Below are 72,089 nucleotides of genomic sequence, written 5' to 3'. Positions count from 1 at the left end.
CCATATTAAGGTCCCATAGGATGGCGATTTGATTTAAATTTTTAATTTTTCTCGCTCTACCCGATTCAATCTCTTTAAATGCAAGCTTCTAAAATGGCATCAATTTCGCGAGTTTTGAGATAAATGCAACTTTTTCATACTTTAATGTCAAGTCAAGGTAATTTTGGGCACTACAAACTTTTAACTAATTAAGTTAATTTTGTTTGGCATTTTTTTGCCAATAAATTTCGTCTAAAATAAGCAAGCTTCTTTTAAAGTTGAAGGTTTTGTAGTACATTTGCGACATTTTGGTAAAATTAGTATGTTAGTTTTCGACGAAATATAGTATGTATATAAGAATGCCAAGTAGATAAACTAATTAGTTAAAAGTTCAAGGGTTTATCGTAAGAAAAATTAGCTTAAACTAAACTATGGAAAATTGTATTTATCTAAAAAAAAAACTCATGAAATAAATGTTACCGATAGGAATTTGAATGTCACTCTAAAATTCAGTGTGTTTCAGTTGAAATTTTGAAAATCTGTTCAATTTCATGTAAAAGTTTTTTATCCATTAAGAAGAAATGAATTATTGACTTTGCCTTAACCCTGAAAAGTTACATTTATCTCAAAAAACTCGTAAAACTGATACTATGTTTGCTAAGTTTTCACGTCACGTTAAAAAATTTGAGGTTTCTTAAATACAAATTTTAAAAATCTTTTAAACTTCATAAAATGCAAGTTTCCTTCCTTGACAAAAAGTTTAGTGAATTTCACATGGTTTTTTTCCACTTGCATAATTTCTTCTCCGGCTGCTGCTGCCTATTGGCTGGGACGATACGATCCCCACTTGCCAAAGGTTATCACAATTAAGTTGCATTTATCTCCGTGCTTATCTCCAGGGTCGTGTGCAGCATGTATGTATGCGACTCATTCCTTCTTTTTTAATGGGTGGCCAAGCCAAAAATTCAATTATCTGGTTTAACCACTGGATTAGAATCTCGTGAGACACGGAATACGACGAAAATATTGCCCGAGGTTCAAGGTACAAATCTAAAAATGTTGGGCGAGGTCTGGATTTTCATTGCGATTTATAAAAAAAGGAGGAACTTAACTTGGCATATTTTATTTTTCATTGTCACTCAACCTCTCTCATCTTGTCGCAAGTGTCGTCTGATTTTTTTTGCCACGGTAAAAAAATAGGAGGCGAAAGGAAGAATAAGAAGAATCCTCCCCAAAATTATTTGTAATTGGGAAATCTGCCAAGGCAGGCATCATCAAATTATGGCGATACATAGACAGCAGCCCACTCGGCTTCTGGAGGGAGAAGTGCTTCGTTTCTGGGGGGTTTGCTATATGCATTTCTTGCAGAGGAAAGGGAGAAATGGGAGGTGTGAGAAAGTGGGAGAAAGTGCGAGAAATATGCGCCATTTAGCAAGGCGTAGGATGAAATATAGCGGCGGGAAGGAGTTGGTGCAAGAAACTGCAAGAAAGTGGAAGATGCAAGAAACTGCAAGAAATTCGAGGTGCAAGAAACTGCAAGAAATTCGAGGCGGAAGAAATGCGAGGTGCAAGAAACGGGGAGAAAGTGCAAGAAATAAGCGCCATCTAGCCACGCGCCGTACGAAATATAGCGCCGTTTCATAGTTTCTCGCGCCTTGCATTTCTCCCAGGTCGCAATATTTCCCTGCAAGAAACCACTTTCTCCCCTTTATTTCTTGCACGTGATTCCCTCCACTCGAAACACTAGTGATATTCCCAGAAAGACGGAAATCATTGGGTTGGGTAGGTACGTAAGACGACCGAATATAAAAAAAATCCTGTCTTAATGATGAGTCAAGAGACATATTGTCATTAAATGTCTCCTCGCGTAATAAATAAAGTACACTCCAAGAGAGAAAAAGAGACAGTAAACGAATTCATTAATTTACTCGAGAAAAAGGAGCACTTCACTCTTCCCTTGCCCATTTTTTTCTTTCTTTCGAGGAAAACAACTCAGTTATGTTCTTCGCAGAGGAGAAATTCCGGAAGGAAGTGACGAAGTACGTAAGTAAGTAAGGAACTCTGGGCACGGAATGATGCTAGGCTGCACGTAGACAAATAGTCCAGTCGAGTTAAGTCCAGGTAACGATCAGTGGCTGGAAGGGTGGGGACGACAATGTCCCGACGGTTATTCCATATCTGCATCATCTGAAAATCATGTTATACAAACCCCTCCCTCCACACATCCTACAATGTTAATGTCCCCACATGTCCCCACGGCTTCCGCGGCCACTGGGAGAATTCAAGCCGCTCAAATGTATGTGCATGATGCAGTGGCCGAGGAAGCGTGTGGACAGAGGGCCAATGTCCCCATGGGTGTTCTATGTCCCCATCATCTGCCCGTGTTATATTTATAAACCCCTCCCTTTCCTATCCTACAATGTTAATGTCCCCACGGCTTCCGCGGCCACTGGGAGAATTCAGGCTACTCAGATGTATGCACATGATACAGTGGCCGCGGAAGCTGGAGGGGACAAAAGAGGGATAATGTCCCCACGGTTATTCGATGTCCGCATCTTCTCCCCATCTTATATAAACCCCTCCCTCCCCTATCATTTAATGACAATGTCCCCCGATGTCCCCACGGCTGCTTCCGCGGCCACTGGTATATCCCGATAGCCATGAAAAGTTGAGCTAGTCAGGCAGGGCAGGCACGAGTTTTGTAAAACCGACGCACACTGTGACCTTGGTTGGTTGGTAGGGAAAGAAAGAAGTGGGGAAAAGAGGTACGTACGAATCGATCCTAAGGCTGGGTAAATTTTAAGTATGCAAAGGAACCAGGCTTTCATTTCTGCCGGTTATGTATCCATAAATATATGTATGTACCTGGCCGGCTTTTTCGGCATGCATATTTCACACACGGGACGACGGTGGTGAGGTATGTATTTCTTTCAGTGGCCGCGGAAGCACAAGTGGGAACAGGGAGACAATATCCCCACGGTTATTCGGTGTCCCCATGTCATATAAACCCCTTCCTCCCCTATCCTACAATGTTAATGTCCCCACGGCTTCCGCGGCCACTGGGAGAATTCAAGCCGCTCAAATGTATGTGCATAATGCAGTGGCCGCGGAAGCCGTACGGACAGAGGGACAATGTCCCCACGGTTTTTCGATGTTCGCATCATCTCCCCATCTTACATAAACCTCTCCCTACCCCCATCCTACAGTGTTAATGTCCCCAGATGTCCCCACACGCCTTCCGCGGCCACTGATTTCTTTGTATGTATGGTGAAAGTTGGCGTTCCGCTATTTTAGACCATCACCACTTTTACTTTGACTGAAAAAGGTATCGCGCGGATGGACGGGCTCGTTTCGAAATTGAATTAAATTCTGACTCGTTATGTGGCTGGCTAGCTGGTAATGACAAGTATTGGATGGGACGCGCAATATTTTTCCAGCCTGTCTCTGTCTGTCGGTATGTCCAAGTCATTCAGTAAAGAGTGTCATGTCATGTCAGGCAATCGTTATGGGTTGTGTCGTATGTGTTATGTGGTTGGACAGGGTTTAGAAAGTTGTGTGACGTGACAGTGGTTAAAATCGTGTCACACGATGTGATTTGTGGGATTTCTGTGATTATGTGGGGAAAATGGGGGAACTATATATATTTAATAAGCTTTATTTAAGACTGGCTTAATATTCGAATTCTGGACAAAATTCTGAGAAATTTTATAAATGTGCGAATCGACTTATTTCTTTGACCAAGTTTCATCCTTAAAATGCAAATTAAATGTATAATTTCTCCTAATTAGGTTAAGTTGAATAGAAAAAATGCTCAGAATTTCGTGCTGAATCCAAATATCAAGGTGGTTTTGTTATAGAATGTATTTTAACCAAGTTGTCTCACTTTTCCCTCAAGTATATAATATCAAAGAAATCGCAATTGGCGAAAGAATCACAGGGTGTGAAAATCATACAGAAATCACAAAGTGTGATTATCACAGTTCAGTTAAAACCCTGTTACGTGTGCTAAGTGCATGCTAAAAAAAGTGAGAAATGTTACCTTTTCATTTTCACTAGGGAGAAAGTATATTTACCTTTTTTAGAGCGTTTTTTTTTTCTTCCCATTATTATTACATTGGAATGACCACACGTATGCATGTATGCAACGAACGAATATTAAGAGTTGTGTAACACAGCAATTCATTTCTTTCGCCAAAATTGAATTAATTTAGGCAGATATTTCAGATAATAAATTAATTGGAAAGTCTCCCCTTCGCTGGGACATTGCTATTCTCAAGCCATACGCAACACTAAATATAACGTGTGTCAAACTTTTTTGGGGGTTTTAGAGCGTTTTTTTCGCTATTACCATTAAATTTGAATGACCACACGTAACTCTTACACGAGCAAATATTGGGAGTTGTGTAACACAATATTTCACACGAGCGAATGTCTAAAGAGACATTTCTTTCGCCAAAATTAAATGAATTTAAGCAGATATTCAGAGAATAAATTAATTGGTAAATGTCCTTTCGTCGGGATTTGACTATTCAATTAATATCTTAATGAGCATCAGACTTTTTTTCAATTTTAAAGCATTTTTTTCGCCACTATTATTACATTTTAATGACCATACGTGCAAATGTCAAGCGTTGTGTAACACAATATTTCACACGAGCCAATTGTGTAACACATTTCTTTCGCGAAAATTTAACGAATTTAGGCAGATATTCAGATAATAAATTACAGAAATTGGAAAGTCTCTTCTTCGTCGGGACATGGCCATTTTCGACTCGAGCTATACGTCAAAAGTATCATGTGCGTCGGACCTTTTTGAATTTTAGAGCATTTCTTCACCATTATTATTGCATTTGAATGACCACACGTAACTCTTTACACGAGCAAATATTAAGCGTTGTGTAACACAATATTTCACACGGGCGAATTGTGTAACGCAGCATTTCTTTCGCAAAAATTGGGTAAATTTTCCATTTGGTCAGACATTCAGATAATAAATTAATTGGAAAGTCCCCTCTTCGCGACATTTCAATATTTAGCTACATTTTCGAGCCATGTGTCAATAGTAAATGTAATGTGCGTCAGAGTTTTTTGATTTTTAGAGCCTTTTTTCCGTCATTAATTGGAATAACGGTCATTCCAATTTATATTGAATGATGGTCAATCAAAGACCACACGTAACCTGAACGAAATATTGTGTAACGAACGCAACATTTATTCGTTCGCCAAAATTGAATGAATTTCGTCCGATATTCAGATAATAAATTAATTAGAAGGAGACTTTCTCCTCGAGACATGTAAATGTTTAACGGCATTTCAGCCATGTGTCAATAGCGAGTCGGACGTTTTTGGTGGTCGAGGGTGGAATAAAATTTGAGCAATACGATGGAATGGAGGTCTCCCAGCGGATGCTGTCCGATTTTGAGCAAATTATTGTGAATCGATGACAAATTTAATTAGCATTCAATTTGCGAAAAACACGATCTGCTAATGGGCACCTTTTGCAGAGATATTTGCATCCGAAGAGGAGAAAATTCTCTTTAAAGTCGACAAATTTTACCGTTTCCAAATTTATGGTGCGTTTTCTCCTCTTCAGATGCAAATATCGCTAATTCAATTGGCAGATCGTATCGTTTGCACATTTAATATTAATTAAATTTGTATTAAATATGGTTCAGTTAATTAATATGAAATATTAATTAAATTTGTATTTGTTGCGTTATGTAACAAAATCAATCAGTAGGATCTTTAAACACATCTGGTCAAGTTTAATCGAATATTTTTTTTATGTTATACTTTTTCCGGCTTTGAAACATTACAATTTTACATTTTCAAATTTACTGCGCGTTTTCTCCTCTTCGGATGCAAATATCTCGGCGAAACGTGTCCGTTGGGAGATCGTTTCTTTTGCAAATTTTATGCCAATTAAATTAGTGATCGATTGACACTAGTTTGCTCAAAATGGGCAAGAGCCTACGCTGGGAGACCTCCATTGTCGTTAGCTCAATACATGCCTGCCAAGTTGTGGGACTTACATTTTCATGAAGTGCGAACGGACACCCACGCAATTTTTTTCTTTCACCAGATTTTATAACGTTCCAATTATTTTTCGAGACGGTTGTAAAAGTAGCTTCGTATTATTGGTTTTGACTAATGCGACACATGCGAAATTTCATCTACTTCCATAAAGCGTTAGTGTTAAGTTCTGCCTGGGTCCCTGTGGCTCTCAATGCAAGTTGCCCCGTAGAGGAGACAAAGAAGGAAGCGGAGCAACGGTTGCATACATGAATTTTCTGCATGAGTCTCACTTCGCCTGCACGTGACTTTCACGTATGCTTGCCATCAATCTCAAATTAAATGTCTTTGTATATTTGCAGTGTGCAAGTAAATTGAGTGAGTGAGCAGTATACATACATACATACATCACTCATCAATAGTGGTTATCCTGATAAGTGATCTTGATAAACACTATTAATTAAAATTATTTTAGTTTGAGAAACTCCACCCACAGCGAGTGGCATATCAATTCGAATGTATTTTTGATGCCGAATCCAACGCTACAATGTCAATAGTTTTGACATCCGACGCCCGCGTGACCTTGCCGTGACCGTGGGGGCCAAATATGGCTTATTCGTGATGTCGCATATCAATTCGAATGTATTTTTGACGCTGAATCCAAATCCGTCAATAGCTTAGCGTTAACTGTAGAAGTTAACGGGGTTTATGGAACTTAACGGGAGCGTGAGGCGTGGGAATTTAAATAGTTAGCTATGCAGTTACTCCCACGCGACGGGAATTTAAGTAATTAGCTATTCAGCTACTCCCACAGGGGGAAATCAAATTGTACCGTGACCAGAGTAATTGAAATGCAGTATAACTTAGGCAAACCCTCACTCTGATGTATGTATGTAGTATGACAAAGTCTCCACTGGGAATTATTTAAAGTATAGTATGACGGATTTTTCGCTTTGGGCACACCCCCCACTGGAACTCTAGAACCCGGCCTTGGCCGGGCTATACGCTAGTTTCGTAATAATTCGTCTACGAAAAAATAATGTCACTCACGTCCGAAGTCCGTCTCGTCAATGTATGCAAGTGGTCATCGACATCATGAGCATATAATTATTTCATTATGTAAGAGGGTTACTCTTACATCAGTTAGATGAGAGTAAAAAACGTGGTGGAAAAACCTTTAAAAAATCTTTAATGGATTGCATCACGTAATGTAACGCGATTAAAGTTTCGTTCATGGATGGGTGGGATATAAATACGTGAAAATGGAAGGAAATTAAATTTAACGCATCCTTTAAAACGAGATTGTAATGGGTAAGAGGGAGAAGTAGAGTTGTAAATGCAACTCTATATTTCTACATATAACAAAATATTTTGTGCTGATGGAGAGGGGACATTTGTGGCATGCCATATTTGCCCATAAAATTTAGGGCAGGTGTTATAATAAGTTGATTGAGGATGAAATTTCTGCCAAATTCGTGACATTTATTTTTCTGGGATTTTATTTTCAAACGCTATGAATTTATTTTCATGCGAAAAATATTTAGAAATCTATTTTCATATCTAAAATTTTGGAATTTATTTTCATACAAAAAATGCTACGAATTTGTTCTCAAAACGCTTTAAATTAATTTTCATGTCCAAAATTCCCAGAAATTTATTATTTTCCCGTCTAAAATCCTGGAATTAATTTGCATACCTTAACCACCATACAATTTTACGTAACCCTGAAACTGATAGAGATCAAGATCTTGGAGAAATAAATGAAATCATGATCCGAAAGCATGCTGATCACATGATTGGTAGAAAAAAATTCTACTTTTGTTCCACTTTAAAATTACTTACAAGTTGATTTGTGGTTTTCTTTTCACATTTCCGAAAAAGTCGTAATTGTATTTTTTTTGCTCCGAAGTTTCTCATTTTTTCCCCTCCAATTCCAAGAATGTTTCGTTAAGGTTGCTTCTTCCTTGGATTATTTTGGCACTCTCACAACAAATCCGTCCGTAGAGACAATCTGGAGCTGATCTTGTTTAGATACGTGTGTACAAATTAAGTTGAGACTGTAAATAAATTCCATTCCACCAGGGAAGGATTTTTTTATTAGTCATTGTTCTCAGAAATTTCCTCCCGTGATGATCGAATTTGTAGGAATTGAACGTGAGAATGTGACTGGATGTCAATTCCGGTGTAAATTACGGCTTTTTTGTCCCGTAATTTGTTTGACTTTGGGCTAAATTTATTGCGAAAGATGGGAAATGGAGATGTGATACACGAATTAATTCCGTCCTGGTTGGTGGATTGGATTGGATTGGTTTTGTAGTGGAGGTTAAGAAATTGACTTTGACCCGGTGCATCCTTAATGTCAAAAAAAAATGCACAAGAAAAACGGAAATGTTGCATTAATTCGATGTTCGGGTTGGATTTACATAATCGAAGATATAGGTATGTAAATAGTAAATTGTAATAATGAACAAGGCATTTTTTTAGCAGAATAAGTTTTTAAGAAATTTAAATCATTTTTTTCTAGTTTGAAATGTTTTGAAAAGTGAAAAGTGTATAATCTGTTTGGTTTAAGTAATTGTAAATTTTTAAAATTGACAATAAACGGTGTTGAAATTTTTCTAAATTTTGACGAAGTGCATCATTGATGCAAAAATGCGCAAAAAATGGAAATATTTTCGTAATCCAGGGTAGGGTGAGATTTACATAATCGAAGATGTAGTAAATTGTAATGAAAAATGAATTTTTTTAGGAATTTAATTTAGCAGAATAGGTTTTTAAGAAATTATATAAAACCATTCATTTTTTACAGTTTGAAATGTTTTGAAGATTGGAAAATTAAATCTATTTGGTTTAAGTTCTGTAAATTTTGAAAATTGGCAATAAACGGCGCTGAAATTATTCTAAATTTTGACCCGGTGCATCCTTAATGCAAAAAATAGAAATAGATATTTTCGTAATTCAGGGTGGGGTTGGATTTACATAATCGAAGATGTAGGTATGTAAATAGTAAATTGTAATGAACAAGACCTTCTTTTTTAGGAATTTAATTTAACTAATTAAGTTTTTAAGAAATTCAAACAAAATAGTTTTTTTGAAATGTTTTGAGCAGTAGAAAAAATTAAATCTATTTGGTTTAAGTTCTGTAAATTTTGAAAATTGAGAATAAACGGCGTTGAAATTTTTCTAAATTTTGACCAAATGCGTTCTTGTTGCAAAAAATGCACAAGGAAACGGAGATATTTTATTAATCCGATGTTGGGATGGGATTCACATAATCAAAGAAATATGCAAATAGTAAATTGTAATGAACAGGCCTTTTTTATGAATTTGATTTAACCAAGTTTTGTCCACAGTTTGAAATCTTTTTAGAAAGTTCAAAAATTAGATCTATTTGGTCTAATGTGTTGTGAATTTTGAAAAATAAAAGTAAATGGCATTTAAATTTGCAAGACATGTGAAATTTACAAGAATTAAAATTAATTTTGTTTAAAAAATAAAAAGATTTAAAAAATGAAATCTATTTGGCTTAACTTCTCGCAAATTTTGAAAAGCGAAAGTAAACTGTTTCAATTTTTCCAAGAAATAAAATTAATCTGTTTATATAATCAAAAATAAAATTTTGCAAAATAAAATTTAACGGAGTTGAAATCAGTCAAATTCTGAAAAAATGCGTACTAAAATTTTGCAGTAATCTTTAAATACACGGAGATGAAATTTTCTAAGAAATAAAATTAATTTGGCTGTAATACAAATAATATTTTGGCAAGGTTAAATCTAATTAATTTTAGAGGTTAAAAATTTTGAAAAATAATTGTAAACGGCGTTAAAATTTTCAACAGTAATTTGCTTAAATAGTAAAAAATAATTTTGCAAAATAAAAATTTAACCAAATAATTCGAAATCTGAAAAAATACGTACGCATAATAAAATTTTACGGTAATAGAATCGAGTCCTCGATCGAAATGCGATGAAAACAAACTTAAATTTAAAAAACGAAAACGTTATGAGCAAACAGAAAAATCAATCTGTTTATATAGTAAAAATAAAATAAAATTTTGCAAAATAAAATTTAACGGGGTTAAAATCAGTCGAAATCTGGAAAAATTCTTATATTTAGATATTCTTATATTTCTTTACTAAAGATTCTTTAGTAATCTAGTCCTCGATCGATCCGATTCAATTTAAATTGTAGATACGATTTAAGCAATTCCCGTATTAACGACCCAACTTTGAGAAAGAAATTGATTCCAGAAGACAACAGTAGTGATTTAATCTATAAAGTTGTTATTAAGCAGATAAAACGGAGACAGATGCAACGCAGTCAATTAATCCGTCGTGAAATAAATACATACAAACTTTTTTTTACTCTAAATCACGCAAAAAAGTCGACTGGGACGCGAGAGCAAAGATTGGAAATAGAATCGGGGGGACCGTGCACAAATTACGCAACGCTAACATCAAATTGTAGTAATACACTCTTAGAAAACTGGTATTAAATCATTACTGGCCAGAGTACATGTATGTATTTATGACTCTACCGGCACTGGTAATAACGGGCATTATCGTATGGTAATGTTGTAGTAATGAAAAATTCACCACTCAGAAACAAACCATTACCAATTTGGTAGAAGGTTATTAATGACCCTACCGGCACCGGTAATAACGGACACTATCGTATGGTAAATTTACCACATCACTACCAATCCGGTAGAAAGTTATTACCAGGTTAATACCAGTACGAAGTATGTAAACTAATAAAAATCTGGTAGAGTCACATACATACTCCGTCCTGGTATTGATTCGGTAATAATTTCCTACCGGATTGGTAGTAAATTGTTCCTGAGTGAGTGGTAAATTTTTCATTACCACAACATTACTGAACGGTAATTCCCTTGAATACCAGTGCCGACTCCGGTCGGTAATGATTTAATGCCAGTTTTCTAAGAGTGTATCTGACTCTAAATATGTAATAAAATGCCCCGTAATTTGTGCACGTTTCATTCATCCTCCTGGGTAGGTAATTCCTGAATGAAAACGGGAGAAGAAAAAAAGTACGCTGCCAAAATGTGCGACGTTTAGAGTTTGGTGGGTGAGCAGATGAGGTAGGATTTCAATTTGGTCGTTGTCGAAGTCGAATGACACTTTTTTACATGCATGAAAATGGGACTGGGATGACTGGGTGAAAATTTAGAATGGAAAAGATTTCGCGATTCATACAAACAGTGTTTCGTTTCTTTCGGATTTGCTACATTTTTTGCACTGAAAAGCAAAAAAAAAAAGAAATGTAAGGTGGAAGAAAGTGCAATTTCTTGCTGGGAAAAATAGTTAGCTGCAAAAAACCACTTTCTTGTAATAATTACCGATTTCGCCAATCTTCAAACTCGTTTCCTAACTTTGTCCAATATGCATATGGTAAAAATTTCAAGTCAATCGGTTCAGTCGTTTTGGCTCTATCGTGTTTTGGGACGGATGAACGGACGGAAATTATGACGGTTCCATAAGCCCTGACTCAGGCTAAAAAATTACCGGCGAGAAACTGACGTTGAAAGCGATCTAATTCCAGTAAATTATTCCTCTAAATAATGCACCATTTCTTAGCAACTGCTCAAAAATTCTTAAAAACGACGACCAGGGATATTGTTTTACGACCAACAGCCAGAATTATTTCTAGCAAACGGTTATTTGGCAGTATTTAATTTCTTGCGGGTTTGCTACATTTCTTGCACTGCAAAACAAGAAATGCAAGAAACTGCGAGAAAGTGCAAGAAATATGCGCCGTACAAAGTATAGCGGCGGGAAGTAGTTTCTTGCGCCGTGTGTTTCTTCCAGGTCAAAATAGCTGCAAAAAACACTTTCTTGCCATTATTTCTTGCACGTGGTTACTTGTCAGTGTTTAGTTTCCTGCAGTTTTGCTACATTTTTAGCATTGCAAGCAAGAAATGCGAGGTGCAAGAAAGTGTGAAAAATAGGGGCCAACTAGCCACGCGCTTATGAATTATGCACGGCGTGAGGTAGTTTCTTGCGCCTTGCATTTCGTGCAGATCAACTATTTACTTGAAACCACTTTCTTCCCATAATTTCTCACACGTGGTTACTCGCACCCGAAACACTATCCAGGGACGACGATATTCTCGACGTCTTGGTCAAATCAATTTGCACCAGACTTTTGTACGAACTTGGAAGGATTTGATGTTGATTTATTACTCGAGGAATTTAAAAAAAGGTGAGAAATGCGATAAATTTTATGGATGGATTTGACCCCTGTCTCGCTTATCCATATTCCACGAGTGGTATTACATACTCGATATAATCGATAATCGATCGTAAAATTTTACACGGGCAAATATGTATGTTTGTATCTACATAAAATATTTACAGCAAAAGGCTGAATGTAATCAATTCATGGCAATTTTCATCTTTTTTCTTTACCTACTTCTTTCTTATGTAACCCTGCACTTTGCACGGAATTTACTGGTTGGTTTATGCATGACCCAATTTATTTGGATTGCGACAGTTAAATTAATTATTAGTGCAGTTGTACTTACTTTCCGAATTAAGGACCTTGTTTGTCCAGCATTGAACTTGCTGTGGGTATGCAAATGATATATGCAAATGGACAGGAAACTTATCTGAAAAATGCCACCTATATATTTATTATCATGGTTTATTGTGCATGTATGTACAACTCTAGTTATACTCATTTGCATAATAAAAATAGACATATGACAGACAACACGCTTAATGTAGAGTGCAGACAGGTTTACATATTTAATTTTTTGAATATTTTTACTTGTCCAGGTTTCAATTAATTAAAAAATAAGTAGGAAACTTATCTGAAAAATGCTACCGATTTGTTTCTCGTTTTTTTGAGAACTAGATCACTTTTTTTTTACTAGACGCATTTTTTCCGGATTTCGACCCCGTTAAAGTTTATTTTGGAAAATTTATTTTGGAAAATTTATTTTTTGCACTATTGTAAAGAGATTAATATTTGGAAAAATAAAGAAATAAGTTTTATTTACATACGTAAAAGTATAGTCATATTAGCATAAAAATAGCGGTGTATTAATGATGACGCCACTAAATTGGTTAATTTTTGGGTATTTACATGTCAACATTTCTAAATATTTTGACTGGATTTTTGCTTACTTAATATAAGATCCACGTCATTATTGCATCACTGCTTTGCACCCACGCGAGATGGTCAAATCCGATGTGGTGTGCATGCAAAAGTAAATATGCAAATAGGTATGTACCACTTAAGTAAATGTCATTTTATGATGGAATTCATGCGATGCGATAATAGATAAGTGCATAAATAAAATACGAGATCTGTGTATTTTCTACAGGTTTCCCCAGTCCAGAAAACATAACTGTACTTTTCTCAGCAGTATTGGCCTTCTTCTTATCCATTGTGAAATCCGGTCCCAAAATAGTGTCGTACTTTCATACCGGCGACTTGGACTTGTTATTATTGCGTGCCTGCGACACAGACGAAGGACTCAGGAGAGTAAAGTGAGTGCAGTCCCGTTAAATAATACTTTAGGGCAGATTGGGCTGTGAGATTACATAAAAGCCAATCCAGAAGGTTAGTTAGTAGTCAATACAGTAAATAGCAGGAGTGTGCATGGTATATTTCATAAGAATGGAGGTCTCCCAGTGGATGCTCTCGGATTTTGAGGAAATAGTGGCAATCGATGACAAATTTAGTTAGTATGAAATTAGGGAAAGACACGGTCTCCGAGTGGACACGTTTGGCAGAGATATTTGCATCCCAGGAGGAGAATTCGGAAATTGGAAAATTCGGAAACTGTAAAATTTGTCGACTTTTAGGTGCGTTTTCTCCTCTTCGGATGCAAATATCTCGGCGAAACGTGCCCATTGGGAGATCGTGTCTTTAAATCTAAATCGTATGAAATTTGCACGATCTTGTGTTTGGCGGAGATGTTTGCATCCGAAGAGGAGAAAACGCGCCCTAAAATCGACAAATGGTACACTTTCCAAATTTCCTGCGCGTTTTCTCCTCTTCGGATGCAAATATCTTCGCCAAACATGCCCATTGGGAGATCGTGTCGTTCCCAAATTTCATCCTAATCAAATTTGTCATCGATTGAGACTAATTTGCTCAAAATGGGACAGCATCCGCTGGGAGACCTCCCTTCTAAAGTACATAGCGGTGGCCTTAACCCTTTCCATTTTTAAAAAGGGTAGTACACATGCACTCAACTGAAACCTTTAATGGGTCACCCAGACCGAGACTGCCTTCTTCCGTCTGCCTGCCCAGACAACAATGGAAGAAAAAGAGGAATTACTGAGTCCTTTAAGACGATAAGAAAATTTGTCTGTCTGGACGTTTTGAAGAAATGCAAATGTTCATATGTATGCGTCCACCAGTGGCCGCGGAAGTGTGGGGACAAAAGAGGGGTAATGTCCCCACGGTTATTGGATGTCCTCATGATCTCCCCATCTTATATAAACCCCTCCCTCCCCCCATCCTACAATGTTAATATCCCCAGATGTCCCCACAGCTTCCGCGGCCACTGGTGTCCACAATATTAATCCAAACTCCGTAGATCTACACATTTCTATGTACATACATGAACGTTTTATTTACGTCTTCTCATACAGACACATTTTACACCGGAGAAAGCACAGCCAGAGAAAGCCGGGTGAAAGCAAAAATATCTACATACACATACATTTTCCCTAAAAATGTCTCCCTTGCCAAGAAAACGAAGGTGTTTTTTTCTTCTTCTTGGCCAATAATAAAAGGTGGCAAGTTGAAGAGAAGAAAAACAGACCATTATGTACGAGCGAATGACGCACATCACATCAAGACGAAGGAAAATGGGTGAGAGAGACGGGTGACAAAATCCAGTATATTTTCATCCATGCCACACGCTCAACAACTTCTCGTCACTCGTCCATCGTCATGAATGAATATGTACTTTTGCACATTCGTTCGTACTATGTAACTCACACTTTTCATAATATCGTTAAAAATAAATAGTGAATAATTCCATTTCAATCCCACTTTTGCCAACCAAGGAACGAGACAGCATGCCGTTCAGGAGAGCTATTTCGTTGGCATTGGATTGCATGGGATGGCAGAAAACCAGAGACCAGCAGGCAGAGGCAGAGAGCTACATACATAAATACGATAGCGATAATATACTCGTTCTTTTCTCAGGGTCGAATAAAGGTGACCCTTCTTGCAATGCAAAACCGATCTATGTAATGTAATGTAATGTATGAAACACGTATTTATATGCATGTACTCACATAATCAACAGTTTGTCGATTTTATGTATGTATTGTTTCTTTAAGCAAAATGTTATGTAATGATAAACTCTTAGAAATCCAGTATTATGACCCAATAACTAATGGGTATTCAGGTAAATATGACGCTACCAAAGCGGTGTAGTAATTGCTCGACATTAAAGTTTTGTCAGATCAGTAGCAGCAAATTTTTACTGACCGGTATAATTTTAATACTAAGCAGTAAGCGGTAGCAAGTTTAACAACGAGAAATCAATAGCTGCCTAACTATACCATATTTCTAATAGTGTAGAAATCCAGTATTAAACTAATACCAAGCGGTATTAATGTATAACGTGGAATTGATTGATAAATAACACCACGTGTAGTAATAGCTCGGTATTAAAGCTTTGCCATATTTATTTCGGTAGAAAATTTTTACGGACCGGTATACATAATTTTAATACCAAACGGGAGCAAGTTAAATACCGACGAGAAATCAATACCAGATTTCTAACAGTGTAACTAATAATTTCTGGCAAAACGGTCTTGTAAAAAAGAGTAGAATTCAACGAGTGAGATGAATATGTGACGCAAAAATTGAGCGACAGACAGACATAACAGCAGACTTTTTTCGCAGGTATTGTACCCAACTCACTGCCGGTCGGTCGCCGGTGTGTATCGTATTCGTGTCATCATCACCAACCTGGGTCTCTGTTTGGGGATGTATGTATGAATTACTTGTCGTGAGTTTGGTGCAATTTCATACATAAATATGTGTATATGTAAGAGAATACTTATAGAAGAAGCAATTATTTTGCCACCTACGTTCTGTCAAAATGATAATTGCGCAGGATTATTGCATGTTTAGAGAGAGACGTGTGGTTTGGTTTGGTTTGGTTAAGGTGGAGGATTTATGTATTAGATTGCTTAGTACATACATAGTTAGTTAGTTGGTGGAGGTGGACTTTTCTGTGTGTAGATAGCCTGCAGCAGGATATGTACGTAGTCTTATCAGGGGCAGAATAGATAAGCTCTCTCTCTCTCTCACCAACACCACCAAACTGCACCTAATTGGCAGACATTAATTGCAAGAAGTATGTAATTACGGATTCGTTGGTCTCCTACATCATCCATTATGCTGTGTTATGTTATGACTTTGGCCGATATGAAAGGACGCAGACTAACTAAAAGTAAAACGTGCTGCTAGAGATATATCAGATCTCAGGCCTCTTTAAGCAGGCAACTTTACCAGTGGCCGCGGAAGCTGAGGGGACACCTGGGGACGTTAACATTGTAGGATGGGGGGAGGGACGGGTTTTTATAAGATGGGGAGATGATACCACCATGGGGACATTTTCCCTCTTTTGTCCCCACGAACGCTTCCGCGGCCACTGTGCAACTTTATCATAGCAGAAGCAGCAGTCTAACAAGGATATTTTGTATGCACGCCGTATGCATACATACACAAAGTTCGCGTTTTATCACATCACAGACACACAATTCCCAAAGTCAAATAGCACATGTGAAAGGACGTCGAGGAATGAAATGCACATCGAGTAATTCAGCAAGTATACAAGAGCCAATCACTTTTTAGTATATATCTTAAGCATGAATATGAATGTGCAAATGCATGCAAACCTACATAAGCGCCATCGGGATACGTATATACATATGTGCAAAAAAAGCAAACCACACCACATGATTACGTATGTATTTATATATAGTGCAGCCAGCCTGTAGACTGTATGTATTTACATACTACTTTTAGGCAGTGGTGGTCTGGTTTAGCACGGTGACGACGTTCATTCACATGTATGTACGTACGTTGTTTGCATGTTTATTCAGATTCAGAGAGGAATCGTCGTCAATTTCGGGGAATTTGTGTGGTGTATGCAAAATTTGGGGGAACACGAATGTACGAAACGAACCACTTTCACCAGACCAAACCAAACCACGGACTTTCACCAGACGAGGAAACTAAACTTTCTCCACTGAACAATGAATTGTATGAAATTGTGTGCAGGACACGAGGAGCCCTTGATTAATTAAGGAAGGAAAATTTTGGTGGCAAATGTACTTTCATGTAGAGAGGATTGAGAGGAATCAGTGGCCGCGGAAGCTGTGGGGACATTAACATTGTAGGATGGGGGGAGGGCCGGGTTTATATAAGATGGGGAGATGATGCCGACATCGAATAACCGCCGTGGGGACATTGTCCCCCGATGTCCCCACACCCTTCCGCGGCCACTGATTAAAGGGGAATCCTCACCGTCTTTTCCTTAATACATATACATAGTCCGTCTCTCTACCTACATAGTGTGTACTATATGTAAACCAGTACGTATTTACTATTAAATTTGCATTACACTGCAAATAATATCGCATTAAAGTCTCCTAGAGTACGTACGAGAAGTAAAGTAACACAGCCATTTAAATGATAAATGAACACAGAAAGATAGAAAATTTAAAATTTACATAAGAACAAGCATGTAAAGATGGTGGGTTTGGTGTGGTGCTACCCCGACGGTACGGCTAGACGGACGAGAAGACGTCTTCTCTTACAGAATTTTTATAAGACGAAGAAGAGAAGAAGCCAAGGCAAAAAAGCAAACCAAACCGACCAGACTAGGTACGATATCATCAGATCGCTATATGGTTATATGTACAATAACACCATTATATTTAGTGGTCTGGTTATGGTAAGAATTGCATTGCCCCAAAGTTATAAGAAGCTATATTATGAAGAGAAGTTAGGAAAAAGTGAGATTTTTGGAGCATTTCGATCCCACAACTGCTTTCTCTTTGGAATTAACAACTTTCTCCGGGAACAATTTCTTGCTCTGGAAATGATAAGGATATGCAAATTTTTTCAGGGGCCGTGGGGTAATTTTCTGGGGACATTGCCATTATAAGGGTGGGAGAGATTTGTACAACATGGGGACATCTCACAACCCTGCCGACATTGTCCCCCTGTCCCCACCCTTCTTCCACGGGGACTGCATTTTTTTCCAAAAATTCTTCAAAATCCCCCAAAATTACGACACGACGGGTCTGCAGCCTCCTAAAAAACCAAAATTTCATTCTTATCCTTTACCCACATCACAGCCTTGCTTGTTATATCCCAACCATGGAAATCCTGTGCCGACTACGAAGACGCAAGTGCAGCCGTCTATGTTATCCTAAAGTAAAGGGTTGTCTCTCCGACCTATGTTACGTTAATACTGCTGCACATTGTACATTCACTCCTCTAGATTCTCGTCTCGTATAATAAAGAACTGGTCTTTCCTATCTGACTCTGCCCCGTCGTCGTCGTCGCCGTATGTATGAAGTAAAGTATTACATACTACATTTCGGTCTCTCTCGGTCGGATGGTTGGTTTTGGTGGTGTGGTAAAGTAAAAAATTCAGCCAAGTGAAATCCGGCTTTGCCTCCAGCAGCAGACGAAAAGTAGAACCAAAACTAGACTGGCGAGACTCGATACCACATCACAATCCGTACACCGCACTTTCATTTCATCACAATATTCTTCTTCTACAAGAAAGACAAGAATGTTGAAGGTGTAAAGTAAAATATTTATAGGAGGAGAAGAAAAGTGGACAAAATTGTAAGATAAAATAGGATTAAGGAAGTTGTGGATGGTCAAAATCTGTGAAAAGATTGGAGAAAAGTGAACCGAGTGAAAGTTTACTTTAGATTTTGTGGCAAGGTTTTGTGATAGTTTAAAAATTTCTGGGAAATATAAGAAGAAGAAGAAGGATTTGTGTAACTTTACAACTTTGTGAAAAAGATGAAGCAGACTAATAACAATAACGAGGCAAAAAACAATAGAAATGTGAGCGTTAACAATCAATTGAGGGTACACTTGCTCAAATTTTTCCATTTTGAGGTGGAAGAAATTACCAAGGAAGGCGGTGGGGGTGGAAAAGTGCAGTAAATTAAGTTATAAAAAAGTGGGAGGAAATTTGATAAGAAATTGTGGTACGATTTTGTGAGTGAAAAGAAGTTAAAGTTGGATTGGAATGTGAAAGAAAGAAAGGATAGGAAAAGGAAAATCAATTTTTTGAAAAAGGTAAGAAGAAATTGATTGCATATTTTTTGTAAATAGATTACAAATTTTGGACGAGATTCAAGTTTCCGTCAACTCGCCGGGGTTGATGATTGATTGCTTTTTCTACTTTTTCTACTTCTCCGGGACGGGAGGAGAGAGGAGAGGATTTAGTTTTTAGCAAAGTTAATTAATTAGTCGGGGCTAAAAAGTAACATTGGGAGTTAAGTTAGTTAGGAAAACATCTGGTCGTTGTATAGTTTTTGAGGATGTGACAGGCCAGGCAGGAATAATTTGCTTTCACCGGTTTTCCGTCGGCTGGTTTCGGTCTGGGTTTGAATAAGAAGGTGAAATTAGTAATTAGTAAGGTTAATTAGGAATTTTGGCAACTTTATTTTCTAGAAATAATAAGTATTTTTATAACGATAAAAAAAGCAACGGGATTGCATGTATCTAACACATGTTAAACTATTTAAGTCTACCAGAATTTTTTTTTTCGGTGACAAAATCTTACAATTGTTCAAAACTTTATAACTACACGTTTCGCGAGGAAATTAATTTTCCAAAGGAGAAAGTACTTTAGTTTATAAAAGTGAAAAATGTATTTTGACTGACAGCGAGAAAATGTTAATTTCTTCAGAAAATGTGTATTTTCGTAAGACTGCTGTCTTCTCCACGTATATTTTTGTGTTTTTGTGGGTGTAACTGCCCCAGAAGTTTTGCAAGATGGAGAGGACAACAGCCGGTTGAAAAATACACATTTCTTAAAGAAATTAACTTTTTATCGGTTTCAAAATACTTTATTTTGACGATTTTTTAAAATGAAGTATTTTGACAGCGATAAAGAGTTAGAAAACTCGTATTTTCCACTGATTGTTCCCTTCTTCACGTAGATTTTCGCTTTTTTGAGGGTGCAACAGCCCCGGAAATCCAAACCCTGGGAAGATCCCAGCTCAAAATTCTGTAAATTTTCATATTTTACCCACCCCTGATTAATATGTATCCATTTAATTTATTTAAATCAAAGTCTCGCCAATCAAAGAATCGATGCGGTTTTTACCGGTTTCGGTATTAAATAATTTGCATTGTTTTTTTTCTGTAATTGTCCTGCAGAATAAAATAATAATGACATCAAACTCATTCTCCAGTAATTAAAACAATGGAATTTTATGGAGAAATATTTCCGTTCTTTGTGTTCCATTATTATTCAACCTCAACCCTTTCACGCATTACTCTTCTTAATTGGCAATAATTTCCAGACCAGATTCATTTCATTCAGTGGAGGAGGGAGGAGAGAATCGCCGTAATAGAATGGCACTAATAAATATTATGGCGCAGTGAGAATAATAGTCTGCACACATAAACAGAACATATTTTATTAAGAATCAGAGGGCGGATAGGTATCTATTTTCAAATTTTTGATTTGATGACGGTCAAACTTTATCCGTGTGTTCCTGAACTTTTATGGATCACACTTGATAACACCAGTTTCAAAATATTTTTACATATTTCTAGAGTTTCAGAGCTATGATTTTAAAAATACGGAAATCCTTTGCATATTTTTTCAAAAATACATATATTTAAATATTTGAATGATGTGAGACGATTTTTTTATTTGCTTAAAGAAATTGGACCTCAAGAAATCAGGATTAAATTCAAAAGTACAATTTTTTTTGAAAATTCTTACTTCTTATTCTTTATTTCTACATATTTCGTAAATATTTTGGCGTTTTTTTCGCAAATTTTTCCGAAATTTTTGATGAATACATATCCTCCCTCTGGTAATAATACGTAACGCAGTACTTGCATAACAATTGATAGAAATTTATGTACATAGTATTTTGAGCATCATAATTATTAATTCTGTTATTACTTCACAAAATTGTGCACATTCATCTCGAAAAATTCAGTCATACTAAAATTTCATTGTGTTACCAAATAATTGAAGTATTTTGGTTGGACCCGTCCCAAGTTTAGAAACGAAACCCGTACGTAACGTTGTTACAAAATAGTAAAACAAATTATAATGGTTTTTTAAAGAGTTTGCATGTAACAAGAAAAAGAAACATGAAAAAATTGAATTGAATTGTATAAATATAAATTAGCTCAGATTTATTTTATCCCTATTTTCTTGTAAATACGATGGGTGGGTGAATTCGACATGATTTTCTACCTTCAAATGCCGATTTTCTTTGATATTATTTCTTTCTTAAAGAGTGCACATATTCGCAGTGGCCGCGGAAGCTTGAGGGGACAATGCCCCCACGGTTATTCGGTGCCCCCATCATCTGCCCATCCTATTAGAACCCGTCCCTCCTATAGTTTTAATGCCCCCAGATGTCCCCTCGTCTTCCGCGGCCACTGCATATTCGCATCGCATCACAGACCAGACCAGGAACTATATTAACGTCTTTCTTTGATTACAACCTTCGCAAGTTGATAGCTGCACATACGAGATTTTGCGAGTTAAAGAGGTAACAGCAGGGCAAAATTGTGGTAATAATGATGGAACTACTACTGAATGAGGAAGGAGGAGGTAGGTGGGTCTACATCCAGTGGCCGCGGAAGCCGTGGGGACATCTGGGAGCATTAACACTGTAGGATGGGGGGAGGGATGGGTTTGTATAAGATGGGGAGATGTAGGGGACATCGAATAACAGTGGGGACATTGTCCGCGGCCACTGGTGTTACATATGTGTGGTTTGGTTGGGTACTTTATTTACGGCATTATTATTATTATTATTCTTTTATCATATTTTATTTTATTATTTTTCTCGTATCTTTTTAGTGCAAAAGAAATAAGTAAGATTTGGCTTTGAGGATTGTGCGAATGCAACCTGCACTTTTTTTATGTCTTCTTTGATACCATTTTTTTCCACGTTTTTCTTCAAAAGGTGACACTTGTTCTTGGAATTTAATGCTACGATATGATAGGGTTTTTAATGATGAAAGTGCGAAACAGCTTGGAGTAGATAATTTTTTTTTATGGGATGAGACTTTTAGGTAGATTTGCAACCTGCAATTATTTAATGACGTCTGTTTTTGATACGATTTATTTTTTTCGCATTACGTTTTTCATACCAAGTTGACACTTGTTCTTGGAATTTGGAATTTTATCGTATCATTTGATGACATGATATGATAGGGGTTTTTAATGAGGAAAGTGCAAAATAGATAGTTTGTCAGGGAGAAGAGTGGATATTTTTTTTATGGGATAAGATTTTTAACTAAATTCCGATGCAGTTTTTTAAATTTTTTAAAAATATAGATCTCCTGAGAATGAGCTTCATAAAAAAATAAGGCGGATTTTATCATCCCTGGTAGAAAAATCGCTGTGTCGAATTCTGCAGAAATCGGGGAAAAGCTGGATGCATATTTTATTGTTTTTGCATAATTCTGGCGAAAATTTCTATATTTTGCAATATTTTTGTACTGCAGAACACGGTATATGCATAATTCTGCGCGTAGTTTTCTGCACAAACCGCACTGGATACAGTTTTCGTACGGAAAATTTGGCCAAATTTCTGCGGAAACTTGGGCTAAATTTCTGCAGAAAATCGGGCCCATATTTCTGCAAATATTGGGCCGAATTTCTGCCGAAAATGATGAAAATTTTAAACCCAGGGTATTCCTCCCTTCGTTTACATACTTTTAATCTGAGAGAGATGAGGATTTAGTTGAAAAGGTAAATATTTATCTAGCTTCTCCATCTTTTGCAGACATGGTACGAACGAATACCTACGCACATCGTGGTTGGTTTGCATGCATGCCGATGTAAAATAGATAGATAACCATTCTGGGCCTCCTCGTGGTTTAGATTTATTCTGAAGAAGAAGACATTTTGTAAAGTTTCGAATATAAAAAAAACTCAAGAGTGCAACCTTATTTAGCCCGAGTCAGGGTATTACTAAAATTTAGGTGGGTATAATACGAGTACGAGTTTTCCATTTTTCCACACATTTTGCTCATCTTCCAAATTAAAAATTCCTAATTAAATTAAATTTTGCATGTTCTACGTGTGTCCAAAATTTCAAGTCGATTAGATAAGCGTAATCGACAGACAGACAACCAAGACGGGTATATAAGCCCTGACTCGGGAACATAAACGTTTTCTCTACTTCAACCTGAAAAATTTCAAAATTGTGGATTGGGCAAGTTTTAACACAAGCTTAATCGACAGACGGACAGACAGACAGCCATGATTTGTTGGTATATAAGCCCTGACTCGGGCTACAAAATGAGCCTTTTCTCTTACTTCATCTTGCAAAATTTCAAGTCGATTAGATAAATTTTACCAGCTTAATCGATACACAGACCGACAGACCGACAACCCTGTCGACTACATAAGCCCTTCCTCGGCCTAAAAAACTGCGCTTTTTCTACTACACTTCATGCGGTGCCTACTTACTGAGGAAGAAGAAGAAGAGTAACAAAATAATAAAAAGTGGGATTCGATTCGATTGCATTGTGCATCATTTTACGGTTGGAATCCTTTAAAAAGTTTGAAATGTTGGAGATAAATACAAAATACGTAAGTACGTAACACAGGAAAGTCTGTGATGCGAGTATTACATTTTACGTAGCATCATGATGCACAAGAAAACAATGATATAAAATGCGTGCCTATTTATTTTGAAGATTCTTAAGAAGATGAAGATGATGATGACGACGACGACGGTGGGTGATGAGTTTGCTTTTGTCTGCTGTGGTGGAAGAGATAGAAAAATCTTTGTATGTCTGTAGTCTAGACGGTAAATAAGAAGTCTCTCTCCTCTTATAGTCACATTGTTCGTAGATGAAATGAAGCCTGATGTGCATGAATGAAGTGGCCGCGGAAGCTGTAGGAAGACATCTGGGGGTTAACCTTGTAGGATGGGGGGGAGGGACGGGTTTATGTAAGATGGAGAGATGATGGGGACATCGAATAACCGTGGGGACATTGTCTATACGCTTCCGCGGCCACTGCAGATGTATGTGCGTAGAGTAGACTTTTGTAAAGTTTAAGGAACAATTATAATTTTTAGTGGTTAGTTAGTTAGTTATTAGGCTGAATTTTTATAAGATGGGATACGATACCAGTAGATATTGCCCCTCTGTTCCTACCAAGACTTCCGCGGCCACTGCCGATGTGCGTAGAGCAGACTTTTGTAAAGTTGTAGGGACAATTATAATTTTTAGTGGTTAGTTAGTTATTAGACTGAATTTTATAAGATACAGTAGCAGAGGGAATGATATGATATGTTGTATGGAGCTACATACAAATACTCGTCGTGTCGTGATAAGTAGGCTGCTGTACGAATAATTGGTTTGATTAGGTTCAATTTCATTACTGCAGTATGTACTGGTTCGCATTAGACGGATGGATAGATTGGTTGGTTGGTTGGTTGGTTGGTTGGTTGGTTGGTCATGCCATCGACGAGGAGGACGCCGTTGTTGAGATATTGACATTTATGAAATTAAAAAGTTGTTCTTCTGTCATAACTTTCTTTTGGATTGGGTTTGGGTGGATGTGGAAGGAAATTGGGATGAAAATTTTTGGCACGTGCTGCTCCTCAGTAGGTTTGCTATTACTTACATTTGTTGCACTGCAAAGGAAAAAAAATGCACTAAATCTAAGGTGCATGAAACTGGGAGAAAGTGCAAGAAATATGCGCCATCTAGTCAAGTATGCGCGGCGGGACGTAGTTTCTTGCAGGCCAAAATAGCTGCAAAAACACTTTCTTACATTGTAAAGCAAGAAATGTGAGGTGCAAGAAACTGGGAGAAAGTGCAATAATTGTGCGTAGTTTCTTGCGCGTGCATTTCTTGCAGCTCAAAATATTTACCTGCAAGAAACCCATTTCTTCGCATTATTTCTTGCACGTGGTTACTTATTTACACCCGAAACACTTTTCATTTATTGTCTTTTGAAATGAGGGAAAAATTCGTATGAAAAGATAATACAAATATTTTTCTAAAATTTCGATCGTTTTTTTATTTTCTTTTACAGAATCTCTTCATCACCAAGTCTTCCCCGTGTATTTATTGAAAATAAGAGAAGAAAACTGAACTAATAATTGGACTACGCACCACACAGAAGCGAAGAAGGAATTGCTTTGGCACGACGACGAACGCACATGTGAGAAGTGGAACACCGTTTTTGAACGCGTCTTCCTTCTCCTCATTACTCGACGGATTTTGAGGAAATTGAACCCTCTCCTTGGGAGTGAAAATCTGATTTTGATGTGACATCCGGTGACAAATTCTGCTCCGAGACGGAAATCGAGAAGGTTTTGCGTGAACGAAAATCGGATTACTGTGACTGAAAAAAAACCGAGAAACTTTTGATCCTCGGAAATATATTGGAGTGGAAACTGTGTTTCTTGTCGAATTCTCTAGTGATTTTTTACAACAGAAAGTGCAACAATTCGTACAACCTGAACTAAACTTGGAACACAAAAAGTTCAATTTTTTCATCATCATCAACTCTGCTAAAAAATTCTACTAGAAATTTAAAAACCGGTATTTGGACGACGTGACTAAATAATAATTTGGAATAAGTAACTTCTTTTTTCCACAAATTTATTACTACATCTTCTTCTCTTCACTAAACTACTAATTTAAAAAATACCTTAATTGTCACTGCTATTTACTAAATAGATAAGTCAAGATTTAGAAGAAGAATTTACAACAAATACACTGCTACTACTCATTAAATTTAAACTTCGCGCCGCGCCGCGCCCCCATCTCATCTCATTTATGTACTAAACAAAGAAAAACTGCCAATTAATTAATTAATTAATTAATTAAAAAAGAACTCTTCGTCATCATCATCTCGTCACGTCACGTGGGTGGACAAAAAAAACGAAACTTACGAGATTTATGTAAATGAATGTACAACAAGAAATAATAACAAAGTAACTAAACTATAAATTTGCAAATTTATTAGCACACAATTTTTGCGAAGAAACCCGTAATGAAATATCAACAAGAGGTCCAAATCCTGGATCAGTTTCAGCACCTGCGCACCACAAAAATCATGGAAGGAGGGAAACCTAGTCCGCATTCGTTCCACTTGAAAAAAGTTTTGAAAAGTTATCAACTCACCGCAGCAAACACGTTGAGCGGACCGAGCTCGTTTCTCTCGAATGGAGATCCCGCCTCCGCGACCACCGCGCAGAATAGCGCGACCACTCCCGCGCCGTCAAATTCTTCTGGCGGGAATAGTAACAGCACCCTGATAATCAAAACGAACTATGTCGACCCCAACGGATTCATTCATGGAAATCAAGGAGGAAATCGTATCCCCGGTGCTAAAGGCTGCCTCGATGACGACGAGGTTATCGTCGTAGATCGCGACGACGAGCAGGAACTGCAACAAGTCTATTTGCGCCGCCGAGAATCGTCGCCGACGGGGAATTTCGCCATGAATTTCAGCGACACGTCGAGCTCGACCAGCTCCACGAGTGCTAGTCCTATTTCACATCATGGTGGTGGGAATTATGAGGCCGGGGTGGTGTCCCCCCCGCCCCCAGGGAAGGGGACGAAGAGCGAGAGGACGAGCCCAATCCGGGAGACGGGGGGCGGGGGCAGGAAATCATCCTGCGGTCAGTTGGCCCCGTCACTTCCGCTGAAGAAGTTGATGCATCGTCACTCTTCCCCCCCGGTCGGGGGGATTAAAGAGGAGCAGCAGAGGTCGCTCCAGGCCGCGATAATCTTGGCGTCGGGATTGCAGCATCATCACGTCAAGAACGGGGGGGATGGTGGGGGGCATAATCACCAGCAGGGGATGATGCAACCACCCCCAATTCTGAGTGCGTCGGATCGGTCAACGACGGAAAAGCGGGAGACGCCGTTGGAAGGCGTGTTCATCTCGTGTTTCGTGGTCGGAGGGGAAAAACGACTTTGTTTCCCGCATATTTTGACAACCGTGCTGAAACCGTTCTCATTACCGCAGATTAATCAGGTAAGCAAGAATTTTGACGTTTTTTAAGAAATATAGGCATCAGAAATAACATGTTGCTCGTCAATCATAAAATCATGCATACAAAAGTCGGAGTGGGTCCGATTTCCGGTTCGATTTGTAGGTAAACTTCCTGCCTTAAAAATTCCGTTTTCCGCAAAAATAACCAATATCACACCCATAATTTCGCTGGGGGAATTTCTGGTTCGATTTTCAGGGAAACTTTCCCCAAAAAATTTTCCCCTACACAAAAAAAACAGAAATGGCACCCACACAAGTTCATAATTTTACTTGTAGAAGTATTTTACTTGACTCAGTTTTTATTGACTATTTATTTACCTCTCGAATTAATTAAAACAATCAGGACACGCGATAAATCTAGCTTATTATCATAATGAGACTTTGGTACCGCATCGCATCATCGTTCTCATGTCTCGACTGTCTTTCCAACTGATTAGTTGATATTCGTATTTATTTATTTACTAATTATTTACTAGCATTTAAAGTCTATCCTTATATTGCTGTTGCCATTAAATAAATATATGTCACTTTATTATCTCCTCCACCTCACTCGCACAGACAGTTGGAGCCAATTCGTTTCACTTGTTTAATAAGAAGTGCAACAAACAAGAAGAAACTTGAAATATATTGGATTGTCTTCTTCTTCTTCTTCGAGAGTAAAATGCATTTGACACGGTCTACGAGTGAGTGAGCCATCAGTTTCTTTCTTGGGGAGAATATACTAATTGTAAATATTGTAAGTGTACAATTTTGGTGTGCTATACGTGCAAAAAAGTGCATTCTACGACAGCATGCAGATCAAAGATTAGAGAGAGAGGAGCGAGACAAGAGACAAACAATTGTTGTTTGGCAAAGACAAGTGTGCATAATCATATGCATCACTATTCAACAGTGACTTTAGTTTGTTACTTACATACTTTAGTTTGTTAATGTTCACATGTATGAAATGAACGAAAGGGTTACAAGAATTGCATCTGTTTCGCCATAAATCTGTGCTCCCTTTTACATGTCATGTCGTCTCAGGGATTAGGGATTCAGTCTTTTAATGAGGAATCGAAATGTTGGTTGACATTTCTTAATTTAACTTTGTTAATTGATTCACCCTTTAAATACTTGTGCTTGGTGGTGTTGAGTAATTAATTTGCATTCAATTCAAGCAGAGAAGGAGAGATGAATATTGCCACGTGGAATTTGGAGGAGTTGTTAACTTCTCTATGAAAACGTAAATGGCATCAAGAAAGACACAAATAGATATGAAATGAAACGTGATTGTACTAGTTGACAGAATTAATTTGTGCTTATTTGTGTCAAGTCAAGCCAATTTTTTGTTGGTTATCTTCTTCTCGGGAAAAGTGGAGACGAGAGGAGAGGTTGATAAGGACAGATTAATTGGTGGGTGGGCGAGGAGTGGGATGAAATGAAATTAATGCAGATTTTTAATGGGAAATCGCAACAAAGACGGGAAGAAATTGATTAAGTAAATGTCCCCTCTATTTCTGGACTACTCCAGTTTATGAAATGTTCCAAATTTGTATGTACGTACGTCATGCTAATTTCGTATGAAATTGAATAGATTTGTGAGTGAGTGAGTGACATGTCCCATTCCATGTTTTTTTTCTTTACTGTATTGAATTTACTATTTGTGTACAGATGTACATAATACATCATCCTCATTTGAATAGTAATAGTGGTCTGGTCGTAATATTTTGCATGCATTTTTTTGACCGACTCGGTGGCGTTTGGCGTTACATTATTGCGTATATACGAAATTATTCTGCTGCTGCTGCTACCGCTCGTTGACAGCGCGGTCGTTGAGCTACCTATTAAATTAGTGACGACGACGAGGACGAGGACGAGGACGCATGTATAGGAAGTTGTAGCATTGTGTTTGCTACTTGTCTGGCTGGCTCGAGGGACTAGAACGGCGACGACGACGATTGTGACTGCCATTACAAATCGAAAATTGCGAAAGGCCGCCCATAGTGATTTGGCAGGCAGCAATGGAATGGCAACAGTTTTGTTGCTCATTGTTGGTCCGCCGCTTTGTTGTTGGAGAGGAGACGAGAGATTTTGCTAGCTTGGGTTTTGAGTTGCATACAGAAAATGTGATTGTTTGCGATGGGAAGGAAAATATAGGAGAAATATGTATGTACAGAAACGGAGCTATTATGGGGCTTCATATTCATCGTTTTTGTCAGTTTTTACATACTTTTTACATACTAGTACGTGAGAAAATCGGTGAGAAAAATATATAGGACGGGATCCGTAAGGAAATTATGTTCGAAATTATATGTACGACCACGTGCGCATAGTTAGAGTTGAGACATTTATGTATTTACTCATGGATTTAATTTACATTTAATTTCCAATTTTTTAAAAATCGGTGAGAAAAATTATGTACGACTATAACGTCCATAACGAAATAATGGTCTAAATTAAATGTACCAAAGTTAAATATTGAGATATTTACATACTCTTCTCAATATTGATTTACATAAAATTTCAAATTTTTGAAGAGCTTCTAGTCTTACAAGACACTCTGTTTTCGTTCATTCGGAGTTTTTTGCTTTTTTTCCACTAAAAACATCTCTCTCCACGTGACTTTGTTTAATTGGCATGAAAAAGTTTGCCAGGCAAAACCCGTCCATCATCGAGATACGTCTTCTCCCAAGCTGCTTTCTTTCTTTCTTTGAGAGGAAGAAGAATAATAAGAGCTCTGCCGTTTCTCTGTTGAGACAGAAAACCTAGATTTCTCATTCGACCAGCTTTTTACATTACATACATTTTCCTATGACTTTTGGCTTTTTGGTACATCGTTGGTACACACCCGTCGCCTCGTTGTTTTGCTGCTGAGGAGCAGAGAATTTAAATGAATAGCACAAAGCAGAGCTCTCTTCAGCACCACAATAATATACGAATTAAAGAGAGAGAGAGAGAGGATCTGTATGCATACATAATGTAGGTAACACTATCCTACACTACACCAAGTAAATTGTGGCGTATATAGTGTCAAGTCTGCAAAATGTCTGCCAGCCTGCCATACATACAGAACAGAGTAGAGTGCATCCATATCACGAGAAGAGTCTTTAAAAATTCAATTCTACATGTAAATGAAAACAGGGGCCGCGGAAGGAGGGGTACAATGTCCCCCTGGTTATTCGAGGTCCGTATCATGTTATACAAACCCCTCCCTCCCCCCATCCTACAATATTAATGTCCCCACGGTTTCCGCGGCTACTCAGAAGAGTCTTTAAAAATTCAGTTCTACATGTAAATGAAAACAGGGGCCGCGGAAGGGTGAGGGGACAGAGGGACAATGTCCCCACGGTTAATGGATGTCTGCATAATCTTAAATAAACTCCTGCCTCCCCTTATTCTACAATGTTTACGTCCCCACATGTCCCTCCCACGGCTTCCGCGGCCACTGCATGCAAAATTCTACATGTAAATGAAAACAGTGGCCGCGGAAGGGTGCGTAGCGACAGAAGGACAATGTCCCCACCTTTATTTTTGATGCCTGTAGCATCTTTCCGTCTTATATAAACCCCTATTCTACAATGGCAATGCCCCCACATGTCCCCCCACGGCTTCCGCGGCCACTTCTGCACGAAAAAGTCGACCTCACTCACCAACCATCAGCTTAGAGAAGAGAACAGCCGACTTGGTAAACAGCAAGTCAAGGCGAGTCATCTGAATTCTCAATCTCCTCGTAGCAAAGCAACTCGTTATTCGCTCTTACTTACTTGCTCCTCGTAATAATCGCATCAATCCATCCATTTTTTTTTATTTTGGCAGAGCACTGGCTTGCCTAGTTGGTTGGTGGATAGATAGATACGTCGACGACGACGAAGCAAGCTGCTTTGTTCGACAGACGACGCCAATAATATTGCAAAATCACGATTCTTTCGGCCGGCGCTGGGATGCGATGCAACTCTGTAATACATAAAAAGAGAGAGAGATGTGATGATGGTGGTGGTGGTGGTGAAGGCTTGTGTTTTACTACGAGATTGGACACATAGTTAGTTAGTTAGTTGATGGGTGGGTTGGGTGCATAATGGGTACGAATACATATGCATTTTGTGGGGGGGAGGAAGGGGGAGGTGGGGAGGAATGGGTGATAAAATGCCCTCGTGAGAAATAATGTAATTGGTTGGAATGCATGTACATGAATTTTTTTTTGCGATTTCAAATTGTGCGTAGAAAAGAAAAAAATAATGAATTTGTAAGATAGCAAGGAAGAAATGGGAAGAGGGGACAGTTTCATATGAACAGACGCGCATGAAATATGGGGTCGATCAAATTGGATGGAATTGGTGCGCTCAAATTTTTATTTCAAATTGTGCGTATTAACGAGAAAAATAAGTAAATTTGTAACATAACAAGTAAGAAATTGGAAGAGACGACATTTTCATACGTATGAAATTAATAAGCAGACGTAAAACATAGCGTCGATTAAATTGGATGAAAACTATGCACCCACATTTTTTATAGTATCGACCGACCATCGTTTTTTTTAAATTGTGCGTATTGACGAGAAAAATAAGTAAATTTGTAACATATCAAGTAAGAAATGGGAAGCGAGGACATTTTCATACGTATGAAATTAACAGACCCAAAACATAGCATCGATCGAACTATAATACGCTGAAATTTTATGGTTCCGATAGAATTTTAAATAAATGGATCGATTAAATGCAATTTTATTCTCCCTCTAGTTTAATTATTGTGTGGCTTTAATTTACCGCAAAGTTAAATACGATATGAAGAATTGATTGTTTTTCGTTATAAAACCAAACCAGAGTTTAAGCAAAGTTCAAGGTTGCCCAAGCAGAAAACGACGACTCGGTCGTGTTGCGTATTTATGTACGTATCAGCTTAATTTAAAACACAGGCCAGGCCGATTTATTTATTAGAACGGTTAGTTAGTTCGTATTTATATGGATGTATGTGGAGTGAAGGACGTCACTGTAATTGGCAGACGGAGGAGGAGGAGACCCATGTTGTGGTGGGCTTGCTATTAATAATTAACTAAAAAATCAACCCTGATGATAATTCTGCATGTCTGTCGGTGGGTCGATTTATATGTTGTTTTTTTTATATCCAACTGCGAATATTTTTTTAGCGTGATGTACATACGTATGCAAATTCATGCTAAAAAAATATTCGCATTGAATAAGTCGACGAAATACTGGGCAACCTGATGAATCCTGTTTTCTCCAGGGGAAAGTCTAGGCTGCACGTGTGTGTGGGTAGGTTAAGATGAGAGAAATATCGATAAAAAGGCGGTGTAGGGAGGAATATTGATACTTTGTTCGAGTCCAGACTACTGAACTGACAGGCATTATATTGTATGCTGTCGTCGTGTCCTACATGAAACATAAATGGACGTTATACAACAGGCAGAATAAATAAGTATGTTCATATTATCGATTTCACGTGGACTGGACTGGTTTGGATTTATAATTTTGCTTGGGGAATAATGCGTGCCAATTTTATTACTGGGTGAAATTGGAAATGAGTAGGTTTACGTATGTATTTACTTTACTTGACAATTGGACATTTTGTCGAGCATGTAGGGAGGAAAAGTGGGGAATAATTTATATGCAAATGATGTTTCAGTACAGTTGTACTTATCACGAGGAGGAAATTTGTGCGATATTTTGCCATGAATTTAAATTTTTATCCTTAAATTACACACATACATACAATGCAAATTTTTGTTAATAAATACGTGTTCAGAGCATATTTTATGTTATGCCAAAACTTGAGAGGATTTATTGTCGTGTTCTCAGTTTAACTCTGATGTGATTGTTAATTCAGAAATGACAAATCATTCCCAGGAAAAAAAAGAAGAAAGAAATTAAGTAGGGATTTAAACCCGAGGAGAAAACGCGTGGGCGTCTGGAGGTGGTGGAGAAAGTAAAGTGAAAGCAAAGTCCGGGCATGATTAGTCTTTTTTTTTCGGCAATGAATAAAAAGTTTATTTTTGTAAATACTTAAAGCTTTTCTTTTCTGCGTTAAATGAACTGTACATACAGAAATAAATTTATTATTAGATTAATTACTTGAGGGACACACAATAACCTCCTCTCAGGCACGTGGAGGACTTGAGAATTTTTTTGCATAATATTTACTCGGCTATATATAAAGTAATTAATGAAAGAAAGAAAGAAAGAGAGTTGTTTTAGGAGAAACTAATTTACATATTTGCATATTTACTCTTAGAAAACTGGTATTAACCGGAGTACAAAAATAAGTATGCGACTCTGCACTCTTAATCAGGGGCATTACCGTTCAGTAATGTCGTGATAATGGAAAATTTACCAGTCAGAAACAAATTACTACTAATCCGGTAAGAAGTTATTACCAAATTAATACCGGTACCGACTCTACCAGATTTTTAACAGTGTAAAGACCAACTAATTTACATATTTATGTACATCGGCATAAATTTCGCTGACAATATTGCCTCTACTTTTACAAACTACTACCAATCTGGTAGGAAGTTATTACCAGATTTTTAACAGTGCACTAATTTACATAGGGCACCCATTCCGCTGACAATATTGACTCGCTCGATACGGATGAGCAGATCCATGCAGCATGTCGGTCGATCCGACAAGTTTTAAATAATTTGAACATTTTCCACCTGACACTCTGAAAAGTTTCTTTCTCTCTCTCTCTCCCTGGATTAATGCCAATTTCGAGTGACAGGTTCTGTTTCTTTCCTTCGTTTCGTCGTTCAACATCCTTTCAGCTCGTCGGCCTATGATTTGTCAAATTAAATGTTGAAATGTTTCGGGCATGGCTTTGTGTTTTGAGAGAGTTTGATTTGACTGACGCTGGCAGTAAGAAGGTAGGAAGGGAGGCACTTAAAGACTGAATTATCTATGTAAATATGAAATATGTAAATCAATAATAAGAAGATACATAAATATTTAAGTGTATTAAGACCAGAGGGCGGATATGTATGTATTTCTTGACAAGTTTTTCATTTGATGATGACGGACGGGAAAAATTATGAAAAATTATGGGTATGTATGTCCCTTAACTCACATAGATTGCAAAAAATTCAAAATATTTTTGCATAACGGTAAATATTTCTAGGTTTTCAAAAAATATTTATAAATATTTCAACTATTATTTGAAAAATACGTATATTTTGTAAGTAGTTGAACGATGTAAATGACGAAATTTGTGTGTTTAAAGAAATTTGACTATAAAAATCGAGAGGATTGAATTTAAAAATGCAAATTTTTCGAAAATTATAATTTTTATGAGTCTAATCGTAAATACTTTGGTGTTTTTTCGTAGGTATACACATTTTTTAAAATACACATTTTTTTATAAATTCATAACCGTCCTCTAATCACGACACAACATTTTGGCACGTGAACCTTTTGAAGGTTGGGTTTCTCGTTGTGTGGCGACCTGACATTTCGAATTACGATAAAACTTTCAAATTTGACTTAAAAAAGATAAGAACTAAACATTTTACGATTTTTGATACGACGCTTTTAAAATTATTGGCGTGTAGATACAAAATTTTTCCACAAATTTATTATATTGGTCAAAAAACACTTCCTTCTTCTTCTTTTGTGGGCCTTTCGCCAAAAGGGAAAAAATAATGACACGTTTCATCGATTTACTAAACTGTAAAATATTTAGTACAATAAAACTCGATTTTTTTAAACAAAAGGTCGTTCATTTTTTTGAGTTGATCCTGGTTTCATTTTACGAATTAGATAACTACTTAACTCTTTTTTTTATTTTCCGTCTAGCCGAACAGTCTCGTCGCTGATTTTCGTTCGTGCAGAATGTTGTTAAACAAAACACGCTTATTAAGTACATAAATGTCTGTAATGTCGTGTCGAGACTTTTTTTACGCTGGTAATCTGTGTGTAACACATATTTCAGAAGAAATGAACCTAAATAGTAATTAAATATGTAGGCTTGTGAGAAAGTGGGAGATGATAATTATTGTAAAATATGCAGGAATAATATTTAGTTAAATGCAGTATTAATTATTCATTTTTGATGGTACTGATTTGCCGGCCGGTTTGCGTAAATATTTTGGCGTGGAAAAAATTGTCTGGCTGAAACGTGGCGTATTTTTTGCTAAGCAAGGTCAAACGTTAGAGGTGACCATAAACGGCGTCAGGTGCATTAAATCCACAGAAATATAACGAAGCAATTCACCCAAGCCTTGATAACTTTGTAAAATACGTAAATTCTCTAAACTTACAAAATTTTAGGAATATTTCGAACGAAAATTGGAATTTTGTAAGCTTCAACGATCACGGGCGTCTCTATATTTTGTACAAGTTTGCAAAATTATTTAACAAAACGTGCGGAATTTGCAAAGTTACTAAAGACTACGTGAAGTGCCTTAATATTATCTTTGCAATGCTATTAAGTCCCGCCTCTTCCCTATCTTACAATAGTTAATATATTGCTCAAGTTACACACACAAGTCTGGTTTACACATCGGGATATCAGTATTATTTTCTTTGTACATACGAGCAGCCAATAAATAGGCCTCGCACATTCCGATCTCTTCTTCCTTTGTTGGATGGACACAACAAAAGAATTATCTGTCCACCATGTACGTCCGTATGTACATACAACATTCCGCTGCTTCAATTTATCCTGCCCATGACAGAGATGATAAGCCGACTAAACCGGACTGTACACAATAAAAGACGGTGCGTTGTACCATTTTTTTATTACGGTTGAAATGAAACACAATGGTTCCAATATTTTAAGTGCTTGCAAAGCAAAATGCAACACGTTTTCATTTCCTTTGATCAGGTCGACGAATTGATTTCAGCAGTGTAGATATTTTTGCAGCTGATTTTACATATGTTTGGCAAGTCACCGGTAAAAGGGTATCGAGTAGAGGGTAGATAGAAGAGCTGTTTTTATGGGATGACACGCGGCTTATTTGTCCGGCATGGTTGTATGTCTGTCCGTTTCGTAAAATTGGTCGTATCGAGTTGAAATTTTGCAGGATAAGTTAGGAATCATGGTCGAAGATGAGTAATCTAAAGTACAAGAGGTTCTTTTAGCCCGACACAGGGTTTACGTTCCCGTATCGTCTGTTCGTCCGTCCCTCGTAAAACTGGTGCTATCGACTTAAAATTAGGAATCAAATTCGAAGATGAGCAATGAGAAGTAGAAGAATTATTTTTATAGTCCGACAAAAGGCTTATATTCCCGTGTTGTCTGTTTGTCTGTCGTTCTGAAATTTTGGAGACACTTAAAACAGAAAAATTAGGAATCAAATTCCAAAATGAGGCAAGGTTGACCGGTAGGGATGGTAATCCGTATCCTAAATTAACCGATCCGTAGGATAGCATCGGATAAATACAGGATCGGATCGGATCGGATTTGCTCGCTTTAGGATCGGATCGGCTCCCGGTTCTACTCGAAATCCGATGCGATCCGATCCTAGGATGGTAGGATATCCGCGGATGATATGTGTGAGACACCTTGTGTCTAACTATGGAAAAACTTTACCAGCTGCGTTTCTTTATTTATTGGAACGGTTTTTGGTGAGTTCATCACATGGCGTACAATACCCGAATGAGCCGAATTATCCTATTATTTTACACCAGTTATTTTTATTTTGGCGTTGAAATCATACGAAATTGAATTATTTAAACGCCGAAATAAAAATAAATGTGTAAAATAATAGGATAATTCGGCTCATTCGGGTAATGTACGCCATGTGATGAACTCACCAAATGTGAAACGAGTTTACATCGGATGATCCGAGGATCCTGTGCGATCCTAGGATTTCATCGGTTCGGATCGGATCGGATTGTCTGATCCTCGGATCCTCTATCCGATCCGTGTGAAAATCCGATCCTATCCGAGTTTTTACGATCCTAGGATAGGATCGGTTACGGATTACCATCACTATTGACCGGTCGTGGTCACATTTGTGGCGTCGGTTTAATGCAGAATATTCGAATCCTGTCTCGGGCTGTGGAAAGTTTTTTTTACATGGCGGGACGGACGGACAACGAAATAATAGATTGATACAAAATGGATGAAGAATTAGCGTTGGTTTTTCTCTCTCTTTCTCAAGTCTCAAGGTAATCTTGGATGGATTGAATTGTGAGTAAAAAGGAGGACATTGACTACGTACATTGATGATGGATTTATGCATTCACAACTTTAAAACTAAAAGTTGCAGGGTTTGGTCTTGCTTGGATTTTTATTCAGCACGTACATGAGAAGTAAAGTAAAGGAGTTGTTTATTATTTGAGTTGGAATTGTGCTGCCACGTCCACGTCCTTCCATCCTTCCCTTCTTTTCAAGTTTTTCGTATGCGCGTATTTTTTTACGTAACAGTTAATAATAGTAATGTAGCATTGTAATTGGTAAATCGTGGACGTATCGCACGAGTGAATGGGACAGATAATTTTCTCCGTTGGTCTGAGGAGAGGAGTAGAATTTCTTTCTTTCATGAGATTCGTACTTGAATTATTATTTTACCCAATTGCGAATTCTTATTGTGGTGGTGGTAGTAGTAAAATTAAGCTGACAAGATTTTGTAGGAGACATGTGACAAAATTTTGTGGCAGTGTTTCAGGTGCAAGAAATAAGGGGGAGAAAGTGGTTTCTTCAAGGTAAAAATTGCGACCTGGGAGAAATGCGAGGCACGAGAAACTAAATCCCGCCGCTATACTTCAACCAGCGCGTGGCTAGATGGCGCTAATTTTTTGCGCTTTCACCCAGTTTCTTGCACCTTGCATTTCTTGCATTTCTTAGTTTGAACTGCAAGAAATGTGACAAATTTGTAAGAAACGATACACTTTTATGCAGGTGAACTCACAGAAATCACAAAATTATAATTTCGCCAATTTTGGCAAAGAAATCACGTCAAAATCGCACAGTGGTCTTATCCCACTTCAAACCCTGTCTTTCTGTCTGCGAGTGATTTCACGCATCTTGAACAAATACTGGCGTGAACTTGGTTTTATTTAATAATGTAACGTGCTGTCTGGCTTTTGGTCTTTTTATTGTTGTTTGTTTGTTGTTATACAATTTTGTCAAGTTCGTCAGAAAAAAAAAATCAGTGGCAAAAAATTATTATGTAACGTAATGATTTCGTTGAAAGTGTAAGGTTCACTTTTTCTACGGTTTTGCACAATGGTTCGTAATCAGAGGGTGGATATGTATTTATTTATTTTCAAGTTTTTCATTTTCGACGGTCAAACTTTGTGTGTTCCCGAACTCGCATAGATCACAAAAAAATTCAAAGTATTTTCTCTATTATTTGAAAAATACGTAAATGTTTTATATATTTTTTTCAAAAATTACCCATATTTTGTAAATATTTCAACGATGCGGCGAGACGTAATTTTTTTGATTAGCATTAGAGAAATTGGCCCACAAAAAATCCGGAGAAATTGGCCCACAAAATTATAAAATTTCAATACAAATTTTGCGAAAATTCATTTTTTTCGTACTTACAGATTCATATTTTGTAAATATTTTGTCATTTTTTTTTGCAAACATTAAATAACATTAAATACAAATTTGCCTGATTTTTCGTGAATACATATCCGCCCTCTGTTCATGACGTGGAAAGAAATTTACAAATACTAGACGACAGACAGTTTCGTTTGCCTGATTCGTTTTGGTTTTCTGCATGGAAATGGTTGCATAAATTTTGCAACAGTGTTTGCGATCGATGCACTCTGAAATTTGCTGCCGCTGCACTTTTATAAATTGCTTGTTTGTTTGACTTTACATGAACCCGAGGCGTACATGTATGCATTCATGGATCATAATATTTATTTGATGCGATGTGATTTGAGTCGCTCTGGCTGGCTTAAAAAAAATAACAAATCGAGGTTTGGATTGATTTGACGTGGTGGCTAAAAACAAGAAATCAATCAGTATTTCATTTCTTCTTGCGTTGAAATGAATAAGTCGAGGTTTGATTTGTTAGTGCGATTGTAAGATTTATGGGACTGCTTGTAAGGGAAAGAGGAGGAGGATTGGGCCGGATTTTAGACGAATTGATTAATCGGGGCGAGAGATGTTGAAAAAGTATAATTTTTCGATGTTGAAATGATTAAGTGACTCGATTTAATTGATGTGCACGTATGTATGTAAGTAAAATAAATTAGGGTTGATCAGGATTTGGGATGGATGGGGGACAAGACTTGGGTCTTCTTGGTAGTGGGGGATACGAGCCGAGCTGAGGTTTTGGCTGGGCTCGACTTGAAAATGAACGAGTCGAGCCGATTTATTCGAGCGAGCTGAGCTGAGGGACTGGCTTGAGCTCGAATTTTAACTAGCCAAGCTGGGATACTTACTCGGTTCGGGTCAAGCTCGAATTTGAAGAAGTCGAGCCGAGCCGGGTCGAGTTTTAGCAGGTAAACAACAAGCTTTTTAACAGTTTTTAGCAAATTAAGCAATCTAGCGGAATCGGCTAGTCATTTTCTTGGCTCGGTTCGATTAATCGAGCCATTTGGTCGGCTCGGTTCGGTTAGGCTCGTCCTCGTGAACAGCACTATCTACTTCTTCTTGGTGGAAATAACCGGCCCCAGCAGAATGTATGTAAAGTGAGGCAGGGTCGTGGTCTTTCGGTGAGCCAATTATTTTAAATGGAGTTATAAAAGATGCACGGCTTAATATGCGGGGAGAGCACATTAAAAGTAAGATCGCGGTGAAATGATTGATATCAAATACTACTAACTGATGTGTATGTGTACTTCTCTTGTTCTTCTGATCTGATTTGATGTGGTGGCAAACTCGGTATTACATACTTTTATTTTATTTTATTGCAGTTTTGTAAGTATCATTAGGAATGCCTCGTCGATTATTATGCAGGGCTCGTTTTGTCATTGCAAATTGGAGAGGAGTGATTTCATCAAGTTTTTTTTCTCTCTGGTTTTGGTTAATATTTTTATAAAAATCGTCATTCGATATTCGATTTGAAATTTGATATGCTCATGTTTTTTTTTTGGGTGGGTGATTTTGTGCATCATTATTTTATGAAGAGAGAGAGAAAGATGAGTTTAAGGTCAATAGTCAGAGTCAGTAGTCGATTTGAGAGATATGAATCTGAATCCATCTACTTAAATGGCAATGCAAAGTGGTGACATAACTGAGCTAACTGCGATCTGGAAATGTATGTAGGTGGCTAATTTAACCATTATAAATGCGATATCTGTCTCAGTTTGGTTTGGTCTGAATTTGCATACATATTTATCGCAAAAAAAAATTGCGAAATTATATAAAACAATCAGGTTAATAAGTGGTCTCGTGTCTGTATTTGTTTGTACATATTGAGTATTTCTTGTGGCTTGTTTTGTCACGAATTTGCGTATTAATCGCGATAAAATTGCGAAATTTGAGGAATTAATTTGCATATGTATTTAGCTACTTAGGAAAATAAGATTTATTTATAGTACGAAAAAGAAACAATCACATTTAAAAAGTTGGTCTCGTGTATTTATGTAAATATGTATGCACTTGAGTACAGATATTTCTAGTCTTATTATTTATAGCACACTTGACAAAGATCAAGTTGATACATAATTGCAAACTTCAGCCTTCTGCATATTTTTTACTTTACTGGGAACCAGAATAAAATGAAGGTTCCTAATTAATTACTGAATTCATTAATGATTTAGTTCAGACTTGTGTAATCACTTTAATTTTATAAGTAAGTAAGTACAAGTTGAGAGAGGTTAAATTTTTGCGTGGGTGTCTTGTCTACTTATTTTTTTAAATTTAACTCGTATGAATTATTTTTATTTTTGGGATGGCTTGTCTGTTCTTGGGAGGCAGGGATGGAGTTGGTACGGTACATACGTACAGAATGTAGTTGGTAGCTTAGAGGTTATGTCATTGACTGATATGAATTAATGAATAGTTGATGAAGGAGGAGGATGGACGCATTTTTTCAGTGCAGCAGCAGTGGTGGTATCTCTGTCTGTGAGAGTGCATGCAGTTTATAATTCAGTTCGAATCTCAATAATAAAAATGGTGAGAGAGTCGAGGAGGAGATGATAAATATGCTAAACTTTGTTTGCTCTTTGTGTATCCAGTGGCCGCGGAAGTGGTGGGGACGCTAAAATTATAGGATGAGGGGGGAGGGAGGGGTTTATATAAGATGGGGGGATGATGCGGACATCGAACAACCGTGGGGACATTGTCGCCATGCTTCCGCGGTCACTGTTTTGGTTGTTCGTTGGCTTGACTGATCTCTCTCAACGAGTTGTTAACAAGTCGTCTTTGTCAAACTGGGGTTTATAATTTATTTAAAAAATGGTGGCGCTACCGACCAAGAAGGATTTTTGATCGACACTTGACGGATATGAAAAATTGGGAGGAGGCGAGGAGGTTTTGTCGGCATATTTTAAAATTCAAGATGTGCCCCTGATTCAAGAGTGGAATATGTAAAATATTTTGCAATTTTTTATTTCATGACTTTAAAAATGTGACAACACGATCTTGTGTGCAAAATATTTGGGTGCATGATGCATTATTATGGAAAATTTGCGAATGTCTCAACTTGACATCTATCTATGTATTAATGTATCTGGGGTGGGTATGAATTGAATTTTGAGTGTGTCAATAGTGCATCTGTAAAGAGAAGGGTATTCATAAATAAGAAGTGTAATGTGCATGTGAGCTAGTGAATGGGTGGGTGATGAGCAGAAAATTTAGCACATGTGGTAGCAGCAAGCTTTCTCAAATATTTGCGAATGGTTTTTTTTAAAACGGGGATGCACTCTCTCCAGAAGAGGAGATAATAACCTTTGGTGACCTTTGTGTAACCTGTGTTATGATTACGTTAGTGGTGATGGTGGTGATGAGTGGTTATCATTTTTGCACAAAATAATGTTATAATATATGACACGACAAGGGTAAAGATTGGTTAGCACTTTCCAGAAGTTGCGAAAAAAAGGTGGGTATATGTACTCTAGAGTTATTCCGGGGTGGCATCGGGGTTTTCATGGTTTGAATTTAGCAAGAACTGAATCATGTCAGGTCAGAGTTCTCCTCAAGACCGTAGTATCGCCGAAAATTAGCATACCATAGTGATATTTATGCAAATGAGATGAGGTGAGGTGACCCGCAACAATGATTTGAGAGTAGGCACCTGTGTATTTATGGTTTGGTTTGGTTGACTACTTATTGTCTGGCTGGAGAGACTTTTTTGGTACGTATTTACGTAAATACGTACGTATCTATTAAGCACCACTTTGTTTATCTGTGTGAGATAATAAAATGTTTTATTGACAGTGTAGCTGGCTGGCTGGCTGGTGATAAGTTGGTTGGTTGGTGAACAATTGCAGGAGCAGGAGGCAATCTGTAGATAGACGAACCACGAGTTTTTGAGGCTGCGTGCAACAGACAAATAATGAAAAATGTGCTGATTGATGTATTGTCTGGGTGTTACATGTGCCTATTTTGTCGTCGTCGAGGTGCTGGTGGTAATGGCCCTTGTTCTGAATCATGGCTGTTTTTAGCATGGTTTTTCTAAAGTTTTAAGGTTTACGTAGGGATGAAGTTTTCTTGTCCAGGTTGAAAGATGGACAGACCGACATGACGGGTAGATAAGGGCTAAATCGGGGGAAAATGTGTCATGATGACTTAAGAAATTATTAGTTGACTCACAAAATCTTTTTGATGTTAAATAAGCTCAAATTGAAAATGGAAAGTGCAAATAATATTCGCACTTTTTGATCTTTTTTGCATTTGTGTCGTATTTTATAAGTTTTTTTGTGCAAAAATAATTCGCATAAACATATACGTATCTCCAAAATTGGGGCATTTGGCATTAATGATCATGTAATGCTGACTTTAAAAAAAACGTTAGTAGTCTCACAGAAAATATTTTTGAGCTCAAATTGAAAATTCCAGTTAAAAATTAACCAAAAGTTTGGATGTGATTCCCACTTTTTGATCTGTTTTCGTATTTGTATCATCTTTTCAAAACCCATTCGCAAAAAAATATGTATCTACAAAATTGCGGCATTTGACATTTAGACAGTTTGGCACTTGTGTGGTTAGTTACAGATCTCCCTGATTTTCCCGTGTGGGCGATTGATTGATAGATAGATTGAAATGAATTATATCATTTTTTTAAATTATTCTTGCCAAATGAAACGACATTCTTCAAAAAGCCGGCAGATTTACAAGAAGCCGAAGAATTTGCTAAAGAAGAAACAAGCCGGCTGAAATCTGAGAGAATTAAGTTAGGTTAATAAATTACATTTACATTAACTCAACAACGAAGGTCATTTAGTTTCCTAAAAGGCTTCTTCTTCTGCATCTTTGACATTGACAAAGAAGAAGAAGAAGTTGAGTTAGTTTGGAATAGTGCAAATTTTTTAGCCGTACATAAATTTTGAGGCTGCTTTCGTTCGTATCCTTGCCTTGTTCATCCAGAAGAAGAATGGCATTTGCAGAAAACGAGTCAACATTTCAGTCCATTTCATTTCATTCAGGAGTCAGTAGAGAATTTCATTTATTTCATTGCTAACAAGTTCGTTCCTATGAAATGGTGCATTGCTATCATACAACTATTTAGGATTGCTATTTTACTATGTATAATCTGACTTCTTGTTCACTTCACTTGCATCGAACGAATTTAGAAAAACAGAGAAATAGATACACGACTACAAGAAAAGTTTGCATGTTTTTACTTACGTATGTAAAATGGAGAATGGAGTTTTATACGTGGAGAGAGATACACGATGATAATAATGATGGTGATAACCTTGAGATTGATTTTTTTAAACTTGGATTGGATAGAAGGAACAAGTTGGGTGCATTTTAATTCTGCAGCTAGATACATACATCCCATCGCAACTAACTATATATGTATGTATGTATGTAGATGCATATAAAAGTGAACATGGTGCAGATAAGCGACACGTTTCTCATGATGATGATGATGCTGGTCGCTCCTGTGTGCAGATTTGGTGCATATTATATAGTCTATATACTAGCTTTGCTAAATAAAATATGGATAATGGGGCCGATTAAAAGAAAAGCAATCTATGCACGTGTAAGTTGAAAAAATAAGTTCAACAGAAATAGTGCAAGTTTTTTTGTATGTATACTGGATTAATTTGGATTAAGGTACATGTCTGTATGTATGTACAGATGTATAAAGACTAATCCAATTAGTGGGGGATAGAGAAATGCAGGCAAAGATTCAGACCTGCCCAGCCTATAAATGAAATGGATAAATCTCAATCCAATCCAGCTTCGACATGAAATGGGTGGATTGGATATTTGGAATTGGATGAATAAGAGATGCTCTAGCAAGAAGAACTTGGTAGAATTGTCAATTCTTCTGAACGAACGTCTTTACTTTAATGGGTGAACAAACAAAAAAACTGCATTTTAATGATCCCCACGATGCAGCATGTCGGGCTAATTAATTGCGAGAATGAATAAGTAATATGAAAAAAATGTCAATTATAAAATACCAAAGCGACATTTTTTTACGTGTCGTGTTTATCAATCAAGAACTTGTCTTTAAGTTTTTAATGGAGTTATATCTACAAGGTCTAAATACTGCCCATATTATATCCTAGATTAATTAGGAAATGTACATACATACGTCTGTATTATATTGTTTATCTCTCTGCTCTGAAAACTGGACTTTCTGGACGTATGTGAATAAAATACTCTGCACACGCCATGCAGGTAATTAATATGTAGGTAAATGTTGTGTATAGTAAATATGCAGGTAGTTATCTACTCGAGAGGATCGAGAAACCGGATAAGGCAATTAATGATGTTGTCTTGTCATGAATCCAGTCTGGTTGGACGGCTTTGTCTTTCTCACTCACAACTCAGGTCAGACGAACGTCAAGATAATATGGAAACTTTGTTTTCACACAGGGAATTTAATTTACTTATCATTCATCACAATATTTACAACTGAACTATAAAACTACCCATTTTTCCTCGTACGACGTAGACTGCGAATTTATGTAGTGGTTAGACTATTAAAAAAATATGAATACCCACGCTGATTGTGATTATTATGTAGGTAGAAGGGAAGTCTGTCAGCGGATGCTCTCTGATTTTGAGCAAATTAGTGCGAATCGATGATAAATTTGAGTAGTATGCAATTTGCGAAAGGCACGATCTCCCAATGGGCACGTTTGGCCGAAATATTTGCATCCGAAGAGGAGAAAACGCGCAGTAAATTGTTGGCCCAATATTAAATAAGCCCAATAGCCCAATATTACAATTTGTGTAAAATTGTAATATTTCAAAGTCAGAAAAAAAATTGAAAAAAAATAAATTCAATTAAATATGTTTCTTTCCGATTTTCTATCGTAAACTTAGAAAGTTAAAATTTTGTGAGCTTTTCTCCTTTTCGGATGCAAATATCTCTGCGAAACGTGCCCATTGGGAGATCGCGTCTTTCGCAAATTTCATCCTAATCAAATCTGTCATCGATTGACACTAGTTTTTCCTCAAAATCGGAGAGCATCCACTGAGAGACCTCCCTTGTTCTTTACTACGCCCGTAATAAATTGAAATGGTGGCGAAATATTTAGACTTTTAGGTAGGAAAAGAAGCCTCAAAATTATTGATTAAGCGTTTGTGTGTATATAATCTTGTACCCAAACCTACGTGCATACATCTTTATTTATTTACATGCATGCACGCATTTAAGTCTGTGATGATCTTCGTTAGTTCCAGTCTGCTTGGTTTACATAAACGAAGGCAGAGCAGTATTAAACTAATTATTAAGTAGCTTCAGCTACTTTATGTGAAGACTTTGTCTGTCTGTCTGTCTGTCTGTCTGTCTGTCAGCAGGATATCAGGAGAACGGATCGAGATAATCGAAATCGGTTTTCGCCATCATACATAGGACCCCAGGGGGAGGATCCTATCAACTTTTGGGGGCAACCGGACCACACCCCCTTTGGCGACAGGGGGTGTGGTCGGGGCAAAATGAGATTTTTAGTGCAATTTAATCTATAGGTGAAATAGAGTAAAATTATGTGTTCCGGAGTTGTGCCACACCCCCTCGGCGCCAGGGGGTGTGGTTGGGGCAAAATGAGATTTTTAGTGCAATTTAATCTATGGGTAAAATTAGGTGAAATTGAGTGAAATTAAATGAAATTAAGTGAAATTAAGTGCTTCCCCGATTGTGCCACACCCCCTCGGCCCCAGGGGGTGTGGTTGGGGCAAAATGAGATTTTTAGTGCAATTTAATCTATAGGTGAAATAGAGTAAAATTATGTGTTCCGGAGTTGTGCCACACCCCCTAGGCGCCAGGGGTGTGGTTGGGGCAAAATGAGATTTTTATAAAAAATTAATCTATAGATGAAATAGAGTGAAATTAAGTGTTCCCGAGTTGTTCCACACCCCCTCGTCGCCAGGGGGTGTGGTCGGGGCAAAATGAGATTTTTACAAAAAATTAATCTATAGGTGAAATAGAGTGAAATTAAGTGTTCCCGAGTTGTGGTGGGACCGTTTGGGGTGAAGTACGTCTGAAGCTACTTCCGTATGCGCGTTTGCGACGGTTTATTTTCCTGGGTAGGATTTTTATTGTCAATGTCTCCGTCTGTCTGCGGGGGGAGGGAGGGATCAATTTATGTAATATGGACGGACTTGATTGGGGGAGAATCAAGAAGAATGAATTATTTTTTGTTTCCGTGAGGTACTAACCTTTCCAACATATTATTTAGTTTAATATGTAAAATATTGGGGAAGGTAAGTATAAAGGCTGATTACGAGTTTTGTGGTACAATAAATACGTGACCAAAGGTCGGTTCGTTAAACAAATCCATATTTTTTTTAGTGTTTGGTTAATTGCGTGGATCAAAATTGTATTGTACGAAAAGGAGAAAAGAAGCTGCTTAAAGAGAGGAATGAACACGTGATATAAAATAAATTCTGAAAATCCATTTTTTATTGTACTATTTAGTTAATTGGGTAGGTCAGAATTTTATAAAGCGAGAGAGACGTGAGAGACACGTGATATAAATTCTGAAAATCCATCCATTTTTTACTATTTGGTTAATTGTGTAGGTCAAAATTTCTACGTAAAGGAGAGATGCCGAACACGTGATACATATAAAATCCATGTGTTTTTTACGTATTATTTGGTTAATTAGATATTTACGTAGGTCAAAATCTTATGAAAAGAGAGGGATACATGTTAAACACGTGATCTAAATTTGTGATCTTTGTCCAGGTTGACAGGCTTTAGAAAAATCATGTGAGACACGATTTTTTCGACTTTAACACGACAATTATTAGACCTTTGCGCGTATTTTGTGAGTAAATAGTAAAGAAATTATGTATATAAGTCGGGCAAATAATAAATAACGCATGAGGGATGATACTATCGAGTGTAAGAAGTTATGTCCTTCCTTATCTCGTGAACATTCTCGTCTTGCATGCATGCAACATGTTCATAATGAGGAACATGCGTAACAAATAACATTTTTGATAAGCGCCTTAAAAAAAGAAGAAGATAACTCGGAAGAAGATCATTTCTCATAAAGTATGTACACAAACATGTAATTTGTTGCTCTTCTTATCTGAATTCTGTCGCCTCGTTCTGAATTCTTTCTTCACATGTGTGATCCGGTTTGATCTGGAAAATAAGTTCTCGTTTTTTTAAGTCTTATTTATATTGTTTATATGCTAATAAAAAAGAATGCAAATTTCGGTACTTGGCTCGGAATCCGAGGAGTCGTCGCCTCTCTCTCCGATTTTTTTGCCTACTTTTGTAGAGTGCAGTGAATGAAACTATAAATATAAATATTGTTTACGGAAAAGCTATCTTTGGCTTTTTATTACTTTTTTGCGAACTCTGCTTTTGTTTGGTTTAGGTACGAGAGAGATGAGGTACATGTTTATTACGGGTCGGGGAGAAGTTTTATTAGGCAAAATTATGCATGTAGCATTGCTGCATGCGATGCAATTTAAGAAGAAATATTTATGTGAAGTGGTGCTGCTGCTGCTGCTGCATTTTTTTAAGTACTGTAAAATTATGTGGTGTCAATGTAACGTAATCGAGAAATATTTATATATGTGCCTAAGCTACATTGCTTGCCATATTTTATGCATTTTCTACGAATTTATGTATGGTAAAGGTTGGTAATAGTTTTGAAATAAATGTTTCACGTGGTTGCTGATTTTCTAGAAATTTATGTATTGCTATTAAAGAAGGAAATTTTTGGTGTATTTTTTGGGGGTATATATTTTTTCTAGAAATTTATTGTAAAATGGGGGACACGTAATAATTTGAGCTCAGGCATATCTGAGCTAAAAGTGTGTAAAATTGTGTAATGAAAATGCTTTTTTAGAATAAATGTGCAAAATTTTTACTGTATTTTTTTAATCAAATACGCATTTTCTACGAAATTTTGTGCCGCTATTAAATATTAGTGTAAAACGACAGACAATTTTAATAGTTAAACAAGAAACCGGCAAAATTGTCTGATCGAAATGCCCTTTTAGAAGAAATATGCACAATTTTTACTACATTTTTAGCAAATATTTACGCATTTTCTACGAAATTTTCTAAATATTATTATAAAACGGCAGACAATTTGAATGAATCCTGAGCTGGTAAAAGTGCAATAAATCTTGTTTGATCATTAGCAACATCGTGATTTAGCACCAGAGCTAACTAATCCTAAGCAACAATCTCTTCTCATTTCCTCCTCCCCGTCTCCGTCCGTATCTGCTGCGATGGTGTTGCTGTCCGTGTATATCATTTTGTTTCAACATTCTCTTATATTCATCATCTCTCGTCTCGCTGGTGGAGCTTGGTTTGGTCGAAATGGTGCAGTCAGTCAACGACCTTCCTTGAAATCATTATTGGGGTTCAGGTGAAGTGGAGTGAGTGCAATTAATGCAGATACATGCACGACACAAAAATTGCAAGGTTGGTAGGTTTCGTTGGTCGGAGAGAGAGGGAAGAATAGCGTACGTAACATGTAATTTTTTGGTATGAAGGTGCTCCGTTGGTTGGTTGGTTGGTTATTTAAATTGTTGAGTTACTGCTAGTACGGAGGAGCAGAGATGCGCAGAATATGGCATGTTGAGGTTAGATTTTGGATTTTTGGGGGGGTGTTACAGCCACAAAAAGGTGGGAAAATGCAGGATTTGTGAAGAAATTGGTGGTTTAAAGATGCCAAAATACTTTATTGTGAAAAAAAATCGTAGCTTGAGCTGAGTTTTTCCCAGGGTTTGGATTTCCGGGGGGTGTTACACACAAAAAAGACGAAAATCTATGTGGAGAAGACAAAACTCGTACGAAAATACTGGTTTTTTTTTAAAAAATTAACATTTTATAGCTGTCAAAATATTTTATTTTAAAAAAATCCTGAAAAAAATGTATTTTGAACGCGATGAAAAAGTTAATTTCTTAACAAAACCCGTATTTTCGACGGACTGTTGCCTTCTTCAGTAGATTTTCGTCTTTTTGTGAGTGTAACACCCCCGGAAATCCAAACCCTGGGAAGAACGGGGCTCAAAATACTAATATTTAAATATTTCTGCTCAAATATTTTGCCCACCTCTGCCTAGTAGGAAATTATATTTTGTACTTTATTGTCATGCCTCTCACTCCCTTCTTATATATCCTTGCCTGCTTTGTTTGTGAGTGAAGAATTGTAGTAAAATGTTATTGATTTTGACAGATTTTATTACCCCTAAAAATCTGGTTATTATATCGTACGTCTCGTTTATCGAGGTAGTAGATGTGGAGTGAGTGAGTTTAACTTTAAACAGGATTTGTTGTATGTACATATACTCCAATTTTTGAGAGACGTTGTCGATCGTCAATTTTTTAAATGCGATTTCAGGCGTAATGTAGGTCTTGTGTGTTTACTCGCTGGTTTGGTTGGTTTTTGGTGGAAGGAAGAAGGGTTTTGGCTTAAATTGTTGGGGAGGATGCTACTTTTTTGTGTACTCCTGAATTAGTAAATACGGCGAGATGGTGACATTAATTGGGGAGTGAGGAAGTAATCAGTCTTGTAAAATGGTGCATGGGTTCCTAATTTTGTAGGTGAAATGTGCAATGAATTTGAATAATGTCACCTTCGAGATGAGCGAGCAGGTCGTGACTTTTTGGAGGATTTGAGATATTTTTTTAAATTCAAAGTTGTACGATGGAAATAATGGGAAGAATTTTGAGATGCTAGGGAGTGAAAATACATTTCTGGGCGTTTTTGAGATGGAAATATTTAAATTCGTGGCGTTTTGAGCATGGAAATATTTAAATTCGTGGCATTTTGACCATGCAAATATTTAGATTTGTGGCATTTTGGGCATGGAAAATTTTAAATTTGTAGTATTTTGGATTGGATATGAAACTATTTTAATTCATGGCGTTTTCGTTATGAAAATAAATTCATAGAGTTTTTTCATGCAAATACATAAATTCGTTGCATTTTACACATGAAAATACACACATTCCTAAAATTTTATGAATCCTTGGAATTATATTTTTATGAAAATAAGTCCCTGACATTTTGAGAAAGTTCAAAATTCCTTGATACAACTTGCATATCATTAATTTAGGACATGCCAAAAATACAATTCCACATACTCATTTTCACCCAGCCATGTGTGCAATTACCCCGTAAATTTATTATTTTTCAAGGAGACAAGCCATTATCACGCGTTAACAATAAATGTCTGCCATGCACTTTGCAACGATTTACGTACATACATATGCATTTATAATACTATGACATATGCAAATATCACCCATCATAAATATAGAGATGAGCGACTTATGGTCACCAGTCACCACACAATTTCTTTATCCACCCATAAATAAAGTCTTCTTCTTCTTCTTAAGCCGTCTTCTCTCTATTCTCCATGTGAGGAGAACAATGGAGGGCGAACAGTTCGTCAAACTTGGATTGGATTCGATTTCGCTGTGCAAAATTGTTTATTGTTTTTGCAACGAATTTAATTTGCATCATCTCCTACGAAATCTTGTACGTTACACGTTACAGATTTTATTTTTAGCATGAGAAGGCAATCGCCGTTGTCAGTGGGCGCGGAAGCTAAGTGGGGACATTAAGATTGTAGGACAAGATTTATATAAGATGGGGAGATGATGCACTCTAAGAAACCCGGTAACTAAGTTATTACCAGGCGGAGTATCGATGTGACTCTACCGCATGGTAATTTATTTATTATTGCGAGGTACCATTTTGTTACCAATCCGGTAATAACCCCGGTCGCGAAATTTGAAAACATTACCAGTTGGTAACAAAATGTCTACCACTCAATAATAAATAAATTACCATGCGGTAGAGTCACATAGATACTCCGCCTGGTAATAACTTAGTTACCGGGTTTCTTAGAGTGTGCGGACATCGAACAACCGTGGGGACATTGTCTCTCCCTTCCGCGGCCACTGACATATTGATGATGCATGCAAAAAGAGTGAAAGAGACCGAAGGAAGTAGTGTGTGTGTTATCTAAGATAAGCAGTTTGGCATGTAACGTGAGATGCGGTTTGAGCTGCAGTAAATGGATCTCTGCTAAACGGAGAGGAGGTCATTGTGCTGAGAGTTCGGAAGGACGAAGGAAAGTCATAATATAGCCCCACTTTATACGAGATGAGATGGTGTCATTTTATTTTATGTTGAGCAGCAGCACAGAGAATTGCACTTATGTATGTATGCAATGTGCGAATAATGATGCGATGCTTCCATTTTCTGCGGTATGTCACGTCTACTTTCATTCATTAAGCGGAGAAGAGTGAGACGAGAGGGAATAAGTAAACAAACTTTTGCTGGCAGATTATGTATTTTTTAGCAAGGACTGAAAGATGTATTCCAGTGAAAGTGTGTATAAATAGGTGCATGATGAGATGACCAGGGGGCGGATATGTATTTATTTATGGTCAACTTTTGCATTTCAGGACGACTGACGGTCAAACTTTGTGGGTGTGGGCCTTAACTCGGATAGAAATTGCAAAATATATTTGCATATTTGCACATATTTTTATGTTTTAAGACAAATATATTCGCTATCATTTGAAAAACTCGTAAGCCGTTTACATATTTTTTTCAAAAATACGTATATATTTTGTAAATATTTCAACGAATGTGACAGACAAAATTTTGTGAGCGAAAAAAATTGGATCACAAAAATCCAGAGGGTTGCATTCAAAAGTACAAATGATGTTAAAATTCATGGCTTTTAGGGTAAATATTTTGACGTTTTTGTTTTTCAAATATTGAATACATAACCGCCCTGTGATGATCCCTCTTGAATTTATGTAAATATGCAGTGGGATGGACGATGTTGAAATTTTGGTGTAAAATATGCTGACTTTGGCATTTTCCAGACCGAGGTTTGTGGTTGACTGACTTTACTTACGTACATCAATAATAATGAATAAGTGAATGAGTTAGTAGTGAGCTGCTTTATGTATATTTCGTACATATTTTACATTAATTACTCATGCACGAAGGAGCATGAGAAGAAGAACCACATCAAATATGACTTGTTTATGATGAGGAGGAAAACAGTGGCCGCGGAAGAAGAAGTGTGGACAGAGGGACAATGTCCCCACGGTTATTATTCGATGTCTGCATCATCTCCCCGTCTTATATAAACCACTCCCTCCCCCCATCTTACGTTAAAACGTTAATGTCCCCCGATGTCCCCACGGCTTCCGCGGCCACTGCCCGAAAATTATGTATTATTGGGTCGTTAGTGATGTTGCGATGATGAGACGGACATTTTAATTTGATTGAGGTTTTTGGTTATATGCTGATTTATTTATGATGACGAGTAACATGTTACATTCATAAATAGTTAAGTGATGTGGAAGATGATGAGAAATTTTACATATTGGGAATTTTGACTGATTAATTAATAAGTTTCTGAATTTCTAATTTTTTAGGTTTGTGATGAGCTTCAAATCTTCTGTTCAAGGTGCTCACCCGAACAACTGGAAGTCTTAAAGGTGACTGGGGTGCTACCGATGGGTAAGTGGAAATTGTGGTTAATTTTTGATTTGCATATTATTCGCAGTGGATATTTATTGCGAATTTTGAAATTTGAATTGAGCGACGGTAAAATTTTGTGTCTGGATTTCAACACAACTCTTGCAAAAATCATTCAAATTTCAAAATATTTTCGAAATTGTCACACATTTCAAGGTTTCAGAAATATTTACAAATATTTCCGCTATTCAAAAATACATACATTTCTTAAATAATTTCAACGATGTGAGACGAAATTTTTTTTTGCTTAAAGAAATTCGACCAGAAAAAATCCCGAGTATTATGGAAATTCAGAAATATGTATTTTGCAAAATGCTTATTTGTATGATTCTTTTTTATCGTACGACATATTTCGTAAACATTTGAGCGTTATTTTCGTAAATATTAAATATTTCCATGATTTAAATAAGAATTTGGCCAAAACTGCAGAAAAATTCCAAATTTTGGCGTTATTGTCATACATATTTGCCTGATTTTCAACGTGTGATCTCTTTTTAGGTGCTCATTCTTGCGGACTCATCACGAAAACTGATGCTGAGCGTCTAGTCAACGCGCTTTTGCACCGGGTAGGAAATAATAATTACGGAATGGAATGGAATGTTAAAGAGTTTTTGAAAATAATGAAATTTTTTTCACTTTCTTAACTTGAAGAATCCCCCGAAAGCGGCGGTGGGTTCGGTGGCGGCTCGGTCCGGAGCGGCGGCGTCGTCCCCAAACAACGCTTTCCGCGTGTATCACAAATGCTTCGGGAAATGCAAGGGGATCGTCCTCTCCAACTTGTACGATCGAATGGACTCGCTATGCATTGAGTAAGTCAAGTTTTTTTTTCGGAAATTTTAGGGTAAAAGTTTCAGAAACTTAAGTTGATACGAGCGGAGGATGAAGGTGCATTCATTTTCTGGTAACTTACGCCATGGTTGCGCGATAAGTATGGCGCAAACTGAAACATAGACGACTTATGATTAGGATGCGTATTATATTTTGTTCGTTGGGTAAATTTTCGGAAATTTTGGGGATAAAAGTTTTGGAAACTTGTTGACAGAGAATGAAGGTGCATTTAATTAAGTAAATATGTATGTATATACGATATTTTTTGGTAACTTGCGCCATGGTTGAGCTATAAGTATGGCGCAAATTGAAGTATTTATATAGCTGCCTAAAAAATTAAGAGTCTGTTACCTCCGATCTTTTTGAGGATTGAGTAAGTTTCTGGAAATATTCGAGGACGAAATTTGGGGAACTTATTTTTATTGCTGGGCAGAGAATAAAGGTGTATTTGTAACGATGTTTTTTTGTAATTTATGCAAAAATCGAGTCATAACTATGGCGCAAATTGCATAGCTTTGATTAAGACGTCTGTTACTTGGTGGATTTGCTTTGCATCCTGTTAGAATTTTACGAGTGACACACTGTCATCAGAAATTTTGGCACGTTTCTTTCCCAGTTTTTGTGGCGTGTGCGTGTCAATTTTATTGATTTCTCACTCCTCGTCCAGCCAAATTGTTACTTGGTTATTGTTCTGTTCACCCATCCAATTACTCCCTGAAATTGATTATGATCTCAAAAAGTGGTGGTGAACGTATGCAGCAGAGGAAACAATAATTAGAGTATGCTCAGCAAAAGTGGTGGACGTCCAATAATTAGAGGAATTCTAAGTAATAATCGAATGTCTCCACATTACATATTTGTAATAATTACAATCCACGTACATACATAAATCGAAAAGTGAAGTTGTTCTGTGCGAGACGTCGGGAGGCACATTAACACTACCAATTTAAGAAGAAATTACGCCCAGACAATTATTTTAATTATCCCGCTTGCGGCAATGGTGGACGCATTTTTGACCGACCGGGATTTTGGCCAGGGTTTCGAGGGCAGGTAGATAATCACTTGGGAGAAAGAAAGTGGTTTCGGGCAGGTGAATATTTTGACGTGCGAGAAACTAGTTCCCGACGCTATACTTCATACGGCGCGTGGCTAGATTGCGCGTATTTCTTGCACTTTCTCCCAGTTTCTTGCACCTCGCATTTCTCACTTTTCTTGGCTTGTAGTGCAAGAAATGTGGCAAACCCGCAAGAAACAAATACTAGGTGCAAGAAATAACGGGTAGAAAACGGTTTCTTGCAGGTAAATAATTTGACCTGCAAGAAATGCAAGGTGCAAGAAACTCCTTCCCGCCGCAATAAATAGATCACAGGGCGCGTGGCTAGATGGCGCATATTTCTCGCATTTTCTCCCAGTTTCTTGCGTTTCAGTGCAAAAAAATGTGGCAAACCCGTAAAAACGAAATACTATGCTTGACTTTTATTCGAGATTATTTGAATAAATCTGTCGAGGTGGATGCCACTTGATCTCCCCCAAGTTTGGTAACATTTCCATATATTTTCGAATTTTGGGGTTGTAAATATGGTGACAGATTTCAATTTTGGGGTTGAGAGCGGATGGTTGAATATGATTTTATTTATTACGGCGTAATGAAGTCTCGCCGCAGGAGGAGGTCGTCGCAGAAAGGAAATTATTATCCTAAACATATGCTCCTCACTCACTCACTTATTTACTCGTTTTGCACTTGGCTGCGTAAGAAATAAGTTGTCCAAAATCCAATCCAAGTCAGTGACCGCGGAAGCCGTGGGGTCATGGGGGAGGGAGGGGTTTATATGTGTAAGATAGGGAAATGATGCGACATCGAACAACCGTAGGGACATTGTCCCTCCGTCCCCACGCTTCTGCGGCCACTGCATCATATTTGAGTAGCCTGAAGCTTTAGGGTCATCGGGGGACATTAGTGTTGTAGGAACATATGTACCTGTTCAAAAATTCAGTTTTCATTCAAGTCAGTCATCCTGATTTCTGATTGATGATTTTCGTTCACATTCATTCATTTTCTTTCAAATTCATTTCACTTCACTTCATCTGATTTCATTTCTTACTTCACCCCATGTATTAAGCATAGAGTGAAAAATGAAATGAGTGAGAAATCTTTCATTCATCTGAAATGACGGAATCTTTCAATCATTTTCACTCAAATCACAGGAAATTCATTTTAATTCATAATTACTCAAATGAATGAAAATGAACAGGTATAGTTTGTATAAAATGGGGGCATCGAACAACCGTAGGGACATTACCCCTCCGTTCCGCGGCCACTGATGCACTATCCACTCAGGCATGAAATAGGATGGAGCGAGGGGGTAATTTTCCCCTGAAAGTGACAAGCACAACTAACTTTTTGAGGGAGATGTGTCACTTCACCTCAAAATTGTCGAGGATGAAAATAAGTAAATAATTACAGCCTTCTGATTTCATTTTACGGCCACTTCTTCTTCGAATTCTCTCTCTCTCTCCTGCCCCTGACAGGTTTTCGTTTCAGGATGAGATGTTTCGAGTTTGTGGTGAAAATTTATGTCAAAAAGTGGGAATTGTACAGATTTTTTTGTATGAATTTTTTTTTCATGAAAATCTGCAGATAAAAAATGCTTGTAAATATAGCAAGTTGGGTGAGGATTTGATCTCGTAAAGTGTGAGCTTGTGAGAATTTGAGTCAAAAAGGGATTTTTTGAGGGGAAAATTGTACAATTTTTTTTATATGAATTGTGGAAATTTTTTTGATGAAAATGAGTAAAACACACGAAAAATGCACGTACATAGCGGATTTGATCTCGTAAAGTGTGACTTTGTGGCGAGAATTTGTATCAAAATGGGATTTTTTAAGGGGAAATTGTACAATTTTTTTCAAGATTTGTTTATGAAAATTCGAAATTTACAAAAAATTTAGTGTGAATAGTTGTCATTTCGATCTCATAAAGTGTGAGAATTTATTTCAAAATGTGGATTTTTTCATGAGAAAATTGTTCAAAATTTTTTTTACCATGAATTACGGAAGATTTTTTTTATGAAAAAAATTTCATGTAAATAGCGACTGCTTTTAACGGAGGATGGAGTTTTATTCAATGCACTTCGACTTGACCGCGTGGGTGGTTAAGCTGTATAATAATTTGTCTGTGTACATACATCCATTTCAACTTTGGGGTCGTATCGTGCTAATGGATGCAAGTTTTTAACAATGTATTTTATTTTATGCCATTTATTCCCACCCACATCGTTAAAAGATTATAGATGCGGACAATCCTACCGGATTTGCATTGAAATTGCATATTTTGTTGGGCTAGCCAACCAGCCAGCCAGACGAGCACTTGTTGATCTCTTATTTGTCACTTATTTACGTTTACTGGGCAGTAAATCTGGCTAAAACCTTTTAATAACTGGGGACACTCTTTAATTTCACATCTCCACCAAAAATGGGAGTACTGCGCATGTACAGAGGGTGAATGTCTGGTATGTGATGGATTTTTCTCGAAATTTGCATATTTTTAGGAGAAAGACGTAGTTTAAATTGACCCTGGAAAAGTACTCCGGTCAGAAAATGTGAATAATGACGGTGTTAATGTTTTATAATATTTTAACTCCGTTAAAAATATACTGCTTGACCAATCGAATAGAAAATCATTAACATATTTATATATCTTCAGGATAATATATTCAATTTTTGAAATTATTTTAAATTTCAATCGTCATTTTAAGGCAATTTTTTGTAGCTACTCTTATTTTTGGAAGTCGAAAGGGTTGAAATTCATGAAAAAAATTGATAAATTTCAAAAGTGTGGTTGGTCACACAGGTAAAATTTGAATAATCAAATAGAAAATCATTAAAATATGTATCTTGAATTCAATTTTGAATCTTCCATCGTCCTTTTTGATACTTGCAGTCAAGGAAAGAGGGTAAGATTTAGCCGAAGAAGAGCTAAATTTAGCTCCGGCTTTATTTAGCCGACCCTTAGCTAAATTTAGCTCCGAAGGGTAAATTTTGCTCAAAATCTTCCGCCAAATTTAAATTATTCAATCTATAGCTATGAATTTAAAATAACCTTCGCCTTTAAGTTTTTGTAACGACGGTGGGCCAGATCACACAAAGCTGGGCCATTGCTTATTTGTCAATTGAAACCTGCTTAATTTACCTAAATTGACAAAAGCAACCGTCAGTGCATAATAAAGGCGGTCGGTCTTTTCAAAGTCTGACCAAGATAAATTTAGCCGAAGGTCAGCTAAATTTAGCTCTTTTTCAGAGCAAAATTAGGCTCGAGGAGCTAGATTTAGCTTTCGGAGCTAAATCTAGCTCCGGATCGGCTAAATAAAGCCGGAGCTAAATTTAGCTCTTCTTCGGCTAAATCTTACCCTCTTTCCTTGACTGACTTGTAAATAGGGTCGAAATTCATGAAAAAATGGAAAGATTAAAAATTCCAAAAGTATATATTTATGGTTGGTGGTCACATAGGTAAAATTCACCTTTTGTAAATGGGAGGGATACGATATGTAAGATAAGAGAGCTCTTTAAAAATTTAATATTGTGAATTAACTCACTATTGAAGAGGGTAGAATTCACTAATAAGGGAACGGATCAGCGAACCGTACCAATCACAATATTTATCACGGGGATTGGGGGGTTTATAATTGGTTCGTACATATACATACGCAGATTGTGGTTTGGTTTGGTTTGGTCATGAGATCAGAAATTATGGTCATGCTGGCGTCAGTTACTTAGCAAGTTTCATTTCGTTATTTCATTGTGCGGCACATATGCGAGGAGGGATGTGACACTTGTAAGATTCATTGAGTTAATTTGTTGGGAATTTGTACTTGGTAATTTCCCCGAGGACACGGCATGATTTTTATTTAGGTCTCCTTCCCCGCCCACCCAATTTGCGGGGAGAGAAAGAGGGACAGACAGATCGGTATTGATTCGGGGCAGGGTTTTGGGTGCAAAAGTAACCACGTGCAAGAAATAGCGTGGAGAAAGTGGTTTTTTGCAGGTAGTTTTTTTTACCTGCAAGAAATAACGGGGAGAAAGTGGTTTTTTGCAGGTAGTTTTTTTTACCTGCAAGAAATAACGGGGAGAAAGTGGTTTTTTGCAGGTAGTTTTTTGACATGCAAGAAATATCTGGGAGAAAGTGGTTTCCTGCAGGTATGTAAATATTTGACCCGCAAGAAACTACGTCCCGCCGCTATAATTCATCTGGCATGTGGCTAGATGGCGCTTATTTTTTGCACTTTCTCCCAGTTTCTTGCATTTCTTACTTTGCACTGCAAGAAATGCGGCAAATTCGCAAGACACGAAACACTGGAAAGTAACCACTTGCAAGAAATAACTGGGAGAAAGTGGTTTTTTGCAGGTATGTAAATATTTTCACCTGCAAGAAATGCAAGGCGCAAAAAACTCCTTCCGTCCGCTATACTTCATACCCCGCGCGGCTAGATGGCGCTTATTATTTCTCACACTTTCTTCTTGCACCTCATATTTCTTGCGTTTCTAGCTTTTCTCTGCAAAAAATGTGGCAAAGGAGCGAAACACTGCCTCCATTTAAACCCGTATTTAGCCCGTCTTGTTACGTCTCCATCCAAGCGATGCAAATTCCCTCCGTGTAAAGTAAAGTAAATTGAATTGCTCAAATAAGCGACCGACCAATAGCTCAAATATTTGGATGGGTGAAGACGACGACGGATTAGAGGCGCGTTAATCGAATTAATGGCTGAATCCCCTTCTCTTTGATGTCGGATCGGACGGACGAGGAGAAAGTTTGGTCCTTTCGGGAGACAGAAAGCAACCGATTATTTGTTCAGTTCAAGGTTTTTGTTACACTGCCAATTAACCAGGGAAGAGAGGATTAAACCCGGCTTAGCTACATATTGTTCGAGAAATTTGGATTTTGTGTATGTATGTACATGCTGGTTCAATCGATAATTGTCTGTCGGACTTTATCCTCGTCCTCTTGTAAAGTCCTTCATTTACTTTAAAGCTTATTATTAAATAGCAGTCGAGGGTTTGGGAAGGGAGCTTGCCATGTTGAAATTTAATGTAAGCTTTTACAGAATTTTCGGAAGTGTAATTGTCACAGGGTGAATATTTATCTATGAAAAATCGTTTAAAGACATATGCATTTAATGTTTGGGGAAAAAATTGCCAAACTATTTATGAAATATGTATTTTAAAAAATGTAATAATAAGAATTTTCGAAAAATTTGTACTTCTAAATGAATGTAATCGGGTCTGGACTTTTGTACTCGTTTTTTTTGTGTACTAAAACAATGTCATCGCTGAAATATTAGTATAAATATTTTTGAAAAAATATGTAAAAGATTTACGTATTTTTCAAATAATAGCGAAAATATGTCTGAAAACCTAGAAATTTTTTGAAATTTTTATGATCAGCCAAAGATAAGGAACACGCCGATAAAGTTTGTCCTCATCAAATCAAAAAGTTGAAAATATTTAAATACATATCCGCTCTCTGCTCCTTTCCTTTCCTGCCGAGTTTTCACTAGAGCTTTCTCTCCTCTCCGTCTAAATACATGTCTATTTTATAATAGAGGGCCATTAGTATATTTAAAGTAATTATGTTTCTGGAGAGGTTTTAAGTTGCAGAAAAGTAAGCAGGTTCTCTCTCTGCGATGTTACATTGTATCCTTTAATGAGACCTTATTGCTAGGCATTCTCTCATTAAAAAGGGATTTTACATGGTATAAAGAAGAGGACGTTATTAAATACAAGAAGAGGAGAGGAAACCACGACCCTAATCTTTTCGACAAGCACATCCCCAGCTTAGTTTTGCTTTTCACTAGAAAAGTGAGTGAGATTTTCTCGGCTAAATGCATGCACGTGGGCAAAGAGAGAATTTCTTTACCTTGATAAAATAAATATGAAAGCTTTTATCGGAAAAAAGGAGACACTCTTAGAAAATTGGTATTAAATCAGGTACTGACTGGAGTACATATAAATATGGCTTTACCGGCACGGTGTAATACCGGTAATGAAAAATTTACATTCAGAAACAAACTACTACCAATCCGGTAGAAATTTGCTACCAAATCAATTCTAGTACATTTATGTATAACTCTACCGGCACTCGTAATGACGGGTATTACCGCTTAGTAATGAAAAATTTACCAGTCACAAACAAATTACTACCAATCTGGCAGGAAGTTAGTTCCAGATCAATCCCAGTACGGAGTATATATGTCACTCTACACCTTAGAAAACTGGTATTAAATCATTACCGACCGGTGTACATACTTATATATATGACTCTACTGGCACTCGTAATAACGGGCATTACCGTCTTTACTAAAGACTCTTTAGTAATGTTGTAGTAATGAAAAATATACCATTAAGAAACAAACTACTACCAATCCGGTAGAAAGTTATTACCAAATCAATACCAGTACGGAGTGTATATCTGACTCTACCAGATTTTTAACAGTGTGCTTTTCCCTGCTCTGCTGGTATGAAATCACGGCATGTGCCCTGATCTCTTAGATACTTGAGACGGAGTACTCGAGATTTTGATGACTTGATGAGAATAATGCCCTTATAAAACTGAGATTATTAAATACGCAGTAAATTGCTAAGAAGTCCTTAAAATTTACTAATTCGATTCTCTGGAATGCTATATTTAGCTCAGTAATTAATACGTATGAAAAACTTCTTCTTTATAAAAGCGGAATTATTAAGTACCAAATAAATTGCTGAGAAGCTAAGACGTCCTTCGCAAAATTTACTAATTTGATTTACTCGAAAGCTATATTTAGCGTAGTAATTACGAAAATGTCTCTTTATAAAACTGGGACTATTAAATACGAAGAAAATTTCTGGCTAAGCAGAAGTCCTAGAAATTTGTTATAAGTATATTTGTAATATTTGTAATAAGACATCCTTTGCAAAATTCGCTAATTTGATTTGCTCCAAAGCTATCTATATTTAGCCCAGTAATTAATGTCGCTGGTCAATTCAATGTTTTGAATAGCCACTCCCACTACCAGCAGCGAGCCTATTCAGGTTTGGGTGGGTGTAGTCTCTTCGCCGGTTGAAAGGATGAGACTTCTGCTTTCCTCCGAGAAATGGTGCAAATAATGTGTGCACAACAAATGACGGTCTCTTTAATGCAACGCCAATTTATTGTCACAATTTAACTCACTAATTATTACACCAATTGTCCACTATTAGGACCACTGTCTCAGCAGTAAGTCTGCTCTGTTCCTATTCTAAACTACGACTCTTTTCTACCTCTTGTTAACCTTTACTCAAATCCAAGGTTAATTGTTCATTGCCTTTCTTTCTCTTGCCAACTCACCACCACCGCGAATCAAAAATAGTGGGGCGACTTAAGACACAAAAAAGAGAGATTTTCATGCATGAAAAGCTTATATTACGCAAAACAATGAGTCTCATTTCCAGTCGAGCATAAAGGAAATGAACGGAAGTCTTACTTAGGAGTCTTGAATTGCAGGCTGATTCTATTCCCTTCTTGGAAAAAGCGGGTTGAAAGAAAGATAAGGTACAAAAGGTTCGTACGGATGAATAAGTCCAGTCCAGTCTTGCGAATCGAATCAGTCTCGACGAGAATTTTGTGTCCATTCGAAGTCCTCGGAATGAATGGGGGAGGATTACTGGAGGACAAATAAGGGAGGTCGACCAGCGGATGCGCTCCGATTTTGACAAAAAACTTGTGATCACAAATTTAATTAGAATGAAATTTGGGAAAGACCCGATCTCCCAATGGGCACGTTTGGCAGAGATATTTGCATCCGAAGAGGAGAAAACGCGCCTTAAAGTCGACAAATTTTACACTTTCCAAATTTACCGCGCGTTTTCTCCTCATCGGATGCAAATATCTCTGCCAAACGTGCCCATTGGGAGATCGGGTCTTTCGAAAATTTCATACTAATCAAATTTGTGATATATTTTCCCAAAATCCGACAGCATCCGCTGGGAGACCTCCCTTGTTAGTGAATTGAAGAGAAAGTCTGTGTCTTTTCTCCTCCTAGAAAATAAATTTCATCATCCCACCACCATTCCGAACGAGATAAAAGCGAAGGTAAAATCTGTTGAGGGAAGAAATCTCCTGAGCAGTTAGTTTGTCGCGACAGTGGCCGCGGAGAAGCTGGAGGGGACAATGTCCCCACGGTTATTTGATGTCCCCATGTTATACAAACCCTTCCTTCCCCTATTCTACGATGTTAATGTCTCCCCAGTTTCCGCGGCGCCTGTTAGTGGATGACCTATAAAGTATGGATGGATGTCAGGTTGGCGCCTAAGTGGAGGAGTAGGGATTAAAAGAGGAGTAAAAAGAGGACACGCTACTAACGACGAGCTTAATACAGATGGAGCTCAAAGTATAGCTTTTGGCTCAGCACCATCCAAACTGCAGCATCAGCTTGTCTTTCGTCCTCTTAAAATAGATAATATTTTACGCCAAGATTTCATTCATCGCGGGATTACGATGAGCCATATATGTACATACGCGCTTAGAAAAGTGGTATTAAATCATTACTGACCGGCGTACATAAATTTACGACTCGACCAAATATGCGATAATAATGTTTTTTTGGTGTACTAAAAGTTTTACCACTGAGAAACAAACTACTACCAATCCGGTAGAAAGTTATTACCAAATCAATACCAGTAAGTACATATATGTGACTCTACACTCTTAGAAAACTGGTATTAAATCATTACTGACCGGAGTACATATCTATGACTCTACCGGTATGCTAATAACGGCCATTACCCTTTAAAATGTTGTAGTAATGGAAAATTTACCACTCAGAAACCAACTACTACCAGTCCGGTAGAAAGTTACTACCAAATAAATCCCAGTACGGTTTGTCGACCAGATTTTTAACAGTGTCCGTCCATCAGCTTTTACTTGGGTGCGTCTAATTTGTCTCGAGCAAATGGTCATTTTTTATCCCCGTTAATGCCGAACACGAGTAATCGCTCAGGTTGTGACATGAATTTTCCATATTCGGTCGGATGGACGAGATCCAATTTGCCCGAGAGACAAGACAAGGAATGGAATGAGGGAGAGAGAGAAAACCCGGGAGAATATCCGCCTTCCTTAAGTGCCTACCTTTTTCCGAGGTCTTCGACTTCTTGTTATCCACCATCCACCACCACCCATAATGCGCAGGAAGAAGGAGAGTTTGCTGTGACATGAACCATACCATTCCTACAAAGTCGTCCTCGAGAGTTGAAACTCTGTATTAAATGGGAAGGTTGATGATGATGGGTAGGGTTTGGCACATTTCTTGCAGTGCAAAAGGGAGAAATGCGAGGTGCAAGAAACTGGGAGAAATGTGCTTCTTCTAGCCACGTGTGTATGAAATATTCGCGGCGGGGCATAGTTTTTTGCGCCGTGTATTTCTTGCAGGTCAAAATAGCTGCAAAAAACACTCTTTACCGTTATTTCTTGCAAGTGGTTACTTTCAAGAGTTTCGTTTCTTGCGGGTTTGTCACATTTCTTCCAGTGCCAAGCGAGAAACGCGAGAAATGCGAGGTGGAAGAAACTGGGAGAAATATGCATTTGCATTTCTTACAGGTCAAAATACTTACCTCCAAAAAACCACTTTCTCCCCGTTATTTCTTGCATTCGAAACATTGATGATGTGTTTTTGTGTATTCTGCATTATTTTCTCACGGACGTAGATTTAGTTGTGACTTGAGCGCTCACGTGGATGGAGAATATGTATGCGTGCATGTTGTTCTGTGTGTGTTCTGCTAGAGAGAGAAGAAGAAGATGCATTTCATCCTTGCTTCCTCAATGGCAATCGGGAGTTATTTTTATCCCGAGGAGAGAGAAATGGGACCGATTAATGCATTTTATTAGAGTCAAAGTGTAAATAGAGCTAATCTGATGTCGCCGTAGTGCGGGTGGCGCCACGACACTTATCGGGAGAATGCGCTCGTAAATTGCATATTATTTAATATGGGATGAAACTATATTATGTGAAGACTTTGTCCGTCTGTCTGTCAGTAGGATAACGGATCGAGATCATACCTGTTCAAAAATTCAGGTTTCATTCAAAGTCAGTCATTCCTATTTCTGACCGAAGATTTTCATTCACTTTCAGTCATTTTCTTTCAAATTCATTTCATTTCCCTTCATCTGACTTCATTTCTTACTTCGCCTCATGTATTAAGTACAGGGTGAAAAATTAAATGAGTAAGAAATCATTTCATTCACAGTCATTCATCTGCAATGACGGAATCCCTTAGTCATTTTCATTCTCAAATTACAGGAAATTCACTTACACTCACCATCATAATCACATTAATGAATGAAAGTGAACAGGTATGATCGAGATTGCTTTGCGGCATAATACGTATGACCCCATGGGGAAGGATCCTATCAGCTTTTGGGGCTAATTTCCCCCCCACTGAAGTCATGGGAATATTTTCTGAATTACCTGTTTCACCCCGTTGCTACATTTCGTTTCCTCGTATTTACTTGTTGTCTTGATTTATTTGCAGGTGTGTGGAATGTCACGGCCTATTTTCCCCGGCGCGCTTTGTAGCCCACTCTCACCACCGGCAGGAAGTGAGGACTTGTCACTGGGGATTCGACTCGTCCAAGTGGAGGCACTACCTCCTCCTCGACAGGGATGAGGATCCAGAAAAATGGACAAAGTCGTTGGCCGAGTTTAAAGGAAAGTTCGAACAGAAACGAAAGGTAAGAAAAAAGACAGTTTTTTTTAGAAATGTGGATGAAAATGAGTGGGTGCGAACAAGGGAAATCAGAGGACCAAAAAAATGCGGGTCAAATTCGGACCCGGAATAAAGACATTTTTGTGGGGGACCTTTTTGAAAGGGAAAAAATTGGAGGATTTTTAAAAAAAAAACAAGAGAAAGAAATTTGGGTGGTGTTTTTTTAATGGAAATGCGGGATAAAAAATTTTAGATTATTTTTGAGTGACAAATAGAAAACAAGATTTTGAGATTTTTTATAGATAAAAAATTCAGAGAGAAAAATTTGGGGAATATTTTTTTAGGGGAGAAACAGAAAAATTGGAGATTTTGTGTATAGCAGAAAACAAAACGAAAAAAATGCACAAAATTTTATACCGGAAAAGCAGAAGCAACAAAATTTCGAACTATTTTCATATAAATAACGGGACCAAAAAAGACAGAAATCACACCCACGCTAAAATTGTCTCCATCCGAAACAAAATGATAAGCCGCACATGCACCACTCGTTATGTTTTGTTCTTCTCGAGTTGGTTGTTCATTTCAAATCAGAATGTCATTATTAGCTCAAGGTTGTTTGAAGAGCATTGTCCTCTCTCTCGCACAGGAGGAAATGTGGCATTATTATCAAACATTTCTCCTTTAAATTGAGAGAAAGGAGAGAAGGAAGGAGCTGCTCCTTTTGAGCAGTGGCCGCGGAAGGGTGGGGACAATAATGTCCCCTCGGTTGTTCGAGGTCCGCATCATTTCCATATCTTATGTATGAAACCCTGCCTCCCCCATCCTAAAATGTGAAGTCCCCATATGTCCCCACAGCTTCCGCGGCCACTGGGAGAATTCAGGCATCTCAAATCTATGAACATGATGCAGTGGCCGCTGAAGCGTGGAGACGAAGGGACAATGTCCCCACGGTTGTTCGATGTCATCTGCCCATCTTATATAAACCTCTCCCTCCCCCCATCCTACAATGGCAATGTCCCCCCATGTCCCCCACGACTTCCGCGGCCACTGCCTTTTTGAGTCAAGTATTTCAAACAAAAGCGGAGAAAGTTGGACACATCTCTGCCTCTCTCTCTCTCACTTTGTTTGACACTTGAGCATGCTCGAAACCTTGTTGATACAAACGAAGGGAATTTTGTGCTGCCTGGCACACTTTCCAACTTTTATTCGTATCTCTTCTCTAGAAATTCCTTCTGAATTAAATAAAAGGCGGAGGAGGAGGAGGAGAGGGAACTAAAATGCACTAAAATTCCCATTATTCGAGAACGGAGGAGAGACACGAACGAATTAAGTGTAACATTTTAGAATTAGAATTTTGAAACGAAGTTTTGCACCCACGCGAAAAGGAAGTGGATTTTGTATGCGATAAATAATTTCGTTGCTTTGCTGCATAAAATGGGAACTTTATATGTGAAAGTTTGATTTGGGGGTTCTTTCACTTCCTGGAAATTTTGAGAATTTTGAAAATTTGTTGAGTGGACTGGACAGGTTAATTTTTATACGCGTCAGTTATTTGGGTTCCAGATTTTGTGCATTTCAGAATTAGAATTTTGAAATGAAGTTTTGCATTTCGTACGTTTTCGACCCACGCAAAAATGACATGAAGTGGATTTTGTGTGGTATAAATAATTGCGTTGTTGCATAAAATATGGAAAAACGGGAACTTTCTAAATATGTCTAACTGACAATCAAGCCTGGTTTTGTGGGTGCTTTTACTTCCTGGAAATTTGGGGAATTTGTTGGCGAACAGATTGATATTTTCAGTTATTTTTTGGCTGTGGATCCAGATATTTGATTCAAATAATTTGAATTAGAATTTTGCTATGAAGTTTTACATTTCGTTCATTTTCGACCCACGCAAAAATGACATGAAGTCAGTGGATTTTATATGCAATAAATAATTTCCTTACTGTACTGCATAAAATGGAAAGGAAACTGGAACTTTCTATGATTTTGGGGGTGCTTTCACTTCCTGGAAATTTTGAGAATTTTGAAAATTTGTTGAGTGGATGGACAGGTTGATATTTGTAAGTTTGGGATCCAGATTTGGGGCAAATAGTGACACAGCCAACAAGTATTTTGTACCCTTTCTTTTTCCTCTCCGGAATTTCTTCGCGTGGTTGAGTCGTGGTCGTGTCCGGGACGAATTGCATCCTCGTCGAGATTTTTGTTCCTTCGTGACACGTCCAATTCGGATCGGAATGAAATTAAATTTTTCTTTCTGTCTGACACGTGTCGTGTCTCGCATTCTTTCTTGGTCTGCCGCACTGACTGATTATTAAGATTGGATTGAAACGGAACGGATGGAGTGTATATTATTGATTGAATTGAGGGGAACAAAATCAGAGGTGATAGGATTCCTCCAAGCTCTTAAATTTCCCTAGAGGAGGAGGAGGGAAAACTACTGCGGGAAATGTGTCTAGCTGTCTGTCTCCATATTCTTTAATTCCATTCTCACTGAAGAGTGAATTGGATTGGAGGAGAGGAGAGGAAAATGTGGGATTTAAAGTCAGGGGGGAGAGGATTTTGGGGATTAAAAATGTTACCGAGATAAGGAGTGTTTTAAAGGGGGACATGTACATATTTGTAGATTTGTAAGATGTACACTTTGTGATGTGATTGTTACCGTTGGATGTTCTACCGCATGGTAACAACGCTACTAATAAGTTGTTTTCTCAGGGTAAGAAGTTGAAAATCTGGTGTCGGTAATATTTTTATTAGGAGAGCGGGGACATTTGGGGCTGAGCAGGATTTAGTTAGCTTCTGTGGTGATAAATTATTACCGAAGCGGTAGAACTGCATAGTACTTCCGATGGTAATAATCGTATTACAGAATTGTGGAGAGTATATCTGTAACTGAATTTGGACTGGATTTCGAAATTTGCATCAACGTTTCCGAAATCCAATATTCAACCAAACCGCCGTCTGCTTCCTGTCAGTCAAGCAGAACTCAATTATTCGTGATGCTGGGTGATGAGCTTTTTATTAAAGTTTCTCTCCATGTACCTAATTAATGGATGTTTGAAAACTAATTTTCCACCAAATTAGGCATTTCGTAATTTGTTGACTGGATAAAATTTTCCCTTTTGAGAAGAGAACACTCGTCGTCGTCGTTAGGAGATGGGACAGCCTTCGGCGTAATGATTATGCACCGTGATAGGAAAAGCTGATTTTTTGTTGGGATACAAGGGGGGTTTCCCAGTGGATGCTCTCCGATTTTGGGCAAATTGGTGCCAATTCGATGACAAATTTAATTAGGATGAAATTTGCGAAAGACAGGATCTCCCAATGGGCACGTTTGGCAGAGATATTTGCATCCGAAGAGGAGAAAATGCGCAGTAAATTTGGAAAGTGTAAAATTTGTCGACTTTAATGCGCATTTTCTCCTCTTCGGATGCAAATATCTCTGCAAAACGTGCCAATTGGAAGATCGTGTCTTTCGCAAATTTCATCCTAATTAAATTTGTCATCAATTTCCACTAATTTCCTCAAAAATCGGAGCGCATCCGCTGGGAGCCCTCCCCTATCAGAGCGACTGGGGTAACATGAGACTTCCCTTGAAGTAGACGCCTCTTATCTTATCTATCGATAAGACATCCCCAATTTTCAAAGAACTTGCTCTTTCTCTCTCCTGACAGCCCGTCAAGTGTCCCACCGTCGAAAAGTTTTCTGCGGGGGAAATATTGCTTTAAAAGAGCGACTTTCGTACACAATAATTTATGCAAGCTAAACTTTTCCCCAACGAGACAGGCCTTACAGATTTATAATGGTGCCTTTGTTATCCGGACTTTTCGTGAATAATGGCTGTTTAAAAAATTGATGGATATCTTGCCATCTGTCGCTCTGAAAAAAAAATCAATCTCTCAGAAATCCCGATTCTCTTTTTTTTAGGAAAGTTTTCTCTCTCTGTGTTGAAATGAAACGTTGAAGTGGATCAAATTCTGGGTTCGAATTTTCATGGTAGAATTGACGTGCGTTGAGAGTCATTGAAAGAAAGAGGAGCACAAAGAAAGTTTTACTTCACTTGAGATTTCACTTTTACATGGGATGGATTGATGTAGTCGGGGCTGCTTTGGGGGGCAGTGGCCGCGGAAGGTGGGGGGGAGATGGGGGCAAGTGTCCCCACCGTTGTTGTGATCTGCCCATGTTATATATGTAAATATCCTCCTGTAATGTTAATGTCCCCAGATGTCCCACGGCTTCCGCGGCCACTGTTTGTCGGGAGGAAATTGGAATGAGAGAGAAAGTCTTTTGTTTTCGGTTTGGTTGGGGAGAAAAAGCAAGCACGAAATGATGAAATGCAAGCTCAGGGGTTGTCTTTCACTAGCTAGGCAACAAAGTGAGGAGATGGAGAGGAGAGAACTTCGCTACTTGTCAATCTCGGATTTTGAAATAGTTTGAATTCGAGTGAAAATGTACAGGCAGCCCAAAATCGAAAACTGAGAAGGGCAAATAGTGGAAGCTTTTCGCCTAAGTAAATACGTAAAGAACTCGATAAACATGGGGAAAAAGTGTCATGTTAACGAAAAGTGTAAGGAACGCCATATTTGGCGGTGAAAACGACGGTTTGTCCCACGGTGGAAAACTTGTCTAGTTTTTTTGGACCATAGTTACAAATTTGTCGACAAAAACGCCGTTTTTCGGCCGTGTCTACCCTCCCGTTTATCTGGAACGTACTCATCGCAACAAAAAGATGAGGTTTAAATGGATGGATAGATTCTGAAGAACCGAGTAGAACAATGCTCTCAAGTATAATGTGAGCATTTTTAATGATACTTTAACTTCCCTCTCCTCCATTTCATCGCAGAAAAAGGAGAAAGAAAGAGAAAGCATTCTGCGGAAAATTGTAGAGTTTTTTGCCTCTTTCTTTGTTAGCTTTTCGAGAAGACGATGCGATGCGATGCTTGTCTGTCAAGGAAGGTGGATAGTATTAGATTTTTGGAGAGACCGATTTTCTTCCAAAATTGGCTGTCTCATTTTGATCTGTCCTCGAACTTGTGGGGGTTGTATTGGGGAAAGGTAAATATGCAGATATTAAGGGAAAAGGCGGATAATTTGATTTTGCTTGCCGTAATTTGGGGTATTTTGCGTTGTGCATTTAGATAAACGGGATGCTGGTCTGTAATTTCGATCAGGAAATTTAGATGATTACTTGATTTCCCTTTGATCTTGTGGAGTAATCATTTTCTTGTCGAGGCTGGTGAGGTGTTTCAAAAGTGAAAGTCAAATCGAGAGGATGCTAAAGTATCAAAGGGGTGGATGTGGATGTAATAATGGGCAGGGGGCGGATATCTATTTATTTCCGAGCTTTTCATTGGAAGATTTCAAAAGATTTTTTATAGATTTCTAGGTTTTCATACATATTTATAAATATTTCCGTCATTATTTGAAAAATACGTAAATCTTTTACACATTTTTTTAAAAATACGTGTATTTTGTAAATATTTAAACGATACGAGACGAATTTTTGTACTGAAAGAAATTGGACCACAAATAAGACAATTAAGTACAAATTTTTCGAAAATTCTATTTTTTGTTTTTATTCGTACATATTTTTAGCATTTTTAATGAAAATATTATTCCGTGATTTTTCGTAAATACATATCCGCCCTCTGCTACTAATAAATCATATTAAATATTTGATCTTGCGCAAGTTTACTGAATGCTCAATATTTCGTAAATATGTTTTCCTGCCCCCAAATTTCTGGGAAACGTCGCCTTGACGTAAATAACTAAATTCAAAGGAGGACGACGTGTTGCACGGCGGAGTTTGGGAGAGCGAGAGAGCAATAAAATATGATTTGATTCCGTTTTGTGATCACACTTTGAAAGGGAAATAAATTCCAGAGTTTTGCAATTTTTGGTCCAATTTACAGTAAAAAGGTCTCTGGCTCCTTTGAGTCGTGATATTATTGTGAAATGAGGACAATACGATTTCCTACGAATTTTGGACGAATATGAAATGAAATGAAACTCGTTGATAGGAAATTTTATATGATTTCTTATTTTATTGGATGATTGGCTGGGCAATCAGAGAGGGGAGAGAAAGTTGTAACTTGAGCTACTTTATGCGAAAATTTTGTCTGTCTGTCCGTCCGTCCTTATGTCCGTCCGCAGGGAAACTGATCGGATACTTATGACCCCAGGGGGAGATCTTATCAACTTTTGGGGTCAATTGAACCACACCCTCCGTCGGGGGAAAATGAGATTTTAAATTAAATTTAAATCTATGCATGAAATTAACTGTTC

General features: G+C 37.6%; 1 protein-coding gene across 1 annotated transcript; it reads left to right on the top strand.

The window, feature by feature from the left end:
- The first annotated feature begins 18,499 nt into the window (after nucleotides 1-18,499).
- LOC110859101 lies at nucleotides 18,500-67,234 on the top strand. Its single transcript, XM_022107970.2, has 6 exons — nucleotides 18,500-19,321; nucleotides 25,287-27,242; nucleotides 53,164-53,248; nucleotides 53,765-53,832; nucleotides 53,918-54,075; nucleotides 65,628-67,234. Exons 2-6 carry the CDS (start codon nucleotides 26,253-26,255, stop codon nucleotides 65,932-65,934), a joined length of 1,608 nt encoding a protein of 535 aa, XP_021963662.1. The 5' UTR covers nucleotides 18,500-19,321; nucleotides 25,287-26,252; the 3' UTR covers nucleotides 65,935-67,234.
- The last annotated feature ends 4,855 nt before the right edge of the window (nucleotides 67,235-72,089 follow it).

Source organism: Folsomia candida, unplaced genomic scaffold (genome assembly GCF_002217175.1).
Source record: "Folsomia candida strain VU population unplaced genomic scaffold, ASM221717v1 Fcan01_Sc024, whole genome shotgun sequence".
In the NCBI taxonomy this organism is placed as follows: domain Eukaryota; kingdom Metazoa; phylum Arthropoda; class Collembola; order Entomobryomorpha; family Isotomidae; genus Folsomia; species Folsomia candida.
This window is presented reverse-complemented; position numbering and strand designations above follow the sequence as displayed.

Bases quoted from the DNA above. Each gene is read 5' to 3' on its own strand.
- LOC110859101 (XM_022107970.2), top strand. From the start codon at position 26,253: ATGAAATATCAACAAGAGGTCCAAATCCTGGATCAGTTTCAGCACCTG. The intron at 27,243-53,163 runs GTAAGCAAGAAT...CTAATTTTTTAG, and splicing joins CATTACCGCAGATTAATCAG to GTTTGTGATGAGCTTCAAAT. The intron at 53,249-53,764 runs GTAAGTGGAAAT...ATCTCTTTTTAG, and splicing joins GACTGGGGTGCTACCGATGG to GTGCTCATTCTTGCGGACTC.